At 44.6% G+C, this 70,980-nt stretch overlaps 4 protein-coding genes and 1 pseudogene across 6 annotated transcripts; 3 read left to right on the top strand and 2 right to left on the bottom strand.

The window, feature by feature from the left end:
- Positions 1-808: 808 nt before the first annotated feature.
- On the top strand, positions 809-2,521 carry LOC147974802 (uncharacterized; annotated as a pseudogene).
- Positions 2,522-19,371: 16,850 nt separating this feature from the next.
- Positions 19,372-26,076, bottom strand: LOC125550685 (uncharacterized). 2 transcript variants are annotated; one of them, XM_087517785.1, is made up of 3 exons: positions 25,528-26,076; positions 23,875-23,938; positions 19,372-20,645 (listed from the first exon to the last, which is right to left on the bottom strand). In XM_087517785.1, the coding sequence occupies exons 1-3, from the start codon at positions 25,543-25,545 to the stop codon at positions 19,384-19,386; spliced, it is 1,344 nt and encodes a 447-aa protein (XP_087373911.1). In that variant the 5' UTR covers positions 25,546-26,076; the 3' UTR covers positions 19,372-19,383. The 2 variants fall into 2 exon arrangements, 1 of the variants encoding a protein (XP_087373911.1); XR_015600277.1 differs by lacking the exons at positions 19,372-20,645; positions 23,875-23,938 and adding exons at positions 24,403-24,733; positions 24,825-25,184 and having other exon boundaries at positions 25,528-26,054.
- Positions 26,077-26,332: 256 nt separating this feature from the next.
- On the top strand, positions 26,333-29,656 carry LOC125550686 (pre-mRNA-processing protein 40A-like). Its single transcript, XM_048713740.2, has 8 exons — positions 26,333-26,562; positions 27,559-27,815; positions 27,930-28,010; positions 28,160-28,221; positions 28,347-28,416; positions 29,027-29,079; positions 29,179-29,236; positions 29,326-29,656. The coding sequence occupies exons 2-8, from the start codon at positions 27,612-27,614 to the stop codon at positions 29,482-29,484; spliced, it is 687 nt and encodes a 228-aa protein (XP_048569697.2). The 5' UTR covers positions 26,333-26,562; positions 27,559-27,611; the 3' UTR covers positions 29,485-29,656.
- A 737-nt stretch (positions 29,657-30,393) lies between these two features.
- Positions 30,394-32,258, bottom strand: LOC125550687 (small ribosomal subunit protein eS27). The gene is made up of 3 exons (XM_048713741.2): positions 32,030-32,258; positions 31,408-31,436; positions 30,394-30,778 (listed from the first exon to the last, which is right to left on the bottom strand). Exons 1-3 carry the CDS (start codon positions 32,132-32,134, stop codon positions 30,652-30,654), a joined length of 261 nt encoding a protein of 86 aa, XP_048569698.1. The 5' UTR covers positions 32,135-32,258; the 3' UTR covers positions 30,394-30,651.
- A 12,188-nt stretch (positions 32,259-44,446) lies between these two features.
- Positions 44,447-56,521, top strand: LOC125553548 (exocyst complex component SEC3A-like). 2 transcript variants are annotated; one of them, XR_015600276.1, is made up of 27 exons: positions 44,447-44,869; positions 44,959-45,029; positions 45,139-45,219; positions 45,298-45,365; positions 45,475-45,577; positions 45,902-46,047; positions 46,157-46,274; positions 46,920-47,024; positions 48,019-48,120; positions 48,208-48,345; positions 49,023-49,151; positions 49,234-49,314; positions 49,411-49,485; positions 50,389-50,556; positions 50,660-50,774; positions 50,882-50,949; positions 51,079-51,249; positions 51,351-51,430; positions 51,552-51,630; positions 51,825-51,922; positions 52,079-52,187; positions 52,300-52,368; positions 52,835-52,900; positions 53,001-53,090; positions 53,373-53,512; positions 53,678-53,798; positions 56,206-56,521. XR_015600276.1 is itself a non-coding variant. In XM_048717320.2 (26 exons), exons 1-25 carry the CDS (start codon positions 44,665-44,667, stop codon positions 53,481-53,483), a joined length of 2,646 nt encoding a protein of 881 aa, XP_048573277.1. In that variant the 5' UTR covers positions 44,447-44,664; the 3' UTR covers positions 53,484-53,512; positions 53,678-54,278. The 2 variants fall into 2 exon arrangements, 1 of the variants encoding a protein (XP_048573277.1); XM_048717320.2 differs by lacking the exon at positions 56,206-56,521 and having other exon boundaries at positions 53,678-54,278.
- The last annotated feature ends 14,459 nt before the right edge of the window (positions 56,522-70,980 follow it).

Raw genomic sequence — 70,980 nt, 5'->3', positions numbered from 1 at the left:
TCGAGGCCCGGCCGGGCCCCTGGGCGCACGAACCGGGACGTATGCCCCTCATGGGTCCCGGTTCATGACTGAACCGGGACTAATGGGCTGGCCAGGCCCCAACCAAAGCCCTGTTTTCTACTAGTGTATGGGGGCTGAGATCATCCTTAGTTTAAATTTAAATTTAAATATACATGATGCTTATTAGATGATTATGATCCACAATTAATTCCTAATTAATATTGCTAATCCGAGGATGTTATAATTTGTCAATGAATCCACAAAGTTGAGCCAGAGTGTACTATGCATTGATTAAACTTTGTGTGTACTATGATTACTAGGCACTAAAGAAGAAGGGTGGGAAAGAACACCCATGTCCACGTACAAGGTTTAGGTTACACCATTGCCAAGTCATCACCCAAAAGCACCACACCTATAAGCATCTAAGTTCTAGACTTGGCATTGACGGTTGCATTTTATTGGATTTACTTCAGGCCTTGGCAATGTGTGTTCAATGGAAGGAGACATTCCCGTCGACTACGAATGTGTCTGAGACAACTTCGTCGATATCAAGATGTTGTACCAGCTTAATCTCTCAGAGGTGCTCATAGGGGTAGGGTGTGCGTGTCTGGGTTCATAGGGTTGAGTATGTTTTTGTAAGTGCATCTAGTGCCCCTAAAATTCCTCGGTGAAGAATTCATAAAAATCGCCTATTCACCCCCCTCTAGTCAACTTAACGCACTTTCAATTGGTATCAGAGCAGGGTACTCCCTTGTTCTATGTGATTTTGGTTTAACCGCCTAGAGTTTTAGTTATGTTGACCACAGGAATGAAGACTATGACATGCCCCATCTTTGACAGTCATGACTATCCCAAGTGGAAGGCCATGATGAAGAAGAGCCTCATGGCGATGAACAGCGAACTCTGGACCGTCACCGAAATTGGTCTTACTGACCTATGCAAGATGGCGGAGGCTGATGATATTCGCAAGTACACGCTACTCAACCTCACGGCGAAGGACATCATCTGCTCTAGCTTGTCGCAAAACCAGTTTAGGAACATTTTGCATCTCAGCCATGCGAAACTCATCTGGGACCGACTCTCTGAGGTCTATGAAAGTCATCGATCTCACCACGAACCCTGGTTTGAGGACTTCATGGAATCGCGCAAGGCTATGACTTTCAATCCAGAATCATCATCCTCTGCACAATGCCTTATGGAAAAAGGTGCCAAGGTAACTGAATGCTACTTATCTGAGTCCAGTGATGATGAATCTGATGATGAATGTGGACCTAGTTATGTCGAACTTGCTTCCCTTGCCACTAAACAACAAAGAGCTTTGGAAAAATTTCAAAACATGCTAAATGAGAGCGACGATATGTTGCGTGAAGAAATGGATCGTTCCAAAGCTTTGGCTGAAAGTCTTCAGGGACTCCAGTCCAAGTTTGACAATCTTCAAGGTCATCATAACACTCTCCTATCTGATCATGAGAAGCTTTCTTATGAATTTCTTTAAAGAAAGCAAGATCTTGAGTAGTTAAGAGTGAGTTATGAAGATCTTCAAAAGGAGTGTGATTCATTACTTGCTCAACAAATCAGCGCTACTCAGGATGAATTTGTTCCTCCATGTTTGAAGTGCATTGAACGTGAAACTGCTAACTCTTCACATGAATGCTCAAATACTTCCATTGCTGCAAATTCTTCAATTGCCTCTGCTATCACTAATTCCTCATCTGAGGACATTGCTAGTATCACTGATGATGCAGGGCTGAAGGAATTGAATATGACAAGCATGTACAAAAGCCTCAAAGGGCATCAGGCTCTTTGTGACGTGCTTAAAAAGCAGATCCTCAATAGGAACCCTAGGAAAGAGGGTATTGCCTTTGAGAGGAAACTTAATGCTGATGGGACCTACTCGAAACCTAAGCAGTATCCCAAAACCTCATGGGTTGCTGCAGAGGGACCTTCAGTGGATCCATCTACTTTATCTGGCTTTTCATGTGAATCTTCATATTATTCTGATGAATCAATTGACTCCAACTATAAACTATTCAAAAATCATAATGGTGAAGTATTTGCTAGATATGTTGGCACTAACTGCGGGAACGGTTCTCCTATGAAGAAAATCTGGGTTCCCAAAAGGTGCCTTGAAAATCTTCAAGTGAATATCATCATGACACCACCTGTGAAGAATAGGAACCCCAGATCAAATTCTTCATATGGATCCAAGTCCTCATACGGACCAAACTCCTCACGTGGATCAAATTCCTCAAAAGGATCAAAGTCCTCATATGAACATCATCATGCTAATCCGTCTGTTTCGCAGGGAAGATCTAAGGATTATGGATATGTGCATTATTCTTCAAATCATTATGTTTATAAGTCCTCGAAGAATTTCTCTGCTTACTCTTATGCTTACCCTAATTCCTCTTATGTAAAACGAAGTGGATTGGCATCTATGCCACCTTTCTCTTATGGAGCTCGCAGAATAATGAACTCTTTGCCACCCCTTCAGATGTGGGTGGTGAAGAAGAAGAACTAATCTCTTATGCAGGGTCAGGTCTCCAGATGAACTTAAATGTTTGAGGAATTTGCTGGAGACCTGAACATGCTTGAAAGGACGCAATCTAATCATGAAGAAATGAATTCTCATTTCTCACGTCCTCATACTGTTCTATCTATTCTATTGCTTGATGAAATTGATCTGATGAAATTGATATCATATTCTTCACTGATGAAGTATATGAGTTCGTAAGTTGCACTAATTCATCTGTAGGATGATCAACCCAAAGCCACTGAGTGGGTCCTCGATAGTGGATGTACAAATCGCATGACTGGTGACATGAGCTTATTGATGGACTCTGCTTTATCTCCATCACATCTGAAGCATATCACCTACGCTGACAAAGGCAAAAGCAAGGTATTGGGTCTAGGCAAGGTTGCAATCTCAAAGGATCGATACATGGACAAAGTCATGCTTGTCGAGTCCTTAGGGTTCAACCTCATGTCTGTCTCAATGCTTTGTGATCTTGATATGGTTTTTGTATTTGGCAAGTATCGTTGTGTTGTGATCATGGAAGCTGACAATTCCAAAGTCTTCGAAGGCTTTAGGAGAGGATATTTGTATATTGTTGATTTCTCTACAGGACCACAACCTGCTACATGTCTACTTGCAAAAGCTTCAGAAGGCTGGCTATGGCATCGATGACTTGGTCATCCTGGCATGAGGAATCTGCACACGCTCGCGAAGAAGAAGCATCTCATTGGCATTGAGAATGTCAAATTCTCAAGGATCACTTATGCGGAGCCTGTGAAGCTGGAAAGATGACCAAGGCCAAGCATCCAGCGAAGACTATAATGACTACTACTCGACCATTTGAATTGCTTCACATGGATCTCTTTGGCCCTACTCACTATGCCACATTTACTAATGCTGCATCTTTATATGGCTTTGTCATTGTTGATGATTATTCTCGATATACATGGGTGCATATCATCACTTACAAAACTGAAGTGCAGGAAGTCTTAAAACGATTTTCCTCGAGGGCCTCAACCAACTTTGGTGTGAAGATCAAGCACATCAGAAGTGATAATGGAACTGAGTTCAAGAACACTGGTCTTGATGACTATCTTGATGAACTTGGTATTACCCATGAGTTATCTGCTCCTTATACTCCTCAGCAAAATGGCGTCATGGAGCGCAAGAACAGGACTCTTGTGGAGATGGCTCGCACTATGCTTGATGAGTACACGACGCCTACTCGCTTCTAGCCTGAGGCAATTGATACTACTTGTCACATCATCAACAGGGTATATCTTCACAAATTCTTCAAGAATACTTCATATGAACTCCTCACTGACAAGAAACCCAATGTGAGTTATTTTAGAGTCTTCGGTGCTAAATGCTGGATTAGAGATCCTCATCACAGTTCTAAATTTGCACCAAAAGCACATGAAGGTTTTATACTCGGTTACGGTAAGGACTCGCACACCTACAGAGTCTTCAACACCTATCATCACAAGGTTGTTGAAACTGTAGATGTGCGGTTTGATGAGACTAATGGCTCGCAAAGAGAGCACCTACCTCCCGTGACAGATGAAATACCTCCTGAGGAATCTATTAAGTTCAAGGCTACTGAGGATGTCATTCCTACCGAAAAATCTACTGAAGAAGTCATTCTAGAATATGAAGAACGTCATGTTGATGCACCTGAGGAAAATGCTGCTGAGGAAAATGCTGATCAAATTCCTCAACGACAACCCGCTCATCCTCGCGTTGCAAATGAAGTGCAAATTGAGAAAATCATCAGCGACATCAACATTCCAGGTCCTCTCACACGCTCAAGAGCTTCACATTTATCTAACTTTTGTGGGCACTTTGCTTTCGTCTCTATTACAGAGCCCACTATGGTAGATGAAGCATTTCTGGAGCCTGAGTGGATTCAAGCTATGCAAGAGGAATTACATCAATTCGAGCTCAACAACGTCTGGGAACCGGTCAAATGTCCAGATCCTCGCAAGCACAATATCATCAGCACAAAGTGGATCTACCGCAACAAGCAAATGAAAATGGCCTTGTGGTGAGGAATAAGGCACGACTTGTAGCGCAAGGCTACACACAGGTTGAAGGAATTGACTTCGATGAAACTTTTGCACCTGTTGCTAGACTTGAAGCTATTCGCATATTACTTGCTTATGTTAACCATCATGATATCATCTTATATCAAATGGATGTGAAAAGTGCATTCCTCAATGGTAAGCTTGAGGAAGAAGTATATGTTGCTCAGCCCCCAGGTTTTGAAGATCCAAAGCATCCTGACAAAGTCTTCAGACTCAATAAGGCCCTCTATGGCCTCAAGCAGGCCCCACGGGCGTGGTATGATACTTTGAAGGAATTCCTCATGAAGAAAGGCTTCAAACCTGGTTCACTTGACCCAACTCTTTTCACTAAATCTTATGATGGTGAATTGTTTGTGTGCCAAATTTATGTTGATGATATCATTTTCGGCTATTCTCACCAACGTTATAGTGATGAATTTGCCTATATGATGAGTGAAGAATATCAAATGTCTATGATGGGAGAATTGAAATTCTTCTTAGGTTTTCAGATTCGTCAACAGCGCAATGGCATATTCATATCCCAGGAGAAATACCTCAAGGATGTACTGAGGAAATTCAGCATGCAAGATTGCAAAGGAGTCAAAATCCCTATGCCCACAAATGGCCATCTATGCACTGATGAAAATGGTATTGACTTCGATCAAAAGGTATACCACTCCATGATTGGTTCTTTATTGTACTTATGTGCATCTAGGCCAGATATTATGCTTAGTGTTTGCATGTGTGCCCGATTTCAAGCTACACCGAAGGAATCACACCATAAGGCTGTGAAGCATATTCTTTGATATCTAGCTCACACACCAACACTTGGATTATGGTACCCCAAGGGCTCGACTTTTGATCTCATTGGATTTTCAGACTCTGACTATGTTGGTGATCGTGTGGATGGCAAGTCAACATCTGGCACATGCCATTTCCTCGGACGATCCTTGGTCTGTTGGTCCTCAAAGAAACAGAACTGCGTATCACTGTCTACTGCCGAAGCTGAGTACATTGCTGCTGGTTCTTGCTATGCTCAACTGCTATGGATGAAGCAAACTCTCAAGGACTAAGGCATCAACGTGAAGAATGTGCCACTCTACTGTGACAATGAGAGTGCCATCAAGATTGCTCATAACCCAGTTCAGCACTCGAAGACAAAACACATTCAGATTCGTCATCATTTTCTTCGTGATCATGTGTTGAAGGGCGACATCTCTATTGAGCATGTGAAGACTGAAGAACAGCTAGCCGATATCTTCACTAAGCCCTTAGATGAGAAGAGATTTAGCAAGTTGCGGTGTGAGGTAAATATCTTAGAATGTTCAAATGTTCTTTGAAAAGGACACACATCCTAACACTTATGCAAAATTGATGACTTGGATATGCAACACATGAAGAAACTTTTTTCTTCAATCAATGAATATTAACCCTCTAAGTGTGAAGAAATTAACGAATAATTTGATTCTCAGAACCCTACGGCAATTGTACGCGGTGTCTAAAATCATCATTCTTATACGGTGGGTCACACCACCACCAAAAGTTGAAAATCCTCAATCTGAGTTTTTCCTCACTTTGAAATATGTGTGTGTGTGTGTGAGTTTATGTCCTCTATAGCATTCACTTATTGCTATTTCTTCAAGTTTCTTGTTCTGCTAAGTGAATGAGATCGCACCCTTCCCCCCTCTATGCTAAACTCAACCTAGTCTATTCACAAATTCTTCACGTGCGTTCTATTTGAAACTCGTTCAAAATCTTCACTGTGTCCTTGTCAGCTGAAGAAATTGCGAACGGAACTTCAAACTTATCTTATCTGAATTTTCGGCTTTTGCCGCTCAGACCGTTACACATTCCATGATAATACTTATCCTACTCACCCACGATCACACACGATCATCACCTCTCGGTACGTGGGTGACACATGTCACACGAATGAGAAAGGTCAGGGGCACATTTGTCCAATTTCCTCGGGCGAGCAGTTTTTCACTTCAGCTATAAATACCCCTCTCCCTTCCTCACTTCGTTTTTACTCCGCTCGACCTCACTCCCTCACTTGAACTCTCAAACCCTAGTGACGCCGCTAATTCCATCATCGCCGGTGAGGAAGAGCTTCACTACCTCGACCTCGTTACCGCCGTACTCACGCCGGCCGCGGATTTCTTCACTCCGCCGCCGCCGTAGCTGTCTTCCTCAGCCAAGTTAGGGCGTGGAAGGTCTGAACCGACGAGCTTCAAATCTACACTTCACAGTTCGTCGTATTCTTCGTCCAGGGTAATTAAAAGTTACTTTTACCGCCCTCCTTGATTCAAATGTTTTCTGCAAAATCTTCAAAAGGTGTTTATCCTTCAAATCTTCACACACTGGACACCTCCCATAACATCTGTTCTTGATCTGTTTATCTAAGCAAAAATTTTCTTCAAGATTCCTCAACTGTGTGGATTTTTCAATCTGTACAACTCTGGAACCTAAGTCAAAGAACGCTTAGTGAAATTCTTCAAGACTCAACTGGTCAAATTCCTCAAACTTGTTCTTATTGCAAAACCTTCTGAGAATGCATATGACCTCTCCAAATTCCTCGCAACTATACTCTATTCACAGGTATACATGTCCGCTGCTGAATCTCTAGGTTCTCATCAACTTAACTCATTTGTAGCGTTCCTTGAAGAAAAGTTGCACACCTCTTCAGAGAATTCCATTGCTCAAGTTCCTCAGTTGAAGAAAATGGCTGACGGTAAGAAGCCACAGAAGGGAGGAAAGAGGCCTGAGGTCAATACTGCTTTCGAGATTCCTGATGACATATACAAGGATTATTGCACTCCTGATGAGGCCAAATTTGGCAAGGAGGACAAAAATCAGCGCAAGGTGCGCATACAAAGGATAGAGAGGAGATGGGCACAGGAATGGAGGGAGTACAGATATGTTACTCCCAAGTATATGAAGAAATTCGCTCTTAATCCTCCATGCCCAAGACCTCCATTGGCACCTGGTCAAGAAGCTGATCCCACCAGCCTCAAGCGTGGTGAGGATTATCCTGATGAATGGGCCAAGTGCCAGGCCAAGCTAGCCAAAGTAGCTAAGGAAGCAGTGAGGAAATTTAACAAAGACTCTGCTGCTGCTGCTGCCACTGCTGAGGCCTCTACAAGCAAGCCAAAGAAGGCCATGGCAAAGAAGCCTGCTCATAAGCCAAGTGCTTCAACCCCAATGCCCTCACGGCCAAGTTCCTCAGCAATTCCCTCACGACCAGATTCTTGAAAGCCCTCACGGCCAATTCCTCAAGCTGCTCCAGCTCCTCCAAAGTCCTCAGCTCCTCCGTCAAAATCCTCAGCATCTGTGCATCTCGCCACGTGTGAAAGGACAACATGCATCTCTATTGCCTTAGGAGCTTCTGCTAGTTCTTCAGCTGCACCCAATTCATCAACTGACCCCTCTCTGCTGAAGACAAAGGCCACTGCTGGATGAGTCTCTCGACCAAGTCCTCACAAGAAGCAGTTCGCCTTTCAAGTACCGTCCAAAGATGACAAAGCTAATGATGAAGAACTCGCTGAAATCATCAGAGATAGGCAGCACAGGGCTGCTAGAGCCAAAGGCAGCAATGTGCCATTGATACTAGATCCGAAGTTGATCCTAGACTTCATTGACTTGTGACACAAGGACCCCAACACACCTCTGCCTAAGCTGAACCTCACTCCTGGTCAAAGTCATGTGCTGACTCACTTCATTGATGAGGAAAAATGGAAATTTGAACAGGGAAGGAGGGTGAAGAAAGCGCAGTACAAGAAAGAGCGCTTTCTGAAGCAAAACGTTCTGAAGCTTTCACCTGAAGAACTTGTTGCTCTTTAATCTGAGATCAAGAAACTGAGTGATGAATTTGATCGCTACTATGCTGACTGGCTTGGAGCCAAAGTCAGATTTGTAAAGATAACTGAAACGTTCACTTCAAATGTTGCAGCCCCAACGTAACAAGAAAATCCTCAGGCTGAGGCATTTGCTTAGCCTACTGAAGAGCATGCCAGCACCGTTGATGAAAATCAGGCTGCTGAAGATACTCATAGTACCAGGGCTGATGGCTGCATTCCAGCCGCTGAAGAAATTGCCAGGGAAACTACTAGTGTTGCGCCTGAAGAAAATGACGAAGTCAGGGCAACTGCATCAGTTGTGCCTGAAGTTATTGAACCAAATTCCTCTGCTCCTCTTGAACCTACCCCAACTCCGATCCTTCCATCTGCATCAGATGTGAAGAAGAACAAGGCTGCAGAGCATGCAGCTATGAAGAAAAGGAAGGCATCAATTGCATCAGATTCTTTAGCTCCGAGGAAGATGAAGCCGCTGACCAGCTCGTTTGAAAATCCTATTGATGCTGTTAAAGTCTCAAGTATGCCATCAAAGGAACTCGTTCCTTTTGATGAAGAATGCGTGATCCCAAGCGGATCCGTTGAAGACATTCCTTCTATTGCTTCCTCAGAGCAGTTGGATGAAGAAATTGAAGTGCATGCAATCCCTTCAACCCCAGTTGTTTCATTGCCCATGCCTCAGTTCACTGCTGAAGAGGCCGGCATTGAGGAAAAGAGTGAAGAAGAAGATGTGGACATTGGGTGCACAACTCCAGTGTTGAACGATGACTTTTGGGAAAGTCAGCACCCCAATTCTCCTCTGTTCACACCCCTTCAACAAATTCCTCAATCCCCTGTAACCACTGAAGTTCAAATGGGATCTGAAGAACCTCATGCCACACCGTCTGTCCATGAAGAGATTCCAGCCACTAGTACTGAAGAAAATGTTAATGAAGAATTGAAGACTCAGGCTGTCACTAAAGAAGAAGCTAAAATTCCTCAGCCAGTGGATCCTAAGATTGTGATTCCTGAGGTGGTGATGCAATTGACCGATACCCCTCAGCCCAAGCCAAAGGATCTCTTCTCGAAGAAGCAGAAATTCAAGGCTGATGACTTCTTCGGCGAGCATGTGTTCTTCACAGACTATAACCCTTATGACTCTGCTCGTCTTAGAAGGAAGCGCTTCTGGACTGCCATCCAAGCAAACTTTTATTCTTCACTGCTTTTCAACAAGGACAAAGTCTTCGACCATGAGCATATTCCTCACGTGGACATGGAATCACTGTCTTGCTTCACCCCGGTCCTTAGTGTGCTTCATGATGCAGGATTGCTCAACTTTTGCATGGATATTTGCGATTGGAATGAAGAGCTCATTCTTCAATTCTATGCAACTCTGCATATCACAGGCGATGCTGACGATGTGAACTCTTGGGTTTTGGACTGGATGACATAAAACACACATTTCAAAGCACCGGCCTCTGAATTACTTCATGCCATGCCTGTCAGTCCTCCCCTTGAAGGCGCTCATTGCATCTATCATGAACCTGAACTCACTGCCCATTACATGCAAGTGCTAATGAAGCCTCTGAAGCCAGGTCAAGCTCCAAGGACCAAATTCCTCATGAAGGAATTGATGTTTGTGCCTAGAACTGTCTATCGCATTATGACAAAGACATTGAGTCCAATCAAAGGCCACGATTCAAATGATGAAGAAGTTGTTGGCATCATGAAGAATCTGTTATTCAATATCATACATGGCATTCCTATCAACTACCATGATTTCTTCATGAGGACTCTGGCAAATGTTGCCCTCTCTCCGTTTGAGTTGAAGCCTTACGCTCCCTGGATTATGAGATTCCTCAGAACAAGGTCTTCACTCAACTACAAGGCTGATTTTCAGAATCATGTCAGTTACCTGCCCCTAATAGAAGTCCTCAAGCGGACATTTTCCTCATCTGATGAAAAGGGCAAGGCTACTGCTATTATTGATGAAGGCATTCGTTCATTGGATGGTCAGTTTCGCAAAGCTGCATCTTACTCCACCAATGATGATTCTGCTACTCATGATTCTGCCGCTAATGCATCAAAGCCAAATCCTCAAGCAACAACTCCCTGAGTGATGACTGACCGTGAGCTTCTTCTTAGTCCCCCTTTGTTTGGGCTATAGATTCTTGAGAATCACTATGGCAGTGATTCCTGAGAATCAGCTGCAGCTGCGAATTCCCGAGAATCAGAAGCGGGTCGTTTGTTTACCGTATTGTTGAACAGCTGCATGAACCAGGTGGATTGTGAAATGTTCGTATCGCCCCTGAATACTAGAGGAACTTCAAGCATAGGAGGTGAACCTTCGTATGGGAGGTACTGCTCGAGGCTGGCGCAGGTGCAGCTTGGGACAGGTGGCGCGTGCCCACGAAGGTGCTTGTCGAAGGTCAAGGGCGGGCGCTGGCGGAGCTCATGGGCAGTGGTTAATGGTGGTTGAGTGTGGGGTGAAGGATGGTGACTGGGGGCGGGGCGGAGGATGCTCGCCGGAGGTCAGGGATGGGGCGAGGCACTGGGATCCGATACTTGGGCACCGACGGTGGCGGTGCAGGTGCAGCCGCCTGAGCCTAGCCGCCTCTCGCTGTGTTGGTTCAGGTGGAGAAGAAAGGGGGTCGGGGGGATGACGAGAGAAGGGAAGGGGCGTGTTCTGCTTCCTCTAGTGGCATTTTCTCTGTAATAACGGTCAGAGCATTGGGCTGACTTGAAAACGGGCTAGGGAAGCTCGGGAATCAGCGATTTCGTAGCTTCCGATTTTGGGCTCGCTCGTAGTACATTTCCAAAACCGATTCTAGGAACCCCGTTCGGAAGCTAAGTGTTTGTTTAGGATTCAGCTACTGGAAGGGCTAGAATTTGGGAATCGGAAGCTGCAGCCCAAACAAAGGCCACCTTAGTCTTCACCAGAAGGTGGATTGAAACCACAAATGGGTTAAGCGTCAGTTTGGTTCTATTCTTTACAACATGACTGCTACACACAATGCAGTGAAGTAAAACCATTACTACCTCCATGAAGTCTTCGGTCGCACCTGGGTTGTTTTGTCACATCTGTATGATGAAGATGATCTGAAGCGAATGGGTTTCAAGCAGGACTTTGAATGGTCTCAGCCGCCACCGGCGAAGAAATTCAAGAAGACTAAAGTTCCTTCCTTGGTGACCAGCTCATATTCTTCATCACGTGAAACCGGTGAGCATGAAGACTTGGACGACACTGCGGCAGGCCCTACAACAACAAACGACACCAACAACGTTTGCGCTCCTCCATCAACTTGACATTCTTTAGGGGCGTTAGTCCTCATTTTTCGTCCCTTTTGGCCATTTGATGACAAAGGGGGAGAAATTTGAGTTAGTCTTCAAGCGGGTCTACTTATATGGGCGTTTTTTTCTAAGTTACAGCTCTCGTTCTTCTGAGACTTTATTCGATCGAGTTGTAAACTTAAACTCTATGGTGGTCTGATACTTTTTCTGAGTTTTTCTGCATGCTTATTCCTCATTAATGTTAATGCACACATGCTGAATTACATCAGTCACCATATTTCATCATGCATTTCAAATTCTTCATGTTGTATGTTAAATGCATGTATGGATTACAAGATATAGGGGGAGATCTGCATGATTCTACTTTTCAAAGTGTGCATTGCTTCAAAAGCAAATTCCTCACTATGCACATCTTCAGGGGGAGTTCTTCTATATCTTGCAATCAAAATCCTCAATATCAGTATTTACACTTCATATGTTTATCCCTGTTGAAAACTTAACATATATTGTCATCAATCACCAAAAAGGGGGAGATTGTAAGTGCACCTAGTGCCCGTTAGTGATTTTGGTGTGTTGAAGACTTATAGGTTAAGGGACTGATGCATTTGTGAGTGTACACATGTCTATAAGTCTATGAGGAGTTTGATGTTTATAGAGAAAGTGGACCCCTAAAAATGAAGTTCTTCGACTGAAGACTTTGGATTTCTGAAGACTTTGAAAGTGAAGAAATTGGTGTAATCCTGAAGACTTGGTATTCATTCGAGGAACATGAAGAATGAATACTTTTATTTTCGTAGTTTCATTTTCTCTTTCTTGAGTCATAGGAAACACCGTACTGTTAAAGGGGGTCGAGGAAATACTAAGGAAAAATTTCCAAGTGATGCTCAACTCAAATCCTACACCTACCAATCCCTTCGAGTGAAGCCATTGGAAATCTCATACAGCTCAGTCAATTTCTTCAGTGATAGAGACGAAGTTCTTCTGGTCTCTGAGGAATTTGTTCTGACTGAGGAGTTAGGAATTCGCCAGTGCGGATTGCCTACACAGTGAGGAACATGATGGCCCTGAGGAATTTGATACTCAAAATTCCGACCGTTCTTGTGCTATGCGCCAGTTGTCCCAAAATATCTACCCACCTAACGATCATATCATTAAAGGGCATTTATGTCTTATCACATCGGGCTGCTCCCTAGGCTATAAATAGCTGCCCCCTACAACCACTAGCTGGTTGGATGCTCTGAGAGAAACTGACACTTGTCATTTGAGAGCATCCCATCCTCCGAGGACTTTGAGCGAAAATCATCAGTGAGGAAAACCCAAACCCAAACACCTACAAACCCAAAGTGATTGATCATCACTGAAGAGATTGATCCTGCGTGGATCCGACGCTTGTTACCTTTGAAGACTGTGCATCTTCCAGACGGTTGGGCGTCATGGTCTAGAGCATCCAAGAGGAAATTGTGGATCGCCGAGTGACCGAGTCTGTGAAGGTTTGGAAGTCACCTGAAGACTTACCACGAGTGATTGGGCGAGGTCTGTGTGACCTTAGCTCAAGGGGAATATGGTGAGGACTAAGTGTCCTGAGCTGCGTGTTCAGGACTGGGTGTCCGGGGCTGTGTGTCCTCAGGTTTAAATACCTAGCCGCCCTAACCAGACGTACAACTGTCACAGCAGTTGGAACTGGTCTACCAAATCTTTGTCTTCACCGAGCTAACTGGTTTCAATTCCTCAACCCTTCTATTTCCTCATTTCCGTGTTGTGTGCTTGTTCATATCTGTTTGAAGACTTTGACTGAAGACTTTCTCAATTTCCTCAGTTCAATTTCTTCAGTCTGTTTGTCTTCATTCTGTTTATCCTGTGTTTACGCTTTCTGTACTCTGTGCTTGTTTTCATTTCATCATGAAGACCATGCTCATGCTCTATTACGTTTACTTCTGAGTACTTATTCCGCTGCAAGTAGTTCTTCTCTTAGGAATTTCCTCACCCTGAAATTCCTCGGTGAAGAATTCATAAAAATCGCCTATTCACCCCCCTCTAGTCGACTTAACGCACTTTCAGTTTTTTAGGGGTAAAACAAAGTTTATTGATCAAAATTCGCATGAGGAGGGATACAAATTGGGTCATGTGGTTGGCAAGCTAAAGATGGCACCCATGATCCAAGAAATGAGCGAACTTTGCTATACTATGGGCATTGGCATTGGCTGCACGCCCCTCGTAAGAAAAAATACAGTTAAACATCCTAGACCGAATTCTAATCTCGTTGATCACCACTCCATAGCTTCCTTGGTTTTCTTCTTTTATGTCGTGGATCACCTGTTTTGAGTCTGACATGACGACAAAGTTTTGAAGCATGAGATCCTCAGCCAAAGATATTGCTTTGCGGCACGCAATTGCTTCAAGAGTAGTCACATTTTTTCATACAAAAAGAGAGAGAGATGCAGTTGTGATATACTCTCCGGTTTCATTACGGGCCACATGTGCCGCAAATCCTCCTAGTCCATTCCTCACGACCCCAACATCCACTTGGATTTTAACATAGCCAGGAGGTGGAGCTTTTGGTTGTCTTGCACCTGATGAGACTGCCCGCCCTCCCTTACTAGTAACAGGTTTCACTTCCAACACCGACGGGTCAGCAATAAAATGGTTATAAATTGGTGTGTTGCATGAGGGCTCTAAAAATTACTCTCATGGATTGATTTATAGCTTACCGACCTAATGGCTCATAGCATCACCACAAACTTGACGAAAGCCTCGTCAGATAAGGTATCAATCATGGTGAAAAACCACTATTTTGTGCTAGCTTGTTCTGCTAGCTTGTTGTCAACTAGAGCCCATATGCACCTGGACATAGTGCATTCGAGTAGTAAATGTCTCCATGAGTCCACGGCCCCCGCACGGACCACAAGCGCAGTTAGGAGCCATATTTCGGTTCATTCGGACATCCTTTGTTGGTAGGGAATGCCTTGCTAATCACTAGAAGAACATTCTGATCTTTGCTGGTATGTGCATCTTCAATTAAAGCTTCCATGATCCCATGTCCTGGTTTGTACTTGAAGATCCCGCCGAGCCTTCTAGCCAGGCCTCCCGGCACTGCTTAGTTTCTACTAACATATTGTATGCTGATCTAACAAAGAAAAACCCTTTTTCTCAAAATTCCAAGACCAGTAGTCTGTCATGTTTCGGGTTGGCGAGGGGATAATCACTGGAACATCGATGGACAAAAAGACATTTTGGATCTTCTCCCTGTCCCAAGTGCCCATTGTTGCATCTATCAGTTCTGCCATAAGTTGATGTGGGCCATTCACTTTGTTGTCGTATGGTCGCATCATTACATCATGAGGTAACCAATTATCCATCTAGATATTTGTTGTGTTGTCGTTATCTATTTGTTGGATCAGTCCCTACTTGAGGGTGTCCCTTCCCTCCAGAAGTGATCACCAAATCTTTTTCCTTTCAAGGATACCTCAAAGATTGATGTATCAGAAGCTTAGATAGAAGGAGCCAAGAAAGGCTTTGCGTTTGTTACAACTTAGCCACGGCTTCGAAAGCCATACAAACGAGCCACATGCGGACTACTCGCCACTAGCTTGGGTGAGAACTCAAGGTCGTAGTCAAGATAGATGGTCTGGGAAGTATACTGACTTAAGGATCCTTGCCCCAAGAGATTTTGGGTGTTGAAGAATATGCCAAGATCGTCTAGCCAGCAGGGCTAGCTTAAAAAGTTCAAAGTCCTTGAACGCCAACCCCTCCATAGCTTATGATTATGTCATTGACTCCCAAGAGATCCAGCTGGGTTTTCTATGATCATCCTTGCTGCCCCATCAGAATTTCCAAATCAACATGTTCATATGTTCACAAAGACCTCTGGGTAATTTGAAACAAGACATAGAGAATACCAATACTTCTTGTGCCACTGATTTAACCAAGACTTCCTTCCCTGCAGTGGACATGGTCATTTCAATCCATCCCTCCACTTTGCTCCATAGCCTATATTTAATAAGGTATTTAAAGTCTCCATTCTTTGAAGGGCCATTATCAGAATTCAGAAGGCATCCTTAAATATTTCTCGTTTAGAGTTTCATTAAAAACATTTAGAATGCTTTTTATTTCTTGTCTCACATTCTCCAAACAACCCTTGCTGAAATAAATGGATGACTTTACATAGTTGATCCTTTAGCCTGACTAGTAAGTGTGCACGTGCAACACACGTTCGATAGTGCCATTCATTTTTTTATTTCACATTTTCTTAATTAGTTTTATTTCTGTGGTTATTTGTTCGTCTACACCTTTTTTTCAAATAGGTAAAGAAAAAATGGAAATGTCATATGTGCTATTGTCAAAAATAAAAATGAAAATGAGTTTTGTACTTAATAACCATCATCTGGGATGACAAGTGTAATATTATGAAAAATTATTTGTTTGAAAAAATATTGTGATAAATATTTCTAGTCAGTGTTTAGATCATATGTAGTGTTGTGGAAATCCCACCAGTACAAGGCTCAAACCATCAAATATCATAAAATCTTGTAGTCCATTTGTACCAGCAAGGTGAACGCCTTGTTCCTCTGCAAGCTTATGCTTCTTTCGATTCAGATTCCATCAAAAGTCTTCCACTCTACAAGTAATAGGTAGAATGCATGTAAGTGCAATCAATTCTTTAGGATTTGAAAATATCATTGTCACTCTTATGCATATCACAAAGTCTCCTCGGAAGGATTATAAACTAACAATATCTCAGTTAGCTTCAGAAGGGCCTCTAGAGCAAGAGTGAGGGGGAAACAGATTCACAACGAGCTACAACTAATATAATCTATATATAGTTATAAAGCAAGTTGGAGGTCAACTTCTGAAGGGCTCACCGATCCACACCAGAATAATCACGGGAGAAACATTAACCATATCACAGTTGAGCTACAATAAGCTAAACCTTGGTAGCAAATGCAAGGCTATCAACAAATATAACTAAGGAAGTCCTACCTTTGAATTGAATATGGACCAACATGATATGCTTTTGTACCAATCTACACTAATCCCTATTGCAAAAAATAATAATGGCTGGCACAGTTGTACACCACTAAAATTACTATTAAAATGTCACTTCAATCCAGTGCCGGGATAAAAATGAAACCTTGAACATAATCCCCCAACAACAAAATACACATGTAAATTGTAGTACCAAAATTGAGTTGACTGGTGATGTATTCGGATTTCAGGATGAGGGAACCTGAAGACTAACTACACCTATTTGTCAAACTAACTACAGTCAATCTTTCATGTGGTCTATTCAAATCAAGCTCAAAGATCAGAAATACCTATCAGTAATCAAGTCAACAAGGTCAAGAAGGAAGTCTCCCTCCGAAGATGGAATTAAAGATAACAAAGAAAAATGGATTAAGGGGAGTTTTAGAGGTCGGCTGCGTTACGCTAACAGAGCCGGACCGTGATTGACCACATGGAACCCTATACCACGAGTCAGGTGAGAAATGATACATGAAGCATGCTTTGTTAATAACTACTGTCATGCACTGGTGGAGTGCTTTCGTTGCTTCAACTCCATCTAAAGTCCTATCAATAAATACTCTAAACTCCAACTCCACCAGGTCAATAAAAACTCAGAAGTCCTAGCTACATATTTGATTGAACAGTCAATATGGACTTCAAAATGCCATTGACAGGATGACAGTACATCGAACAGAAAAATTAGTTGCTTTAGAATTCCATGTTGAAGCTTTATATGTGGTCTATGTCATGTATCTGTTCTTCTGTTCCATATTCCGAAACAAAGAAGCATGTCTAAACTCTGCAGCATAGGATCTCGTGTATATGTCCTACCTGTTACATTGCCCATTTACTTTTTACATGGCCTTCTGTTCACCACAATAACTAAATTAGGCCCAAAGAACTTAGTCCTCTTAATTCACAACTTGATACACATAAAACTTATACCATGAGATAAAAAATCAAGTGAGCGAGCACAAAAAAGCAAAAAAGCAGCTACCTTAATCAATTAGAAGAACCACGATCTGACGCATGAGAACATACTGCTATGAAAAAGAAAGCGAGCACACTTATAGGCAAAACAAGCAAGCAAGCTGCCATCTTAATTAACAGTTGGACCTTTTAGAACAATTTGGTTGACATGAGATTAATTACCTGCAGGTTTCGTGAGTGCAGCAAATCGGTTCTGCAGAGACGGCCAGCAAGCAAGTATCATGGCGGACTTGCGGCCAGTTTCCGACAGACGGGCTATTCGGTTTAGTTAGTATCTTGGCATCGTCTAGACCGTGCCGTGAAGCTCCGTATGCACCTGTGTTGTGGCTGGTGCGTGGGCATGAACGTGAACGACGAAGGAAGGAAACATATTACTGGGTTCTCTGGCTCCTGGATAGGTTGGCGGCCACGCGCGCCACGATAGAGGAGGGCGGCAGCGTACCTGGGGCAACGATCGGAGGAGCGGGAGCGGATGGCGGTGACCTGCGCTTGCTTCCATCAGAGGAGGAGCCGGTCCGAGCTCGCTTTATGTGCGGCGGCGGCGACCCACGCTCGCGTCCTTCAACACGAAGCCATCGTCGACGCCTCCTGGCGACGGCGAGAGACGGGGTGCTAAACCTGTGGCTGAGGACGGCAGCCTCCAGCAGGAGGTTGGAGGTGGAGGAGAGTGGTGTCTGCGCCGGGAAGATTTGGCGTGGGTGAGGGGTAGGCGGATCGGCCGTGGTTCGTTCGTGCGGCGGCCGCTCACGTCCCAAGTCCCAACAGGTAGCGAGAGGCATCGTGTGCTCGGGCGATTGGTTTCCTACTTTCGCGTCGCGTGATTAGGGTGGTGCGGGTCGTGGAATTCCATATTTTCCTTCGCGGTGAAGTATGGTCAGTGAATTTAAATTACTAAGTGCACACAGAAAACGAATCAAGTTAAGGACAACCGTTAGATTAAGTTTAGTGGGACTAATTGTGTGGTGTTGGCTGGGTCATGCGGTGTTGTGGGGCAAATGACGGGGTGCACGTAAAAAAGTTCTTGTTTGATTGTTTTTACTAGTAACGGGAGTAATGGGAGTAATAGGATGCCTGACAATATGTATCCAACAATTGGTTGAGTGTATGTTTTTTGAGCGGTATATGCGAGCATCTATCTTTGTACTGCGTTGAGAAAAAAACTAAAATGGGCCGGGCCAGTCCATCGCTCGCTTAGCTCTCAGTGCGGCATGTCAGACATTTTTTGCCGCAATGAGCGGCGAATAGGAGGAATTGCCACATATGGCTGTGTTTGTTTGGGCTTCAGTTTCAACAGATTCAGCTGTGGGCTTGCTGTGCTGGCAAAACAGCTGTGCTGAGGAAACAACTGTAGTGAAGGTTAGCTGTTTGGCAACGCAGCTGTGAAAACGACTGTGAGCTGGTGAAAAGCCTGAAATGCCCTTAGAGCACTGAGATCAGTGTAACTTATTGATTCAGTGTTAATAGATTTTTTAAATGGTATTTTGACTGAGAGGGAATGATTTGTTCTATGTTAATGCATAAAATATTTCATAATAATAATTTTCTCACTTTCTTGCTCATATATACATTTGCCCATACAATACAAAAGATAGTCCATATAATTAATAATCCGTACAAAAGAGAGCTAAAGGATTAGACCGTCTATATAACTAATAATCCATACACATAATTAGAGGTCCGTACAAATACTAATCTATGTAGCTTGTCGCGCAATAAACAAAGAGCTCGCAATCCTATCTCGCGTGTCGTTCATGTTGCCTTCATCGGATGAAGTGGGAACGACATTGCCAAGCAAAGGTGTTGACCGTGAGACTGCAGGCATGTAATTTTTATTATCATCACATTTATCAAACTCTTTATCGCGTAGCTTGCTGTCCCTGATGAAATTGTGAAGCGTCATACAAGCACTGATAATCATCGTCTGACTTCCCACCTTGAAGTGTGGCACATCCCTTAGGATGCGCCATTTCTTCTTGAGCACACCAAATGTGCGTTCAATCACGTTCCGAAGAGAAGAGTAAAGATAATTGAACACCTCAAATTTACCACTCGCTGGGCGGCGGCCAGACCGAAATTCGGCAAGGTGGTAGGTTGTCCCTTTGTAAGGAGCTAGATACCCCACCCGGTTAGGATAACCAGAATCAACAAGGTAGTACATATCTACATCCATCGAGAATAAATTTGAGCACATGTACAAATTAATACAAACAATCTGTACAAAATTAGAACACTTGATTTGCGTACCTTCAGGAGGTGCAGGATAAGTACTAGCATACTTCAATATACTGTGGTGGAAAATCCGTGTGTCATGTACCGACCCCGCCCAACCGGCAACGACAAAGGTAAATCTCATGTCAAAGTCACAAACTGCCAACACATTTTGACTTGTGTAACTATGTCGACCCATATAGTTGTAGGTCTCTTTAGCGGGAACTATAACGGGAATGTGAGTTCCATCAATTGCACCAATACAACCTTTGAAGTGAGGCCAGAAACGTTTGTCCCTAATTTTTGGATGCACATATGTGAATGTAGGATCTCTAGGTTTGATAATGTCTCCTCCTAGAGAATTTACACAGTGCAACACATGATTGAACTTCCTATGGATTGTTTCAGTTGACCGAACAAACCGATCTTCAGCTTGGCGAAATGATTGAGGGCCTCCAAGCATCCACAAGAACATGCCTAGACTTTCCAATGAGTTCATCTCGCTAGTTGACTCCAAATGGTAGTCACTCACTAAAAGACCATGCAAACTCAAAAAAACATCTGGATACATTCTAAACATTTTGTAGCAAGATTTAGGACGTGCCAACTTTTCCATAACCCATTCATGACCAGTTTGTACTACAATCCTCCTAGGCTGCCTACGTTGCTTATTCAAACAAGTTTTGCTGTAGTGCATAGCCATTTGGCCCAAGGTTGCAAGATCAGTACTTAACTTGAGCAAGTTTTTGTTGACATCGATTTCGGCCAAAGTGAAACATGGTGCTTAGATATTACTAAAATAAAGTAATTTATATAAAAATAGCATGATGATTTTCTACCGCGCCACTCAATATAAAACAATAGACCCGGAAATAAAAGGGAAGGGAATAAGCCATATCGCCATGTAAATTAGAGGATATATACACATACGCCATCATCAACGATGAAATCCTGATGTCGACACAAATTCAAGTTTTATAGACGATGCTAATATTGTCAATATATTATATCGCATTTACGAGAATTATTCTATCGTCACGAATGAAATATCAGCGACAATCACGTAAAACAATATGCTGCATGGCAGTGTAAAAAAAATCAAGTCACCATATAATCATGAACTTGTGAATATTTTCTCATGCCATTAAAATCAATTTGGCTCAGCTATCCCAGTCATACAAATGGCTAAGTACATGTGTGGTGCAAGTACGAGCTATACGTGCATGCATGTGTTATGCATGGGTTAATTATACGGCAAGATTAAGAGCTAATTGAGTAATTAGCCAGCCCATGGCCATAACACGTATAGCCTGCATGCGTTAACTTATTATAATCAGTTGGGCCCATCCCATTAGATTTTTTCAACCCACTAGAGAGATCAGAAAAGAAGTTGATCACGTAAAAGGCTCAGTCAAGTGCCTCACGATCGACGGAACGTGGGCAAAGCTGCCACTACCCCACGATCACAAGACGTAAACGTGCCCAGCAGGAGGCCTCCCGCTGCTCTCCTCGCTCCTATATATACCAGCCCGGCCAGCGTGTTTGGCTTCTCATCGATCAATCACTCATTTGCGAAGAAGCTCGTCGCTGCTCATTCACATCCATCCATCGCTGCTTGCTTGCCATCGCTCGCTTGCACACACACACCTGCGTACACGCTGCCGGCCGTTCGTCTCGTCGTTGCGCCGGCCGTTTGTCCCGTCTCGCCGTCCGTCCCGCCGCCGGCCGCCGTCTCATCATCGTCGCCGTCACGCCGACCGTCCGTCTTGCCACATATATAGTTTCTCATCTCTTGGTTCGGTCTCATGGTGAGCTTGATCCCATGTTGATACAAATCAGGGAAATAGATGATATGCCTAGTCTAGTCACATATTGATCTTCATCCTATATACTGATGCGAACTAAGTGCACATGTGCAATAAAAAAATCTTCTTGTCTTTGTCTCATGATACAAGTCAAGACTAAAAATTATACTCATCTTGATTTGGTCTTATGGTGGTCTTGCACCTCCATGTTGATACAATTCAAGAACAAATTATATATGTCTTGTTTTGGTCCCATGGTGATCTTGCATCTCCATGATGATACAAGTCAAGAACAAATTATGTCCATCTCGTTTTGGTCACATGGTGATCTTGAACATCCATGTTGATACAATTCAAGAATCAAACCATATCCATCTTGTTTTGGTCTCATGGTGATCTTGCATCTCCGTGTTGATATAATTCAAGAACAAATTATATATGTCTTGTTTTGGTCTCATGGTGATCTTGCATCTCCATGATGATACAACTCAAGAACAAATTATGTCCATCTCATTTTGGTCTCATGGTGATCTTGCATCTCTGTGATGATACAAGTCAAGAACAAATTATGTCCATCTCGTTTTGGTGACATGGTGATCTTGAACATCCATGTTGATACAATTCAAGAATCAAACCATATCCATCTTGTTTTGGTCTCATGGTGATCTTGCATCTCCGTGTTGATATAATTCAAGAACAAATTATATATGTCTTGTTTTGGTCTCATGGTGATCTTGCATCTCCATGATGATACAACTCAAGAACAAATTATGTCCATCTCATTTTGGTCTCATGGTGATCTTGCATCTCCATGTTGATACAACTCAAGAATGCAAATCAAGAATATAAGAGAAATTCATGCTGGTAGAAAGCAAGATAGATTTTCTCCTTGTGAAATATGGGAGGCCAAGAAAAGTAAATATTGCTTGTCATTTGCATCGGTTTGAGCTGATTTAGTCAGATCACTCATGTATTACCCTCATATGAAGGCATGTAACAACAAGTTAAATTACATGATAGATAATTTCCCTATAGCGATTTGCACTACATAGACAGAGTGTGCTTGCAATATGGAAATACGTAAAATAAATTTGATATTGAAACATGCATAGTTTAGTCATATATAGCTAAACTTGAGTCGACAATCTTCATAGACCCCATCATGTCCATGCAAAACGTAACATACTTCCATTTGATTACACCATGAGCATACAATCTATGCTATGCCGGTGATAATACAAGCAAGAAGAAATCACCATACTTCATTTGGTTACGCTACACATGGGCACAATGTTGCTACATGATGTTAGTACAAATACAAGTGAAGTGAAATGCACTTGAGATTCAAACCCATATAAATATTTGACTAGATTCATTTAGTCGCATAAGATTATCTCTCAGATAAATTAAAATCAAACCATGAATTTCTTTCATATAGGTGCATGCATCTACGAAATTTAACTGGGGTCATAGCCTATGTTGATTATACTAAACATGGCATAGTATAATTGAATATGTCATCGCCAATTTTCATATGGTTCTCGCATATGATGGCTCGGTGCAATGCTTTATACGTTGCTATAAAGTAAATCAAATATTCCGCCATTTCAGGCATGCATATAGAAACCACATGCGTGTCAAAATTAACTCATAAAAAGAGTTATGCCCCATATTGCACATGCGCACGTTAGCTCGGCTAGTTAACCATTAAATAAATCTTCATATGACTGAAAAGACAACCACTACATATTTGCGATGGTTCATAAGCTAGGCATGAACGTGCTATATGAATGAACATTGTCAAATCATGAATGTTATGCAACGCATATGTTAGCATAGACGAAGTTCAAGGCTCTTCGAGTACGCCGACGTCGAAGACCGCGAGGAGGACTATTTATTTCTACATTTTGTAGTCTTCTTTTTCGACATTTTGTAGTACTCATGTGTGGCAATTCTATGTAATAGGATAGTTGGAATTCTTAATCAGGGGTTTTCTCTTCGGAGATGTAATTAACAGATCTTTTATATAAATGTAAGAGTTCTGAAAATAATGTACCTGCAATGTTTGATCTCCTTTTTATTGTATGCATTTACGCATTTAAATATATTCATTCTGTATCAATGACGTGGATGCGTATTCTCACGCCTGCCATTTTCCCGTCATCAGTTTTGAAGTTGCACTGTCTTTATGTTAGCATCATCATCGTCACCACCTCCGCCGTCAATTCCATCAGTCTACAAATGGAACATGACAACAAGATTAGTTGTCATATCCATTATTCATACATATGGGAAAATAGCATTCAAATAAGCAAATGGTTCATATCCAGCAAAGCCAATAGTTCACACACGAATGGTACAGACCAACAACATAGCATAATCCAAGCATTCAAATAAGCAAATGGTACAGACCAACAACATAGCATAATCCAAGCAAAGAACTAAGCAATTATTCTAAACGAGAAGTTACATAGCATAATCATGCGCTCTCTCGAGCCAATCAAACCTTCCTTCCTTGGTCTGAACCAATGCAAACATTTCTCTATACTCAGCCTTCATAAATAGCATGCTCGAAGAGAAAAAGAGAGGATTTCCTTCCTCAACTCCACATTCACGAACCATCTCCATTGCCTCATTCATACTAGGGCCAACCGGAGTAGGGGGAGGAGCAACCAGAGGAGGGGGAGGACGAGCCATGCTGGAGCTAGATGCTTCTTTTATACTTTCAGCCGTTACACATATCGCATCACTAGCCTTCTTGTACATCCGAACAAATGGGTTCTTCTCATCTTGAGCAGAAAAATCATCTTTACAGGACTTGGTCTTTCGCTGCTTCTTTGGTTTTGCTTTGATGACTTCATCATCATCCTCTGCACTATCAGTGTCATCACTAACATCCTCCTTGTCCAATGGTATCTCACCGGGGATAGCTGACTCGGCACCGGTGACATGACGGTCATCAAACATGAGGTCCATTTCAGCCAAGTTGGGTGGTCCTCCATTCCTATACTTTGCATGCTCCGGGTTTTTCTGAAATATAGCAAAAGAACAAACGGTCAGCTAAATGGATAATTAAGATAATATAAACCCAATGTAAATGCTATGAGTAACATGAACTTACTATTAGGTGAGTGTTCCACCAATCAGTATCAGCATCAATGGTTCCTAGCTTAGCATTCCATCCAAGTCCAGGTGCGTCAATTTGCAGTTGTTTCCATTGACAATACATAGTTTTGAGATTTTCCCATCTATTCTTGAATTGCATCCTCACATAACTTTTCTTAGTTATCTGCAACCAACTCTCCCCTAAATTCTTATATCCTCTAGGACTCAAGAACGCCCCCGGCCTATTGCCTGCTTCAACTTACCTCGCACACAACTCGCAAAATACCCTAGTATGGTATGCATCCCAAATTGCCTTGTCTGTCTTGTCTGCCTTCTTCGCTGCCTTCTTCGCTGACTTATTCGTTGCCTTCTCCATCTAGTTCATTTTCACCATAATTTATACCAGAATACAGCACAAGGAAGAACTATGTATAGCAAACAAGCATGTCCAGCAAGCAAATAGAAAAAGATATGTCCATCATGAAACAAGCATAGCCATTTGACCCAAGCAGAGCATCTACATGTACATCCAGCAAGCAGAGCATCCACAACAAGCTTCAAATATTAATTTACCCATCAATGAACGACAACTATGCATCAAATATCAGCATCATGTATGAAGCCTCAATCAACCAGAGCATCCACATCAAGCAATATGCAGCATATCAATCAAGCAGGGCATCCACAAAGAACAGAAATTTCTGCCAAGAAAATCTCACCCCAACTGATGACGACATCGTTGCTCGAGGGAGTGGGCATCGTTCTCCGGCGGTGGATGAGAAGGCCAGGCGTTGGCCGGTGAAGGGGACCGACGAAGACGGCGAGTGGAGGCGGCGACGGCTCTTGCCGCGGCGGTGGCGTCTCTTGCGGTGGGCGAGGACGAGTGGAGGTGGCGGCTACTGACAGCGAGTGGAGGAGGCGGCGGTGGGCAACGGCGAGTGGAGGAGGCGGCGGCGGGCGACGACGAGTGGAGGAGGCGGCGGCGGGCAACGACGAGTGGAGGAGGCGGTGGCGGGCGACGACGAGTGGAGGAGGCGGCGGCGGGCAACGGCAAGTGGAGGCGGCGGCGGCGGCTCTTGCGGTGGGCGAGGACGAGTGGAGGCGGCGGCTACTGATGGCGAGTGGAGGAGGCGGCGGCGGGCGACGGCGAGTGGAGGCCGCGGCGGCGGCGGAACCCTAGGTTCCTCTCCCCCTCGCTGTCTCTGTTCGTGCGTGGGCTTGCGATGAGGGAGACGAGACGAATGGATTGATTGAAACATGGCTCGATGGCATTCCTTTCGTAATTGCGCTGAACTGTCAAGGGCGTCGGTGGAAATTTGACCGAGGGAAATCAGTTTCCTGATGAAAGCACGACTGGCCTCGCTTCACCCTATACCACGTAAAAAGGCTTGAAACCGTTTTTGACTATCGGCCGAAAATTGTCCCGGTTTAGCTGTTTGTTACAACTTTAGCTTATTTCTACCGGAAACTGCTCTCTAAAACCCAAACAAACACAGCCGTATGGTAGCGGCCCCGCAAAACTGCAGATACGTGTCGAATAGTAGCGGCCCCGCAAACCTGCAGATACGTGTCGAATCCACGCGGCCCAGCTCTCTTTCTCTCCTCTTTCACCAAGCCCTAGGCGCACCACCCTAAGCCACCGCAGCACCGCTGCGGCTTTGCCACCGGAGTTCGTCGGACCACCGTGTGGATCCCGGTCCGTCGACGCAGGCGAGGGCCTCCGACGCCGATCGAAGTGCTGCCGCCGCTGTTTGGTTAGTTTTTGGGCCCCCTCAATTTGCGATTCATCCGTGCGGGGACATGGTAGTTCGGTAGTTTCGGTCCAGCTGATTGCAGCACAGTACAGGGGCGCTTTGCGACAATCGCCTCAGGGGGTGGTTAGATGTGCTGCATTGAGTAATCTGGTCGGTTTATGGCCAACAGAAATTTGGTAGTTTTGGTCTAGCTGCTCCCCGCCAATATCTGCCATGAGAATCGATTTTCACATGTATTTGCAGAAAAAGGAATGTTTTTATGAGTAATTATGATAGCAGGGCAAGACTAATCATTACTAATGCTTTGGTCCCTTGCCGCTAATCAATCAGTGAACTGCATTGGACAGACCCAGTGCTAGAAGCTCCCACACAAGGTTGGGGAAGGATTAGTGAGCTGCATTAGTAGATGGTTAAATCGGATAACATGCTTAAAGATCCGATTTGCTATTACTCTTTTTTTTGGGTGGTGGATTAATAAGTAATAGGCATTGTTTGCACTTGGAGACATGTGTAGGTGCTGTAGTCATAAAGGAAATTGTGGGCCATTGATTTCTTGGTGAGTGTCTTGAAGTAACCTTTTTTTCCTACCACTAGTAAAACTGAAGCGTGAAGAACCACATACCTGTTTTAATCGACGGGCTTGTGCAACATAGATATTTTGGTGATAAGAGTGGCGGTGATAACAGAGTAAGCAGGAATTGGTTTGCATGGCCATAGGAATGTTGTTACTTTTGTTTTACTGAGTGGGCATGGTTTGCTTAGATGGTCGTGCGGCTCAGCCTGAACAGAATTGGCAATGCATCGTTCTGCTCCAGAGAGATAGAGGAGCATGCATGACGAACCACTGTTTCTATATTCGCCCATAGTGGTATTATTTGAGGATATATCTCTTTTTTGTTTGATTCGGCGTTTTCGTGTTAATTTGAATAGTAGGGTTCGGACTTATATATCTCCTTATGTTAGGTTGCTTATTGCTATTTTGTGCTCTGTTTTCAGTTTAGCCCGGTTGGTCCTCGACAACAGACTCTTCAGCTTGTTCAGTTCATGCAATGCAACCTCTGCGGCAACCGTTTCAACTTGTTGATCAGGACATGCCAGAAGCTAACATGGGGATGTCAGAGCAGATGCCACATTTTCCGCAACTTGGGCACCATATGCCTCACTCTGGTCTTGTTCTACCTGCACCACGAGCTGTGCTACCTGGTGGATATATGCCAAACATGGGTGCCCCTATGCAGCCTCCGTTTTATACTGTATGTGTTTCACTGTTTTATTTCGATGTATGCACATGGAAGGCTTCTCCCTCGCAGTAGTATATATCTAGAATGTTTTCTCTTTGCTGACAAGCTATTAATTCTACATTTCAGTATCAACAAATGTGGGTTCCTGTTCTAGTTCACCCCCTGGGTTCAACTCAGCATCACACCATGTCTCCTTGGTTGCCCTCGGTAAGTAGCAAGACCTTGGGTTCATTTTCATCACTTGATTTTTGTCTGCGACATATGATTAGTTCGTTTGCCACTTCATTCCATTTTTGCCTACTACATAAAATTGAAAAAGCTTTTCCCATGCATAAACTCAGTCTGCAAACTTGCAGGTTAGCTCATCTGACCCTAGCCCTTTGGATTGGCAAGAGCACTTTTCACATGAAGGGAAAAAGTAAGTTGTCTTTGAATTACTTTTTAACTAATAACTTCCCTTGTGATGTATGGCAGCATGATTCAATGTTACATGCTTTGGTATATCTTACTTATTGGCTTTGCTTGATATCATTATTTACCTAGGTACTATTACAATATGAGGACAAAGCAATCAAGTTGGTACAAACCTGTCGAGTTGATGACACCTTTGGAGGTCAGTTGTGATGTGTTCTTATTTGTTGGCTTTCCTACTGTTGTCTTTGTTCTCATGAAGTCTTGACTATAGTTTCATTTTCTATTTTCAGCATATTGTTATTATTTTATCGACCTGTAGATTTCCATGGTTGTTTGTCTTGTACAACGCACCTGTGATATTGCTACTTTCGGTTTACTTGGAAAAAAGGAACTTCAGAACTTTGCTTGTGTAAGGTGACTATTTATCTGCATTAGTAGCAGTGGCAACTTCTGCAATGCGTGCCCGTGTTTTATGCACTGCTTACATTTTTCTCATGACTGATATCTAAATTTAAAAAGTTGATGAACACAATGGATCACATGACCTCATGATTATGCTCTCTTTCATCAACACATTAGCAATACAGCACCCTGGCTTCTTCCATTTGATCCGTACAATTGCTTTCTTCCCATTTTACTTACCTTTGTTATATTTCTATATTATAAATATCTTGCAATTATTGTCGATGATTCTTTGTTTCTATTCTTCAAGAGGGCAGTGCAATTTCACTTCAGTGTTTGCTTCTGTTCTTCTGTTTATATTAATGAGCTGTTACGGCTTTTATTGCATACCTTCGGTGATATAACAGAGGGCTGATGCGACTACTGCTTGGAATGAATATACTACGGATGAAGGACGGAAGTAAGTTCGTACTGAATTTATTTCGCCACTGGTGTTTTCTTATTTGGTTGGAATCATGGATTTCCCTCATTCCAAAGTCTCACTATTCTACTATTCCAGGTACTACCACAACAGAGTGACGAAGAAATCTCAATGGACTATTCCTGAGGAGCTGAAGGTTGCTCTTTTTACATGACATCCAGAACTACTGTTTTATTACAAAAAAGATTGGAATGCTTTTACAATTTCATTTCGATTTGTGTTTAGATTGCACGTGAACTAGCAGAGAAGGCGTCAAGCCAACGGCCTGATCAGGACGCTCAAACCACTGCTGGTGCCTATGTTGGATCCTCTTATGCTGCTTCAAGCACACACGATGCAGTGGCGGTCGTTTCTGAAAGAATAGATCAAGAGTTGAGGATTTGAGTCTTGGCCCATGGTGGCAACAGTTGCTTCAGGCTTCAGGCACACATGGTGCTGTAGGTAGCGGTCAGTCATCTGTGGTCTGTGGAACATTAGATCAAAAGTTGTTGATTCGAGGAAAAAGTTCTTAAGATTTTACCGAAGTTGTTATAAGGTACCCGTTCCAGAGTTGCTATACCGTAGTTGCTACTCCTTTGGGTATAAGCTACCCTGAGTTGTGGTTTTTAGTAGTAATATTACTCCTTTCATCCTTTGGGTATGTTTACACGGCCAGTAGCCAACTTGTTTTGCACGTTATTGAGCTGGTTACTGGCGAGTGGGGGTGGTTTTGCCCTTCTCCTGAACATCATTGGGTTGGTTTGGGGGCAACTATAATGTACTTCCTCCATTTCTAAATACAATACCTTTTAGAGATTTCAATGCTGACTATATACAGACGTATATAGACCTATTTGTAGATTCACTCATTTTGCTTCATACGTATTACCCCTGTCCTTGTTTATTGGTCCCTTTGCATTTTGTGCTAAATTTTGACATTAGATAATGAATGTATCCAAAAATAATCTCAATGGAAATTATGTTTAAATACGAATCCAACAATATAATTTTTGATGACATACATTATTATTTTCATAGTTACATCTAATCGTTATAGTCTGGCCCAAAATATTAAGGGCACCAATAAACCAGAATGGAGGTAGTGCTCCATGTCGAAAAGGTCTCAAGAGTAATCTGTATTGGTGCATAACATTCAGAAGGGCAGGACATCCCCGGCCTTTACGGATCGGGAGCGCGCCCATCAGGAGAGCTGTAGTGCTACCATATGTCGTAGACAAGGAGCCAAGCGCTACAATTCATGACACACAGGCACAGTTCAGTTGAGACAATTGGGCAACAAACACAAACAGAAAATACAAGCAACAAACGATTCAAGAGTCATATACCAGCGAGGGCAAACAGCATCATTAGCAACAACAATTCATCAGACCACCATATTACCTGGCAGGTACTACTAGTCTGATCTCACAGCCCAAACGGAATATTGCTCGAGCTAGATACCAAATTACCAAAGATGGATTCGATTTGCCAGACATTGCAAAATTTTCAGACCAACACCCCTGAAAAACTAAAGAGTTCAACATCGGCTTGCTTTTAAAGATAGACTTCTGTTTAGTCGCCCTTGCGGCGGAAGGAGCAACCCTCGGTGAGCCTGGCCTTGCCACCCGTTGGCTGGCAGAGCACCGTTTGGCAGCCTGGGCACACCACGACGGTCTGTGAGTGGCTGAACACAGTAGTGCTGCAATCACAGAGAAGAGTAGTTCAGCAATAAATCATAAATAAATAAATAAATATCACAGGTGTAACCAAGCACATGTTGAAGTTGTGATCTACAAATATCAAAACAAAGTAGACTCAATGGTCGTAATGAGATGATAAATGATTGATATGTTATGTTCAAATGTATTGCATCATAAAGTACTTAAAATAACTTTGTAAAATGGCACGGTAGACTGATGATTCAAGTTACAATTGTGAAACAATTTCAACATTAAGAACGCAGTAATTTACAAGGATCATGTTTGAACTAGCATGTTACAAGGCTTGTGCATGCAACTAGGTGGTAGTATACAATGCATTACCAAAAACAAACACAAAATCATGTTTGAAAAATGCATCTTCCATCCTTTTTATTTTAAATATAAAGCATATGATGTCACAGAAGAACAAAACACAAAGCAGTAGAATAAACTATGCACATGTATTTGGCAGCCCACTCTCATTACCAGTTTACTTATAGAAATAAGCAAGGACATTTTTAAAGCATGACAATGTCTTGTTATCAGATGATTATACGAGGATAACAGTAGCAAATGAACCTACTGAACTAAGCAGTTGCAAAGAAGACAAAAGGTGAAGAAAAATTACATGTTGAAGCAGCCCTGGCACTTGACGTCCTGCAACAGTTGACAAATGACCATCAGAAGTTCAGAACCACAATATCCAAACGGAAAAACAAAAATGCCAAACTTAAGCATAAGGAATGCACCGAACCGATTGTGGTCATGTGATTAAAGGGACGTGGCACTAAGTTACACGGGATTATACGATTCTATGATCCACAGAAACAACTCAGATCAGAACAGCACTTTCTACAGTGTTCACTCACACATCTGTTCTAGCATAGAGATTTCGGATACCTAGAACATGCGGCAGCATGGATTGACATACAATATGCAAGGGTACATAAATTTTTGACAGACCTAACGCATGCTTCAAGATTAATCACAGGCAATCACGATCAGCCGCGTCATCTACCACGAGCCCGTGGTAACAGGCACCATTACTCAGCTACACCAAGAGCCTACCGAAGCAAAATTCTTCCAAATCAGATGAAGAATTCAGGCAACCAAAAGGTGACATGTTTTCTATATATGTCTCGCGCTGCATAGTACCACTACACGATGTACGAACACCGCTGAGAATGGTGCAGTAGAGGAGAAGATGCACTCACGGAGAGAAGATTCTAAGGGGAAGGGGAATTATTTACCATGAAGAAGGAGTTGGGAGACTGGACGAGGCGCTTCTTCTTGTGCTTGAGCTTCTCGAGCTCCGCCGGCGGGTTCAGCAGGTCGATGTCGTTCTGCAGCACCATCGTGGGAGGCTAGGGTTTGCTCGGGCACCGCGCTCTCTGGTCTCCGGCAGGGACGATCCGAAGAGGCGGCGGCGGCGAGGGGGTAGAGAAAGTGGAGACGGTTAGGGTTGGGGCAGTATTTATAGGCAAGGGTGAGGGGATCGGGAGGTGGAGGAATTATAGCGACCCGTATGCAGCAGTGGTCGCCCGTCTCGCCGGTTAACTGGGCCAAGCCCAGCACGCGCTGTTACACGCGTGTCCGCGAGCCACTGGCAGAATCGCTTCACGCTCTTCTTTCTTTCTTTCTTTCAATTTTTTCTTTCATAATAATATTTTGGTGTTTCACTTTTTTATATTCCGGCGATTTTTTTACTTCAGTTGATTTAATTCAAATTTTAAAGGGTTACTGAATCCAAACATGTTTGCGGATTAGAAAAATGCATTTTAGAAAATGTCCATGAGTTTGAAAAAAAATGTTCGCAAACTTAAAGAATGCTCACAAATTCAAAAACTGTTCAAGAATTGAAATAAACGGTGAATTTTAAAAATGTTCACAAGTTCGAAAAAATCGCAAATTCAAAAAATATTTGTGTAACAAAAATAATGTTTGCAAACTAAAAAATATTTGTAAATTCAATACATGAATTTGAAATTTTTCGTAAATTTGCCAAAATGTTCATGAAATTTAAATATATTCAAAAATTCAAAAAATGTTTGCAAAATTGAAAAATGCTCATGGATATGATATCGAAAATTTAAAATTTTCTGAACTTTAAAAATTCATAAATTTTAAAAACATTAATTTAAAAAGTTCATGAATTCAAAAATGTTCACAAAATTGAAAACATGATTACAAGGTGTTCATGCAGCCATGTTGGTTATCACATACCAGCGCGTGCACTTCGGGATCCCAATTGTCCACTCAGCGAGGAGGGTGGGATCCTTCTGTGCGGCCTCCTCCTCATCAAGCATATGTTCCTCCTCCTTCAAGAGCGGCTTAGTTCGGACGAAGGAGAAACGACACGGTGAAAGTGAAAAAGGAGGTGGAGGCAAAGAGGAAGTGTAGCTACGTGTCAACACAGGTCCAGGATAATCTTTCCATAATGGCGGATGGCAGGAAAAATGACGGCAAAGGACGCGAGGAATTAGGTACACGACGGCAATTGGCCCGCTTCCTGATGCCATGGGCATCTGCACCATTATTAGGGAGAGAAAATAGGCCACGTCAAAGAATAGGAGGGAGGTGAAGCTTACCTCCTTCGCTCTTGGAGATGGAACGTGCACCAAAGCAACGTCCCACGGTCTCAAGATATGGAATCTCACCGCTCGAATTGGAGTTGCATCCATAATAAAATCACGGGGGAATGATTACTCTACTAGAGCGGCATTTTCGACCGAAATCACCAAACGAACACTCATATGGCAATTGGGCCGCTCTAAGGCAATTAATGATCTACCTCTATCATGCGAGTAATCATCTGTCACTCTTTTCCAATGTAAATCACAAAATCGATTATTAGAAGTAACACAAACATGATGCTACTTTCTCTCTTCAGTCTAAATCGATAATGTCGGAATAAGCCACGGCGTGTGTGGTCGGACGCGACGAATGTTGTTATGCGGTCTGACCGATAAAGATCTTCGTAGAATATGTAGGAGCCAATATGGGCATCCAGGTCCCGCTATTGGTTATTGACCGGAGACGTGTCTCCGTCATGTCTACATTGTTCTCGAACCCGTAGGGTCCGCACGCTTAAGGTTACGATGACAGTTATATTATGAGTTTATGCATTTTGATGTACCGAAGGTTGTTCGGAGTCCCGGATGTGATCACGGACATGACGAGGAGTCTCGAAATGGTCGAGACGTAAAGATTGATATATTGGAAGCCTATGTTTGGATATCGGAAGTGTTCCGGGTAAAATCGGGATTTTACCGGAGTACCGGGAGGTTACCGGAACCCCCCGGGAACCATATGGGCCTAGATGGGCTTTAGTGGAAAGGAGAAAGGGGCAGCCCAAGGTGGCCGCGCGCCTCCCCCTCCCCCTAGTCCTATTAGGACTAGGAGAGGTGGTCGGCCCCCTTCTCTCTCTTTCCCCCTCGGGGAATCCTAGTCCAACTAGGATTGGGGGGGGGGGGGAGTCCTACTCCCGGAAGGAGAAGGACTCCTCCTGCGCCCTCCTCCTGGCCGGCGCCCCCCTCCCCCTTGGCTCCTTTATATACTGAGGCAGAGGCACCCCAGAAACACACAAGTTGATCCACGTGATCTATTCCTTAGCCGTGTGCGGTGCCCCCAGCCACCATATTCCTCGATAATACTGTAGCGGAGTTTAGGCGAAGCCCTGCTGCTGTAGTGCATCAAGATCGTCACCACGCCGTCATGCTGACGGAATTCTTCCCCGACACTTTGCTGGATCGGAGTCCGGGGATCGTTATCGAGCTGAACGTGTGCTCGAACTCGGAGGTGCCGTAGTTTCGGTGCTTGATCGGTTGGATCACGAAGACGTACGACTACTTCCTCTACGTTGTGTCAACGCTTCCGTAGTCGGTCTGCGTGGGTACGTAGACAGCACTCTCCCCTCTCGTTGCTATGCATCACCATGATCTTGCGTGTGCATAGGAAATTTTTTGAAATTACTACGAAACCCAACAGTGGCATCCGAGCCTAGGTTATTTATGTTGATGTTATATGCACGAGTAGAACACAAGTGAGTTATGGGCGATATAAGTCATACTGCCTACCAGCATGTCATACTTTGGTTCGGCGGCATTGTTGGACGAGACGACCCGGACCAACCTTACGCGTACGCTTACGCGAGACCGGTTTCCCCGACGTGCTTTGCACACAGGTGGCTTGCGGGCAACTGTCTCTCCAACTTTAGTTGAACCAAGTATGGCTACGCCCGGTCCTTGCGAAGGTTAAAACGGAGTCTATTTGACAAACTATCGTTGTGGTTTTGATGCGTAGGTGAGATTGGTTCTTGCTTAAGCCCGTAGCAGCCACGTAAAACTTGCAACAACAAAGTAGAGGACGTCTAACTTGTTTTTGCAGGGCATGTTGTGATGTGATATGGTCAAGACATGATGCTGAATTTTATTGTATGAGATGATCATGTTTTGTAACCGAGTTATCGGCAACTGGCAGGAGCCTTATGGTTGTCGTTTTATTGTATGCAATGAAATTGCGATGTAATGCTTTACTTTATTACTAAGCGGTAGTGATAGTCGTGGAAGCATAAACTTGGCAAGACGACAACGATGCTACGATGGAGATCAAGGTGTCACGCCGGTGACGATGGTGATCACGACGGTGCTTCGGAGATGGAGATCACAAGCACAAGATGATGATGGCCATATCATATCACTTATATTGATTGCATGTGATGTTTATCCTTTTATGCATCTTATCTTGCTTTGATTGACGGTAGCATTATAAGATGATCTCTCACTAAATTATCAAGAAGTGTTCTCCCTGAGTATGCACCGTTGCGAAAGTTCTTCGTGCTGAGACACCACGTGATGATCGGGTGTGATAGGTTCTACGTTCAAATACAACGGGTGCAAAACAGTTGCACACGCGGAATACTCAGGTTATACTTGACGAGCCAAGCATATACAGATAGGGCCTCGGAACACGGAGACCGAAAGGTCGAGCGTGAATCATATAGTAGATATGATCAGCATAACGATGTTCACCATTGAAAACTACTCCATCTCACGTGATGATCGGTTATGGTTTAGTTGATTTGGATCACGTAATCACTTAGAGGATTAGAGGGATGTCTATCTAAGTGGGAGTTCTTTAATTAATTTGATTAACTGAACTTAAATTTATCATGAAACTTAGTACCTGATTAGTATCTTGCTTGTTTATGTTTGATTGTAGATAGAATGCTCGTGCTGTTGTTCCGTTGAATTTTAATGCGTTCCTTGAGAAAGCAAAGTTGAAAGATGATGGTAGCAATTACACGGACTGGGTCCGTAACCTGAGGATTATCCTCATTGCTGCACAGAAGAATTACGTCCTGGAAGCACCGCTGGGTGCCAGGCCTGCTGCAGGAGCAACGCCGGATGTTATGAACGTCTGGCAGAGCAAAGCTGATGACTACTCGATAGTTCAGTGTGCCATGCTTTACGGCTTAGAATCGGGACTTCAACGACGTTTTGAACGTCATGGAGCATATGAGATGTTCCAAGAGTTGAAGTTAATATTTCAAGCAAATGCCCGAATTGAGAGATATGAAGTCTCCAATAAGTTCTATAGCTGCAAGATGGAGGAGAACAGTTCTGTCAGTGAGCATATACTCAAAATGTCTGGGTATAATAATCACTTGATTCAATTGGGAGTTAATCTTCCAGATGATTGCGTCATTGACAGAATTCTTCAATCACTGCCACCAAGCTACAAGAGCTTCGTGATGAACTATAATATGCAAGGGATGAACAAGACTATTTTCGAGCTCTTCGCAATGCTGAAAGCTGCGGAGGTAGAAATCAAGAAAGAGCATCAAGTGTTGATGGTCAACAAGACCACTAGTTTCAAGAAAAAGGGCAAAGGGAAGAAGAAGGGGAACTTCAAAAAGAACGGCAAGCAAGTTGCTACTCAAGAGAAGAAACCCAAACCTGGACCTAAGCCTGAAACTGAGTGTTTCTATTGCAAGCAGACTGGTCACTGGAAGCGGAACTGCCCCAAGTATTTGGCGGATAAGAAGGATGGCAAGGTGAACAAAGGTATATGTGATATACATGTTATTGATGTGTACCTTACTAATGCTCGCAGTAGCAACTGGGTATTTGATACTGGTTCTGTTGCTAATATTTGTAACTCGAAACAGGGACTACGGATCAAGCGAAGATTGGTTAAGGACGAGGTGACGATGCACGTGGGAAACGGTTCCAAAGTCGATGTGATCGCAGTCGGCACACTACCTTTACATCTACCTTCGGGATTAGTATTAGACCTAAATAATTGTTATTTGGTGCCAGCGTTAAGCATGAACATTATATCTGGATCTTGTTTGATGCGAGACGGTTATTCATTTAAATCAGAGAATAATGGTTGTTCTATTTATATGAGTAATATCTTTTATGGTCATGCACCCTTGAAAAGTGGTCTATTCTTGTTGAATCTCGATAGTAGTAACACACATATTCATAATGTTGAAGCCAAAAGATGCAGAGTTGATAATGAGAGTGCAACTTATTTGTGGCACTGTCGTTTAGGTCATATCGGTGTAAAGCGCATGAAGAAACTCCATTCTGATGGACTTTTGGAACCACTTGATTATGAATCACTTGGTACTTGCGAACCGTGCCTTATGGGCAAGATGACCAAAACACCGTTCTCCGGTACTATGGAGAGAGCAACAGATTTGTTGGAAATCATACATACAGATGTATGTGGTCCGATGAATATTGAGGCTCGTGGCGGATATCATTATTTTCTCACCTTCACAGATGAGTTAAGCAGATATGGGTATATCTACTTAATGAAACATAAGTCTGAAACATTTGAAAAGTTCAAGGAATTTCATAGTGAAGTTGAAAATCATCGTAACAAGAAAATAAAGTTTCTACGATCTGATCGTGGAGGAGAATATTTGAGTTACGAGTTTGGTGTACATTTGAAAAATTATGGAATAGTTTCGCAACTCACGCCACCCGGAACACCACAGCGTAATGGTGTGTCCGAACGTCGTAATCGTACTTTACTAGATATGGTGCGATCTATGATGTCTCTTACTGATTTACCGCTATCGTTTTGGGGATACGCTCTAGAGACGGCCGCATTCACGTTAAATAGGGCACCATCAAAATCCGTTGAGACGACGCCTTATGAACTGTGGTTTGGCAAGAAACCAAAGTTGTCGTTTCTTAAAGTTTGGGGCTGTGATGCTTATGTGAAAAAGCTTCAACCTGATAAGCTCGAAGCCAAATCGGAGAAATGTGTCTTCATAGGATACCCAAAGGAAACTGTTGGGTACACCTTCTATCACAGATCCGAAGGCAAGACATTCGTTGCTAAGAATGGATCCTTTCTAGAGAAGGAGTTTCTCTCGAAAGAAGTGAGTGGGAGGAAAGTAGAACTTGACGAGGTAACTGTACCTGCTCCCTTACTGGAAAGTAGTTCATCACAGAAAACTGTTTCAGTGACACCTACACCAGTTAGTGAGGAAGCCAATGATAATGGTCATGAAACTTCAGATCAAGATACTACTGAACCTCGTAGATCAACCAGAGTAAGATCCGCACCAGAGTGGTACGGTAATCCTGTTCTGGAAGTCATGCTACTAGATCATGATGAACCTACGAACTATGAAGAAGCGATGGTGAGCCCAGATTTCGCAAAGTGGCTTGAAGCCATGAAATCTGAGATGGGATCCATGTATGAGAACAAAGTATGGACTTTGGTTGACTTGCCCGATGATCGGCAAGCAATTGAGAATAAATGGATCTTTAAGAAGAAGACTGACGCTGACGGTAATGTTACTGTCTACAAAGCTCGACTTGTCGCAAAAGGTTTTCGACAAGTTCAAGGGGTTGACTACGATGAGACCTTCTCACCCGTAGCGGTGCTTAAGTCTGTCCGAATCATGTTAGCAATTGCCGCATTTTATGATTATGAAATTTGGCAAATGGATGTCAAAACTGCATTCCTGAATGGATTTCTGGAAGAAGAGTTGTATATGATGCAACCAGAAGGTTTTGTCGATCCAAAAGGAGCTAACAAAGTGTGCAAGCTTCAGCGATCCATTTATGGACTGGTGCAAGCCTCTCGGAGTTGGAATAAACGCTTTGATAGTGTGATCAAAGCATTTGGTTTTATACAGACTTTCGGAGAAGCCTGTATTTACAAGAAAGTGAGTGGGAGCTCTGTAGCATTTCTGATATTATATGTAGATGACATATTACTGATTGGAAATGATATAGAATTTCTGGATAGCATAAAGGGATACTTGAATAAGAGTTTTTCAATGAAAGACCTCGGTGAAGCTGCTTACATATTAGGCATAAAGATCTATAGAGATAGATCAAGACGCTTAATTGGACTTTCACAAACAACATACCTTGACAAAATTTTGAAGAAGTTCAAAATGGATCAAGCAAAGAAAGGATTTTTGCCTGTGTTACAAGGTGTGAAATTGAGTAAGACTCAATGCCCGACCACTGCAGAAGATAGAGAGAATATGAAAGATGTTCCCTATGCATCAGTGATAGGATCTATCATGTATGCAATGCTGTGTACCAGACCTGATGTGTGCCTTGCTATAAGTCTAGCAGGGAGGTACCAAAGTAATCCAGGAGTGGATCACTGGACAGCGGTCAAGAACATCCTGAAATACCTGAAAAGGACTAAGGATATGTTTCTCGTATATGGAGGTGACAAAGAGCTCGTCATAAATGGTTACGTTGATACAAGCTTTGACACTGATCCGGACGATTCTAAATCGCAAACCGGATACGTGTTTACATTAAATGGTGGAGCTGTCAGTTGGTGCAGTTCTAAACAAAGCGTCGTAGCGGGATCTACATGTGAAGCGGAGTACATAGCTGCTTCGGAAGCAGCGAACGAAGGAGTCTGGATGAAGGAGTTCATATCCGATCTAGGTGTCATACCTAGTGCATCGGGTCCAATGAAAATCTTTTGTGACAATACTGGTGCAATTGCCTTGGCAAAGGAATCCAGATTCCACAAGAGAACCAAGCACATCAAGAGACGCTTCAATTCCATCCGGGATCTAGTCCAGGTGGGAGACATAGAGATTTGCAAGATACATACGGATCTGAATGTTGCAGACCCGTTGACTAAGCCTCTTCCACGAGCAAAACATGATCAGCACCAAGGCTCCATGGGTGTTAGAATCATTACAGTGTAATCTAGATTATTGACTCTAGTGCAAGTTGGAGACTGAAGGAAATATGCCCTAGAGGCAATAATAAAGTTATTATTTATTTCCTTATAATCATGATAAATGTTTATTATTCATGCTAGAATTGTATTAACCGGAAACATAATACATGTGTGAATACATAGACAAACAAAGTGTCACTAGTATGCCTCTACTTGACTAGCTCGTTAATCAAAGATGGTTATGTTTCCTAACCATGAACAATGAGTTGTTATTTGATTAACGAGGTCACATCATTAGTTGAATGATCTGATTGACATGACCCATTCCATTAGCTTAGCACCCGATCGTTTAGTATGTTGCTATTGCTTTCTTCATGACTTATACATGTTCCTATAACTATGAGATTATGCAACTCCCGTTTGCCGGAGGAACACTTTGGGTGCTACCAAACGTCACAACGTAACTGGGTGATTATAAAGGAGCATTACAAGTGTCTCCAAAGGTAGATGTTGGGTTGGCGTATTTCGAGATTAGGATTTGTCACTCCGATTGTCGGAGAGGTATCTCTGGGCCCTCTCGGTAATGCACATCACATAAGCCTTGCAAGCATTGCAACTAATGAGTTAGTCACGAGATGATGTACTACAGAACGAGTAAAGAGACTTGCCGGTAACGAGATTGAACTAGGTATTGGATACCGACGATCAAATCTCGGGCAAGTAACATACCGATGACAAAGGGAACAACGTATGTTGTTATGCGGTCTGACCGATAAAGATCTTCGTAGAATATGTAGGAGCCAATATGGGCATCCAGGTCCCGCTATTGGTTATTGACCGGAGACGTGTCTCGGTCATGTCTACATTGTTCTCGAACCCGTAGGGTCCGCACGCTTAAGGTTACGATGACAGTTATATTATGAGTTTATGCATTTTGATGTACCGAAGGTTGTTCGGAGTCCCGGATGTGATCACGGACATGACGAGGAGTCTCAAAATGGTCGAGACGTAAAGATTGATATATTGGAAGCCTATGTTTGGATATCGGAAGTGTTCCGAGTAAAATCGGGATTTTACCGGAGTACCGGGAGGTTACCGGAACCCCCCGGGAACCATATGGGCCTAGATGGGCTTTAGTGGAAAGGAGAAAGGGGCAGCCCAAGGTGGCCGCGCGCCTCCCCCTCCCCCTAGTCCTATTAGGACTAGGAGAGGTGGCCGGCCCCCTTCTCTCTCTTTCCCCCTCGGGGAATCCTAGTCCAACTAGGATTGGGGGGGGGGGGAGTCCTACTCCCGGAAGGAGAAGGACTCCTCCTGCGCCCTCCTCCTGGCCGGCGCCCCCCTCCCCCTTGGCTCCTTTATATACTGAGGCAGAGGCACCCCAGAAACACACAAGTTGATCCACGTGATCTATTCCTTAGCCGTGTGCAGTGCCCCCAGCCACCATATTCCTCGATAATACTGTAGCGGAGTTTAGGCGAAGCCCTGCTGCTGTAGTGCATCAAGATCGTCACCACGCCGTCGTGCTGACGGAATTCTTCCCCGACACTTTGCTGGATCGGAGTCCGGGGATCGTCATCGAGCTGAACGTGTGCTCGAACTCGGAGGTGCCGTAGTTTCGGTGCTTGATCGGTTGGATCGCGAAGACGTACGGCTACTTCCTCTACGTTGTGTCAACGCTTCCGCGGTCGGTCTGCGTGGGTACGTAGACAGCACTCTCCCCTCTCGTTGCTATGCATCACCATGATCTTGCGTGTGCGTAGGAAATTTTTTGAAATTACTACGAAACCCAACATCTACAGCCATGTGAGCTAGCTAGGTGGTTAGATGCATTGGAAACGGCCGGTTAGCGATGCATTGGAAACGGCCGGTGAGCGCGTCGTGGGCGCATGTGGCCGGGCATGCAGGTCATGCGTGCGTGCCCAGCGAAAGCGTAGGGGCTGCGCTGCAGTTGGCTACAAAACTGTATGCTCTTGTGTTTGTTTTGCGAGGCAGTTGGTGCTTTGGAAAGGAATAGTAACGGGGCTGTATGTAGCCGGGTGAAACTCCAGTGTTGTGTGCTCCTCCTTCTTCTACCTCCATCCATCCGTGTGAGAGAGCGGTTCCAACAATTGGTACCAGAGCATACAGTTTTGTACCGAACGTGACGGGCGCGTTGGGACCGCGGACATGGACCGCGTCGAGGCGCTGGACCTGGTTGCGCAGATCACGTACGTGCGCGGCGGGAGCGCGGGCCGGGAGCGCGGGGACGTGGGGAGTGCGGCTACGACGACAACGACGACGACGGACCCCTCTAGGCCGTGGCTTAGGGTGTGTGTTGGAATAAGCCACGGCGTGTGTGGTCGGGCGCGACGGATGCGCGCGGGACGGACGGGACGCACTGGTGTCGTTGGGCTCATCGGACGCGTCGGTGACGCGCGGGACGGGCGGGACATGCGGGACAGAGCAGCGTGGCGTGTGTGTAGTGTGTCTACTAGTAGCGTGTGTGTGCGCGCATGTGCATGGCGTGGTGGTACGTGAGTCTACAGCTATGTGAGCTAGCTAGGTGGTTAGATGCATTGGAAACGGCCGGTTAGCGACGCACTGGAAACGGCCGCGGTGAGCGCGTCATGGGCGCATGTGGCCGGGCATGCAGGTCGTGCGTGCGTGCCCAGCGAAAGTGTAGGGGCTGCGCTGCAGTTGGCTACAAAACTGTATGCTCTTGTGTTTGTTTTGCGAGGCAGTTGGTGCTTTGGAAAGGAATAGTAACGGGGCTGTATGTAGCTGGGTGAAACTCCAGTGCTGTGTGCTCCTCCTTCTTCTACCTCCATCCATCCGTGTGAGAGAGCGGTTCCAACAATTGGTATTAGAGCATACAGTTTTGTATCGGATGTGTCGGGCGCGTCGGGACCGCGGACATGGACCGCGTCGAGGCGCTAGACCTGGTTGCGCAGATCACGTACGTGCGCGGCGGGAGCGCGGGCCGGGAGCGCGGGGACGTGGGGAGTGCGGCTACGACGACAACGGACTCCTTTAGGCCGTGGCTTAGGGTGTGTGTTGGAATAAGCCACGGCGTGTGTGGTCGGGCGCGACGGATGCGCGCGGGACGGACGGGACGCACTGGTGTCGTTGGGCTCGTCGGGCTCGTCGGACGCGTCGGTGACGCGCGGGACGGGCGGGACATGCGGGACGGAGCAACGTGGCGTGTGTGTAGTGTGTCTACTAGTAGCGTGTGTGTGTGCGCATGTGCATGGCGTGGTGGTACGTGAGTACAGCTATGTGAGCTAGCTAGGTAGTTAGATGCATTGGAAACGGCCGGTTAGCGACGCACTGGAAACGGCCGCGGTGAACGCGTCGTGGGCGCATGTGGCCGGGCATGCAGGTCGTGCGTGTGTGCCCAGCGAAAGCGTAGGGGCTGCGCTGCAGTTGGCTACAAAACTGTATGCTCTTGTGTTTGTTTTGCGAGGCAGTTGGTGTTTTGGAAAGAATAGTAACGGGGCTGTATGTAGCCGGGTGAAACTTCAGTGCTGTGTGCTCCTCCTTCTTCTACCTTTATCCATTCGTATGAGAGAGCGGTTCCAACAGATAATGCTCTCAACGCACCATGTGCTGAAGCTTTGACATTGCTGCGAGGTCTAAAATTGCTCACTAAAGTTGGTTGCAGCAAGGTAACGAGTGAATTTAATGTTTGAAACTTGTGGAAGCATACAATTATATTACTAAAGTTTGGAGCCCGTACTCAGCATCATGACGGCCATTTGCTTCCGTTTAGCTCATGGAATTTCCAGGATTTCATCTCAGGGGAAGCAAATGGATTGACACGATTTCCTAGGTACACTTTTCTGTATACAAACACTAGTTGTGTTCGGGTTGCTAAAGTTCCCTGACTTCTTGTAATGGCATGTGTTGCTTGATTTAACTTTGCCAAAGTTTAAATAAGGCGTCATGAGTCTTTCCCTTCAAATAAAAAAAATACAATAGTGTACTACTTTCTGTCTTTCGTATTTCGTATTCAAATAAAAACACAAGCTCTTTCTTCTGTATATTAAATACATTATCTGTTTTCGCCCAAAAACCCCCCTCTTATAACCAGCGAACTGTCGCTGGGAGGATGGAAATACGAATGATTTTGATGGCAATTTGTGATGGTCAAGGATGGTAATTTCACTTCGTGAGCATGGCCGCTCCATCTTTTTAGTTATGTTTTTTTCCTGGAAGATTGTCGTCCTTGCAAACTAAAGTTGCCATCCTTGTGGCGATATAAATATTTATCAAAAGTAAGTGTATGTGCGTATGTCATGTGTGAGCGTCTGCGTTTGTACTGTGTTTAAAAATATATATTTGTAATTGCATCTCTCTCATTCGAATGGCATTACCGGAAAAAAAACATTATCTGAAAATAATCTATCCTGCATGGTTTGTAACAAGATCTCGTTTTCTGTCTCCTGAAAAAATGGCGAGAGCCAGAAATAGAGAAACAAAAGAGAAGGAAACGGGAAAGGCGGCATCATGAGCCCCCGTCCATGCAGCGATCTTGCAGTCGGTCAGTTACGAGGACGGATCGAGCCATCTCATCGATCACCGCCAGCACCATTCCGCGCCGACCCTCCTATCCGATCCCATTCACCTCACGGCGAGCGCTCAAGCAAGAACTAATCCGGTGCCGGCGGCGAGAGAGAGAGAGAAATAGAGAGAGGGCGATCGATCCTCCCCGCCGTCGGCCATGGCGCGGTCGAGCGCGGACGACATGGAGCTGAAGCGCGCGTGCGAGGCGGGCATCCTGAGCAAGGAGAAGGCCCCCGAGAAGGTGGTGATGTGCATGCGCGTGGCCAAGGGCCGCACCAGCGGCGGCACCTGGGCCGGGAAGGCCGGCAAGCTCGCCTCCCGCCACAGCAACATGGCCAAGCCCCGCGTCCTCGCCGTCACCAGTCAGCACCCCCATCCGCCCATCCATCCATCTCTCTTCCATCTCCATCTCAGACAATCATATGCATCTTGTTTGATTCCCCCGTGGCAGCCAAGCCGAAAGGGCAGAAGACCAAGGCGTTCCTGCGAGTCCTCAAGTACTCCAATGGCGGAATCCTCGAGGTGATTTCTCACGACCACCTAACCAATCAGTCAATTGGGTCGATTTACCGAGCTGCAGATCGATTTCTGACATTACCCCCGTCCTCGTCGATCGATCATCGCTCATCAGCCGGCGAAGGTGTACAAGATCAAGCATCTCCACAAGGTGGAGGTCGCCACCAACGATCCCAGCGGATGCACCTTCATATTGGTACGTGTATCATCATTCCTCACGATAAATAATTACTGTCCAACCTCTTGATTTCACACGAAAATTGTGCATGTCCAGGGGTTTGATAACCTGAGGAGCCAGAGTGTTTCGCCTCCTCAGTGGACGATGCGCAACAAGGACGACAGGTGACGCGTCAGCCAGTTCGTTCGTTCGTTCGTTCGTAGCATACATGTTCACCATTCTCTTTAGTTTTCAATCCATTCATTTGTGCATACTATTGTCTAAGTCTTGCAGGAACCGTCTGCTGATGTGCGTTCTCAACCTGTGCAAAGAGCTGCTGGGTGGCATCCCCAAAGTTTCTGGCATGGACATCGTCGAGATGGCTATCTGGGCCAAGGTACATTACTTTCTCACTTTTTGGGGGGTTGTTGCGAGCTTCGAAAATTTGTGAACCATGAATTTTGATATATGTTTTATCATGAATAATTAAGTGCGGGATTAGTACTCTAGCCAGCTTTAGACCGCGCGTGTATTTCAAGTAACCTAAGACACATCATCCGTAGTCCCCATGTTCACGGCAAATAGATCAATATAGTCTTGTATATTTACCCGTACCATGACTGTTTTGGCCGCTCAACTCTATCGAATATCCAATGTTTTAGACTTGGAGTGTCCTGTATGATTTTCATAACACGAATTATAATATTAAACTGAAATGCAGGAGAACACTACAACAAAGGCTACGCAGGTGTCCACGAATGATAGCCCCTTTGATTCACTGGTGCTAGAGGCTGACTCTCAAGTTGCCCTAGAGAAGGACCTGGTTTCACAAGCGGAGGAAGAGGACATTGAGGCTCTCCTTGGCAAGTAAGTTGCCGAACTGGTAGTGGCATACTTAGACATCTACGGGGCACAACAAACTTCTTTTTTGCATGAAAACTATGATACTGATGCCCGACATTTTATATCGGCATAGCTATGTCATGGCCATTGGTGAAGCAGAGGCATTTTCAGAAAGGATGAAGCGTGAACTTGTAGCTCTCGAATCTGCAAATGTGTATGCCCTTGTGGAAACAGAATCTGTTGTGGATGAGGTATGCGAGCATTTTTTTCCGCTATTCTGTAAATGCACTCTCATCGTCTACATGCCAATTGGAGCATTACTGTTCTTTTATGTAGTATGCGACGTCAATTCAGTATCTGAGTTTTGGCTAGTTTAACCTTGTATTGATATGAACTTGCACATTTTGCTATATCTCCCATTATCATGAGGTTCCTACCAAAATGTTAGTTATTTTAATTTTATACTACTTTCAGCTTACCCTTCCTTGAAGGACCAAATTAGTTAGCCGTATACACACCTCCTAAAAGTGGTCATGCTATTTTTCCATCTCTCATTAGCAGATAAAGCTCATCCCGAGTTGGTTCAAAAGATTGTTCACAGCAGGTTATTTGACATGTGAATGATGCATACAGTAATAGCCTATTTTAGCATTACATATATCGCTGGATAAGTGTGCTTAAAACTTCTTTCAGGAGAATGGATTGGTTTTTTTTTACATCCAAGGATTAACTACTTTATTTATTTTACCAATTCATTTGCATATATATGATTATTGTTAGTAGCCTTATTTGTATGTCTTAGTTCTAAACTGTTTTTTATGCATTGTTATACATATTAGTATATTACGAATCAGAGAAATTTGATGCCTCACAACTTCAAGTTTTGGGTTCTACAGGTATTGCAGGGCTTAGAAGTAGCTACCATATGTGTTGAAGATATGGATGAGTGGCTTGGCATTTTCAACATCAAGCTCAGGCATATGAGGGAGGATATACAATCTGTAATTCTTCTTACCTCTAGTAGTCCATTTAATTTCAGGATTACCATAAGCTTATATTCACAGGTTTGCAGGTTCACAGCTTTGTTTATCATACTGATCTATAGTATCATGAATTTTAACTGTTAGTACCTAATTACCTATGATAGGGTTTATTTATTTATTTATTTTCCCTTAAAAAAGAGAGTAAACATCAACGAACTACAACATTGGGTCGAAGGTTTCAAAGAACCAGAACTCTTGGGGCTAACGGATACAACCCACCCAAAATGCACAACATGCGGGACCCACCATCAAGTGTCGGGTCGGAGTTACCCGAGGACGAGCCCGACGAGCCAGCGGAACTGCTGGTGCTGGACATGATTCTGACCTATCACTAGGTCGTGTTCCTCGCTCCCAATGGAGGACATGCTGAAAGCCCACCGATGAGAGGCCGCTGGCGCTCCTGGGGCAACCGCTCTTCCCGTAATTGTCTCCCGCGCTTGCCGATGCAGCGGATGTGGCAGAGGCGAGGGTGCTTCTGGCAGTCGAGTTTGTGGGTTGTGGCCATGGTCTTTTTCATCAACTTGACCGACTAAGCTGTCGGGCGTGTCATTGCTGCGCTGCACTGGGTGGCCACCACCGACTACTACCGGACCAGTTCCAGTCTGACCCAGCTGTTGAACCCTGTCTGACTCAGCGCGTGACGAGGCAGAGTGGCTGCACTGGGTGGCCACCACCGACTATTTCCTCCTAAAAGTTTTTTGAAGCCATATTTAGCAGCAAATCTACTACCCCATTCGATCCATATTAGTTGTCGCTCAAACAGATGTACCTAGTAGCACTGAAATACGTCTATATACATCCGTTTTCAGTGACAATTAATATGGATCGGAGGGAGTGAAGATAATTAGACCGGATTATAATATCCATTTGTTGTTTGAGAGTGAGTTGAAGCGAATGTTTCTTTCATCACCTTGAGTATAAGCTTCACTAATTCCTTTGTTTGATTTTCCAGATAGAATGGCGTAATAACAGGTTGGAAATGCAATCTGTAAGTAATGTGGCATTAGGTGAGGAGCTAGACAGATTGCTTGTACTCTTGCAGATTCCACCTGAGGTGGGCACTGAATAAGCTTGTTACTCTTGCACTATATCCATCTACAGTTTGGTGATTACAATATTCATGTGATTAATCATGTTGTAGTATGAGGTGTCATTGACTGGAGGTTCATTCGACGAGGGAAATATGGTCAAGAATATAGAAGCCTGTGAATGGTTAACCAGTGCTATAAAGAACCTAGAAGCGTCCAACATGGATCCAAGCTATGCAAAAATGCGTGCTGTATGTTTTCTCTTTTCCTTGTGTCATAATTTTCTGTCTTGATGATTATCTTGCTCAGGGCTTTCCTTTATAGGTATTATTCATTATTATTTAGATTGAACCGAAAATTGTCAAATAAGTCCACTGTATGGTAACCTCCCACTGATCTGGAGCACATGAAATACATGGAAGGCTTACTATGTACCCCCTCTGTAAATTAATATAAGAGCATTTAGATCACTAAAATAGTGATCTAAACGCTCTTATATTAGTTTACATAGGGAGTACATGTAAATACATCTAGCAGAGACTAGTAGGAGAAACTTACAGCAAACAAGCCGACCTTTTCCGAATGGAAGGTTCGTGAAATGATATTTCCTGCAAAGAAAACCACGCGAACATTTTAGAATCGCTTCAAAGTTGTGCACTGTCTTTTTCTTCCTCATCAGAAACTAGGCCTGTTGAGTCTGGTATTTAGTTCCTTTACAAGTCAAATACCTTTTTTCCCTTGTTAGTTAACTTTGCCATGAATCTCCAGTAACGATTGTACATTCTATCAACATGAAAAGTATCTGAGGGTTTACCGATCCATGGATTAAGAGTTATACATAATTGGCAAGCTGCAACGTCTCTAGTTTTAAAGATTACCAAAATAACATTTCTCAGCCAATGTGCATTTTCTGTTGAAATTCATACAGGTTAGAGAAAAACGTGCAGAATTTGTACTTCTAAAGTGCACATTCGTTCGGAGAGCGTCAGAATTTTTAAGGAATTACTTTCCAACTTTGATTGATTCCATGCTAAATGATAAAGACAACTTCACTCAGGTAAAACCACATCCAATAATTGCAATGAGTTTAATTTTGGGCCAAAAGAGGACTTGTATGAACATTTTATAGACACTTGCAGAAAGGGCAATTGCAGAGGCCTGACCATGCTGACATGAGGTACAAATGCAGGACTTATGCTCGGCTTCTACAGTTCATCAAGGTTACTTGCATGTTATCTTGGTGTGATATTATAATCCTTCTGCAAATAGGGAATAATTAGTTTACTTCATGCTCACTTTACACTACATTTTTGTAGAGTCTGGACAAAAGTTGTATGATTCCTTTACGGAAAGCTTACTGCCATTCTCTGAACTTGCTAATTCGACGGGAGGTAAGGTTCTTTCTGTACTGTCTCAAGTTGTTACGTGATTATATTTCAAGACACCGATGCGTTGATTTGGTATAGCTGCTATGACCATGCAAAGATAACAACTCTGTTTAGCCATTTTGATAAATAAATTTGACTGTTGATCTTCTGAGAGGTGTTATCAAGTAACAATCAAGACTTCCATTGAGACTCGTTCAGGGCGCGCCACACGCTGCTTGGCACTTGGGGCCCTTAACCACGTCTGCAACACTTGACTCGTTTTCAATTAGCCATGCATGCTACGTACATTAACAGAAAGGGATGGAGTACGAGGGGTTACAGGGGTTTAATCGGGACGATCTAATTAGAGAGGGGCACGTGCTCCTCCTTGGTTATAGTGTTTAGCCGCTCCTGCCTAACAAAGCAAAAGGGATGGAGTATGATGAGCAACACACTCATCCTAAAAATATGATCAACTCATGACCATCGGTGCATGGAGGATTCGACATTCAGCCCACCCCAGAGGGTGCAGGACACTGCTTCCCGTATAGCACGTATGCCAGCAATAACATTTTGATAGCTTCTTCAATTGGTGCAACATGCCGCGAGAATCCGTGTCCATGGGTACGGGACTGCCTGCAAATGCCTGCAGTGCATCCTTTCTCTATGTTCTACCAAAAATACTGAGCCTTGAAGTTTCTGTAACTTCATTAGCAATGCTTACAATGCTGAAAGAGCAAATCGACTAACTCAGTGACCACTCACATATCTCAGTAGCAAATAGCCTATGGGCAGTTAACCTCCAGAATAGCAAGCTTTTTCTGTAAATGCAAACTGCAATCTTAGTTCTTTTTCTGGGTACCTTATCGAGAGATGCAGCAAAACGAAATTTAAAAAATGGACATGACATGTGTATTCTTTTTGTAGGCCCGTGAATATTCTAATGAGCTCCGAAATAGTTCAAAAGCATCAAAGAGCAGCGCACCATCGTTTGAAGGTCCTGCAGGTGCAAATCAGCCAGCTGGTATTGCAGATAGTCCTGCAGAAGCGTACTCCAAAATGATTACTGCCTTTATTCCTCATCTTGTTGACGAGGTGTCTCTATTTCTACGCATTTTATGTGAGATTTCAAAGTAAATCCTGTCATATTATTAGAATTCACATGTAATATTTTTCATCATGGATGTCGATGATGCAGAGCTTGTTCTTGGCACATTTTATGTGCTTCGAAGTTCCTACATCGGGTGGTTCAGATAGTGATGAAGATAGTACTCCGAAAACTTCTGGGTCCTCTGGGAGTAGTGCCAAACCAAGTTAATAAACCACCGACACTCAAGTTCAACAATGTTCTCACGACGATAAAATTGTTCTTGCTTTTTGCATGATATAGAACTATCATCTTACTAAAACAATTTTCCAGGTAACAACAGTTCAGCCGATTTGGGAGTGCTAAACGAATGCTTACAGGAGATGCTCGATGGTATTCAGGTTGATTTTCTTGTCTTTCTCTTGTAAACATTGGCGACATGGTTTTACAAAAAAATTGAGAAACATAAAGCTGAAATTTAAGCTATTCAAGCGTACAGGCTTCACATGTTTTACATGCCATACTTTCAGGAGGACTTCTATGCTATAGTTGACTGGGCATTCAAGCTAGATCCACTGAGTTGTATACCAATGCACGGCATAACAGATCGTTATATTGCTGGTCAGAAGACAGAGGTTGCAGGATACGTTTCGGTGCTGCTTGATGACTTGGAGTCAAGAATAACCATTTTGTTTAGCAGGGTCTGACACTTTGACTCTAGCTCTAGGCAGAGATCTGTGGTGCTCCCACTTTGGAGCCTCTACTTTGTTCTTTACTGTTTCAATTTTCTTGGGCAGCACAGTTCGTTGATGATGCCTGTTTCCAGATCGAAAAGTATGAGCGTAATGTAAAACAAGTTGGAGTTGTACCATATATTCCCAGGTACATTGTTATGTGTTTCATAATACTTATGTAGAATCCAGAAAGACCACTGTCTTGCTCAACATGATGCATAGCTTAAGTCTATGATATCCATCTAGTTTCATTGTTTCTTTTTATATAGGTTTTCTCAACTTGCAGCACGAATGGAGCAGTATATCAATGGATCCAGGGATCTAGTTGATCAGGCATATACGAAAATTGTAAGACCTTCTGCAATGCGGAGCATTTGTTTCTTAACGAACAAAAGGAAAATTTATCCATGTACAAACTCTGTTAGATGATAATCAATGATGATTCTTTTCAACATACCCAATATTTTCTACTATTCAGAGCTATAGCTACACTATCCAACCATGTTCCTAGTTTACATAATATGCTGCGGTTTCTGAAATAGGTGACCATTATGTTTGTGACTCTGGAGAAAATTGCTCAAGTGGAGCCCAAATATGTTGATATTGTACTCTTGGAGAATTATGCAGCCTTCCAGCACAGGTTCTCCCCCCCCCTAATTGGTGCACCTTCAACGTACAACTTTGCTCAAGAGTTTACACAACTTCTATTGGAATGCTGGATATCTACCCATGATTATCCAGAATACCTGGTGGTCTCAACAACTTATTAACATTTTATATTTGATCTGATGTACAGTCTATATGATTTAGCGAATGTTGTGCCAACACTTGCTAAATATTATCATCAAGCCAGTGAAGCTTATGAACAAGCTTGCTCGCGCCATATTAATCTTGTCATATATATTGTAAGTTGTTTGCAACTTCTTTCGGTCCCATACTGCATTTGGCCATGTAATACACCGAGGCATTTATACTACCACATTCCAATTTTTTTTCTGCATTTTTTTTTTCTTTCAGCACTTCGAAAAATTATTCCAATTTGCTCGGAAAATCGAGGAATTGATGTACAACATGAGCCCTGAGGAGGTAAGTAGTGGCATTTGGCCCTTCACTTCAGTGTGAAATTTAATATCATTTATTTATCGTAATTTCGAAGCTGCATTTTCTCTGGACCTATTTTTTTTAACCTTCAGTGTGAACATTTGCTAATATTGTTCTGTGCACCTATTTTTTTAACCCATTCCAGACCATGGTGCATTTCTTGATCACTTATATATTCTGGCCAGAAAAGCAAAATAGTTATATGTCACCACCAATAGTAGCATGGAATTTAATTGCGATTTGTTTTAATATAAATAGGAACAGAAAAATACTAATTATTCATGCTTTCCAAGTGAAAAAAATTATTTTTCTAGATTCATGTGTTTGCTTCCAGACACATACACATCTCTGACTATTTAACGCTTATGTTTACATACACAAGGTGTAGTGCCCAATGATCCTTTTGCCAATATATTTTTCCATGGATCTCTCTTATGACATGATTGTACAGATAGCCTTCCAAGTTGGAATGTCGAAGGTAGACTTCCGCAAGATGCTGAAGTCCAGCTTAACTGGTGTATGTAAAGAGTAGAATCAGTTTACTTCTCTTCCCTACGAACTATCTGAGATCGTCTCAAATATTTTTTTTCTTAATACTCCTTTTAAATTTATAACAGCTGGACAAAACAATCACTGCAATGTACAGGAAACTACAGAAAAATATGACTGCAGAAGAGTTGCTACCTTCTCTATGGGAAAAATGCAAGGTATTCCATCTTCTTAAATATAAACTAAAAGATGATCAGGGAATCTCCCTTCCATTGAAATTTGCAAAGTAGGAGAAACATGGTTCCTTTGGATAGATTGCTTGACTGAAATAATGGAAGTGTTGATGAGTGCCAGTTCCATATTGATACACGTTAGTTTCGTGTGACCTGGTGCATTTTATCAGTGCTGGTAGTAATTAGCTAGAAAATCATGAGTAGTTCATTCTGATTAACTACAAGTAATATCTTGCTTACCTTTGCTGGATGATCTGTTGGTTGCAGAAGGAGTTTCTCGATAAATATACAACCTTCCTCAAACTGATTGCCAAAATATATCCCAACGAAACGGTGACATCTGTGAATGAGATGAGAGACATCCTAGCTAATCTGTAGCAACTTTGCTCTTTTATAAACTTTACAAGGTAACTTTGTGCACTATTGGTATTTTTATGGAACTTACTGGTATTAGCTGTTCTTCTTCTTTCTATGGTGTATGAATTATTCTAGTTTTTTTGTTGGTTCAATGGATATGGTTTTCAGCTATCCCTCTCTTAGATAATAACATGTAGAGTATATTTATTTTACAGGACAATTGTCCAGGTGTTCCGGCTATTCGTTGTAGACAGGAATGAGCGGATCTGGGCCGAGTTTGGGGGGACTGATGTTGGCCGACGGCATGCTTCACCAACCACTCAGTGCTATGTAAAAGTATGTCTAAATTAACCGCAAAAACAATATTTTGTTTTACCGAGTGACCAAATGTAGTGCAGTGTTCCTACTATTCTTGCACGTAAGTATGTAATAAGAATAATAGAAACAATGCAATGTAGATTTTGAGAAATCGTAGGTGTCTACATATATTCTGGTTTGCACATGAACATGGCACCCTCTGCATATGTCGGCGAATGCGCTTGCTGAATTATTTTCACAAATATGACCATATGTTACACTCTGGTTGATCACCGACATATTGTGGTTGAAAATTGTCCCTGAAACAATATATCCTAGGTCGCTTATGGAAAAACACCAGTTATGTATTTCTGTGTAGCCAAAGATGGTTCGGAAGTTCTGAAAATGGCATGAGTTAAATGTTTAGTCACGAACAACACTCCAAGGCTTACCCTACCTTGATGCACGTAGGTAGCCACAAGAACAGGACCTTTTGGTAGCGCGCGAAAGCAACATGATAGAAAATGTTTTCATCATCGTAACCACATAGAAAGTATGTCTGTTTTGGAAGCTTGAGTCCCGGAACTTTGTCGTGAGATGCTTGCCCGGCATTGTCCCACATGTTCGCATTACTTTTCTTGGGATTGGCATGCCCGCCTCATCTCCAGGGAAGTGTCCCGGGCGAACGGCGAACCCTAGCGCCGCGGCCACATTTCCTCGCTTCCCTCATTAACACCAAGCAAAACTCACAAAGCGATGAGCTAAGGTAGAGCTCCTCCTTCGCTCGACACCAGCATGACAGAGCTGGATAGTGTAGCGCTCATGGCGGAGCATGGGCTCCGAGGCGGTGGCCTCGGGTTATTTCAGCGGCATTGTGTTGGGATTTAGTGTTTAAGGACTAGGGGGGTGGGGTGAACAGTCCCATAAAAAAAATACTACACCTTGTTTTAGTAGTTCACATTTTCGAAGCAACATCTTTCTCCTAGGTCTTTAGGAGCACTTAAAAATCAACTTCAAAGTGTATGGCTGCGCGAAAAGCAGCATGGGCTTGCCGATTCCAAACATGGGCTCAACGATGTATTTCCCATGGTCGTATAGTTGGTGCTATCTAGTCCCATGTCGATGGAAGCTTCGAACCAATTGGTTCTAGGGTCACTCGGGGATCCCGGTTGTGTTGTGCACCAAGGGCCCACCAAGTACAACTAACCTTCACTATTAGGAAAAACCTTATACACAAAATCTTACCGGTAGCGCGTGTTAAAATGAGGCGCTACTACTACTTAGCAGTAGCGCGTGGTCAGAAAGGGCGCTACTGCTATCCACTTAGTAGTAGCGCGGCAGGAATAAAACGCGCTACTACTATAATTGCCACACCATTGCCGACATGCTAGGTATAGTAGTAGCGCCCTTCTACAAACCGCGCTACTGCTATTAAATTAGTAGTAGCGCGCTTTTAGGGTAGGGCGCTACTGCTAAGTTTGAACTTGTCCACAGGACGGTCCTAGCTTAGCAGTAGCGAGTTTGTGAGAAGCGCGCTACTGATACGTATTTTAGCAGCAACATGTTTTCTTTTCCCATGCTACTGCTAAAACTATTTTGACATAACCCCCTGCGCGGGCTTCCCTCCTCTGCTTCCTCCCCCAATTCCCCACTCTCTCTTCTCCCCCTCGTTGCCTCCTCCAGAGCCCTTGCCCTCGCCCTCGCCGGAGCCCCTGCCCTCGCTCTCCGCCGGAGTCTGGCCACGATGCATGTGCCTCCTCCTCCTCGACCTCGACCTCGCCGCAGCCCCTACCCTCGCTCTCCGCCGTCGTCTTCCTCGTCCCCGCCTCGCCACCGTCTCCCCCGACCCCGACCCCGCCTCACCGTCGTCTTCCCCGACCCCGCCTCGCCGCCGTCTCCCTTGACCCCGCCTCGCCGCCGTCTTCCCCGACCCTGCCTCGCCACGCCTCGGTGCCACCATCTCCCCCGACCACATCTCTCTCCCCGCCCTCTGTAAGCACTCTCCCCCTCCCCTCTTCTCTGCTCTCTGCTCTCTGCTCTCTGCTCTCTCTCTCTTAGTATGAACCCTAGCTATTTAGTGCTAGTTAGTATGAACCCTAGGCTATTTTTAGTGCTAGTTAGTTAATTACAATTAGTATGAACTCTATTCAACTAGGTAGTATGAACACTAGTTAAAAAAACCTAGGACATATTAGTGGCTATTTTTTAGTGGTAGTTAGTATGAACCCTAGGTTTCAAACTATTGCTATTTTTTAGTTAAAGCAATTGTTGCTATTTAAAAAAACTTCTTGCATTTTTCTTCAAGTTCTATATTTTTCTTCGTGTTATATGCAAATTTGAAGTGGACATGTGATATGTGGACATGTGATTTGGAGATATCATATTTGGAATTTGGACATGTGATGTTTTGGACATGTTATATTCAGAAAATGATGATTATGTGCAGGGTAAATGATCCGAGCACGGTTCTCGGGCGCCAGCCATAAATGGTTCAAAAGAAAACAAGAAGCAGAAGCTAGTTACTTGAGGTTCATGCTAACGCGAGAGAGGACTCATAACCGTCGCCTCATGTACTACATAGTTTCGCTCTCACTCATATAGTGATAGCTCTTCTTGTCTATATCATTGTTTAGATGGATGACGATGTAGTTGCAAGTATTCGAGACATCTCATAACTTGTATCGCTATTTCGAGATGATGACGAGAGACATCATTTTGTATTGGATGATGATTATGGTGATGACATGATCAATTTGATGAGACTATTTGTATGTGTATGATATGATCAGATTTGTATGTGTATGATATGCTAGAGACTATTGTATAAAACACTAAACAAAATTCAGCAGCACAAAATATGAAGCAGAAAAAAAAATCAGAAACTAATAACAGTAGCGCGGGGTATGGCTTTAGTAGCAACGAGGTCTTAGCAGTAGCGCCTTTTATACTAGGGCGCTATAGATATTAGCAGCAACACGTTTTTGCGATGACCGCTACTGCTATCCCTAGATAGCAATAGCGTGGGTCAACACGCGCTACTGCTAAGCGTTAGCTGTAGCGCCGTATTAGTAGCGCGGCTGCCCGCGCTACTGATAAGCATTTTACCCGCGCTACTGCTAGGTTTTTCCCTAGTAGTGCTTCCACCATGGCATATCAATCTCCAATGGCATATCGATCTCCAATGTCAAGCATCACTAAGGCGTAGATCTTCATTAAGTAGGCGATCTTCGAGCCTTTACAAACTCTTGATTCCTTCACAATATAGTGGATGAAGGCTATCAAGTGACCCCTGACCGTCTAGGAGACACACATCCTCCAAGAGTAACAAGCAAAACAAAATCACTTGGTAGAAGTCAAAATATCTTCAATCAAAACATTCCCATGACTCATAGGATCTCCCTCCCTCCCTCTCTCTTCTCTCTCTCTCCCTCTCTCTCTCACACACACACATAGAGAGAGAGAGAGACGAATGATGGGCTTGGTGCAACAAGAGTGGAACACTTAGGAGTAGGGGTTCTGTAAGTGCATCTAGTGCCACCCCTAGTTGGTTTTGGAGTATTGACGACAAACTTGGTTCAGGGACTAATGTGTTTGTGAGAATTGCAGGATAACACAGGTAGTAGGCCCTTATTGATTCGATTTACCTACCAGAGATGACCCCTAAAAATGTGTGAAGACATTGAAGACACTGGTGGTTCGTGAAGACATTCATGATGAAGATTATGACATGTGAAGAACATTCACTTGAAGACTATGGAGTGCGAAGACATAGTTGTTTTGTAGTTTCCTTTTCTTCCTTGTTGAGTCATAGGAACCACCGTACTGTTAAGTGGGGTCCAAGTGAACAAAGTCAGAGTGACTGATGTGATGCTCAACCTAAATCCTACGTCTTCGAGCGAAGACAATGAGAGCAAATCTTATCCAGAGTTGGATAAGTTAGCTTTGCTTGTAGCCCAAGTAAAGTTGTCGCGTGTGTTTGAAATCCGACCATTGGACACGTGTCGGTTCCTTAGTGACCCAGGGTCATTTCGGACATATCAGGCCGGGTTGCCTCCTGGCTATAAATAGCCCACCCCTTACACCATAAATTGGTGGCTGCTCAGAGTTAGTGCATAGCTTTTGTCGTTTGAGAGCAACCCACCTCTGAAGCATTTGAGAGAGAGATCCTTGCGAGGAAAAAGCCCAAACCACCCAGAGCCAAAGAGTGTTAGGCATCACTGAAGTCTTTCTGTCCGTGTGAACTGAAGACTTGTTACACTTGAGGGCTGTATCCTCCAGCCGGTTAGGCGTCGCGTTCTGAGCATCCAAGAGTCATTGTGGATCGCTGATGAACGAAGTCTGTGAAGGTTTGGAAGTCTACCTTGAAGACTTACCAAAGTGATTGGGCGAGGACTGGGTGTCCTTAGCTCAAGGGGAATAAGGTGAAGACGCAGTCTTTTGAGTTAAATCTCAGCCTCCCTAACCAGCCGTACAGTTGTCACAACAACTAGAACTGGTCTACCAAATCCTTGTCCAAGCAACTGGTTCCATCCTCCACTTCCCTTTACTTTATAGTTTGTCTTCGTGAAGTCATTGCCTGCTTGTCTGATCTGTTTGACTTCACTGAGTGAAGACTATTTCCTGTTTGGCTTCATATTGTCTTCCATCATGATCCATACTACCTAGCTGCTCATAGTCTTCGTGCTTTCACTACATTGCTTACTTGACTATGGCTTGTCTAGTGTAGTCTATCTTTCGTTGCATATCAATAGGTTCATTTCTACTGTTTGTCTTCAAAGACCTCGTGTTTTGAAGGCTTTCATAAAAACTGCCTATTCACCCCCTCTAGTCGATAACTAGCACTTTCAATTGGTATCGGAGCAAGGTGCTCCCTTGTTCTGTGTGATTCGGTTTAACCACCTGGAGTTTTAGCTATGTCGACTGCAGGGATAATCAAGGTCTCCGTTGCGTGCCCGGTCTTCGATAGCACTGATTACCCCTACTGGAATAATAAGATGTGCGTGCAGCTTGAAGCCATTGATGTCGACCTCTGGTATGTCGTCAAGAATGACGTTCCCAAGGTCGGTGAAGGTGTCACCGCTGCTGATGTCAAGAGGTTCATACAACTAGATTCGACTGCCAAGAACATCATATGTGGTCATCTAACCAAAGGACAGTACGACCGTGTGAGTGCATTGGAAACTGCGAAGCTGGTCTGGGACTGGCTCTCCAAGGTTAACGAAGGCGTCTCAACTCAGAGAGATTCAAGGATTGATGTTCTTCGCAATCTGTTCAACCGCTTCAAGAGAAAAGAAAATGAGAATGTCCAGCTCACATTTGATCACCTCACTGATATCACAAATGAGCTTCGCGCACTTGGCGCCACTGAGATCACCAAGCATGAAATCGTCAAGAAGCTCTTGAGATCACTTGACAGCTCATTCGACACCCTGGCCCTAATGATACAAGAATGTCTTGACTTCAAAGATCTTGATATGTCTGACATACTTGAGAGGCTCAACACACATGAGTTTCAGTTATCTGAGAATAGAGACATCTATGGTCCCAACTATGGTCGAACCCGTGCTTTGAAGGCAAAAGTTGTCTCCTCATCTGAAGAAGAATCTGACTGCAGTTCTGAGGATCCTGAAGACATTGGAAAGGAGATAGCTATGCTCGTGAAGAAGTTCCGAAAGTTCTCCAAGAAAAATCGCTTCGGAAAGTCTTCAAGATCCAGCTCAAGAAATGATGAAGCTTCTACTCGTGACCACAAGAAGAGAACATGCCACAAATGCTAGAAACCTGGTCACTACATCTCTGAGTGCCCTCAATGGGACAAGGAATCTAAGAAGAAGAAGAAGAAGAAGAAGAAGAAGAAGAAAAAGAAGAAGAGCAAGAAATATGATTACGATGATAAGAAGAAGAAGAAATCCTCAAAGTCTTCTTTAAAGTCTTCATCAAAATCTTCATTTCACAAGAAGAGCTCGTCCAACAAGGCTCGTGCGTTTGTTGGCAAGGAAATGGATTCAGAGGAGTCTGCTTCTGAGGAGGCGGAGGTTGAGTCTGAGGAGGATTTTGATTTAGGCGTGGCAAGCCTGGCTCTAGCTTCGGCTTACGTCGCCAAGTCCATCTTCAACACCGAAGACAATGGCCACGTCGTCGACGCTGAAGCTGATGATGAGGATGACTCTGCTCCGACCTACTGCTTCATGGCACGTGGTGCCAAGGTAAACTCGCGCGATGCTTACTTTCAAACATCCAGTGAAGATGACTCTAAATGTGAATCCAAACGTAGCTACAAAACACTTGCTAAAATTGCAACTGAACAACAAATTGCTATGGAACATATTCAAAAGTTGCTAGACAAAAGCGATGAACTGTTGGATGCGGAAATGAATCGAACTCAGTCCTTAATTGAAGACATAAAAAATCTTCACGTTAAGTACGAAGAACTCGAAATTCGTCATGCAACTCTCTCAGCTACTCATAAGAAGCTTTCCTATGATTATCTTCAAAGGAAGCAAGAACTTGAGAACCTAAGAGCGTCTCATGAAGATCTTCAAAAGGAGAACGATTCACTTCATGCTCAACAGATCAGTTCCGCTCAGGGAGACTTTGAGCCACCATGTTTAAAATGTCTTGAGCGTGATAAAGCTGTCTCTGTTGCTGAATGTTCTACTTCTGCTACTGTTGCAATATCTTCAACTGCTGATGTGGTAACTAACACCTCTTCCGAGGATACCACTACTATTGCTGATGAGAATGCTAGGTTGAAGACATTGCTTGAAATAGGGATGTACAAAAGCCTCAAAGGCCATCAGACACTATGTGATGTCCTCAAGAAACATATTCTGAATCGAAACCCTAGGAAAGAGGGTGTTGGGTTCGAGAGGAAAATGAATGTTGATGGTTCTTACTGGAAGCCTGAGCAGTACCCCAAAACCACATGGGTTGCTGCAAAGGGACCTTCAGTGGATCCATCTACCTTATCTGGATCACTCGTGATAACCCTATTATCATTGATGAATCCTTTGATGCAAATTATAAATAAAAAAAGAATGGCAAAGTGTTTGCCAGGTATATTGGAACTAACTGCAGGAATGGACCACCTCTAAAGAAGATCTGGGTCCCCAAAAGCTGTCTTGAGAAGCTTCCTATGAATGTCATCATGACACCACCTGGGAAGAAGACAAACCCCAGACTAAAGGCTTCATATGGTCCAAAGGCTTCATATAGACAGAGGACCCACAAGGGTTGTTGGGGATGCAACTATTGGGTTAACCAACCCAGGAGGGGCCGGGTTAAGCCACGGAGGTCTATCAAGACAAAGCCCATAAAGGCGTCGAATATGGCGGTTCACTATGAAGACTCGTTAAAAGGCCCAAGGCCCAGAGGCGGCTTAAAGCCCATAAGCGTAAACCGCCATATATGTATGACTTGTATTGTAAGGCATGTGTATTTGGTCACCAAGCCGGACACGTTATATGAACCGGCTGGGACTCTGTAAAGCCGGTGGGCGTCAACCTGTTTATATAAAGGGACGACCCGGCGGCAGTTTAGGGCAAGAGACAATAGATCGAAAGCTAGGTCAAGCGTATTCGCTCCCTGGTAATCGAGACATAAGCAATACCACCTCAACTGGAGTAGGCATTTACCTTCACCGCAAGGGGCCGAACCAGTATAAACTCCCGTGTCCTTTGTCCCGTTTAACCCCTTTAAGCTAACCTAGTGCGATGGCTCCAGGACTAAGTCCTCACACTAGGACATGTGCCGTGACAATTCCATGACAGTGGGTGCCCACCGTGGGGCCAACGCACGGTGGTTTCGAGTTCTTACAGGGCAACTTTGAAGGGATCAAAGGGTATGTTGTGGGCCGGATGACCAAGAGTCGTCGCGACAAGCTTTACATCGACGACGCAGGCTAGGCCCCGAGGCCGGCTCAATCGAGTATGGGTACCGGGCCCCCTTCGGCGGAATTCATGTCTTCATCGGCAAAATCGACGTGATGGGCCTTGAGCCGGACACCTGCACCGACATCATCTAGACGGCTCAGCGTGCGAGACCTGCCCGAGTTCAGCCCGAATTCATGCCTTCGTGGGATTCATCCATGGAGCAGAATTTGAGGAAGGATCCGTGTCTGGCGGTGAGACGGAGATATACTCTGAGGGTGAGTCGTCCACGGGTGAGACTGCTTCGTTGTATCAACTGCAGGACGACAGGCTTGGGGGCTATTCCGATGGCGGCAGTATTCCGGACTCCTATGAGCCACCGAACCGGGTCACGATTTTCATGGCCGGTACACAGCCAATACATAATTCTTCAATTGCGACAACAATGGTTTCCGGGTCAGCAGCGGCACCGGCGGCCGTGGCAGGAGGCCCTGTGCGCCCGCCGGCTCAGGTCCTGTCTGATTTACTGGACACTTTGACAACATTGTTGACAACAGGTTAACCCAGCAAATCAAGATCAGCATAACGTGGAAGTTGCGAAGCTGCGAGATGAGATAGCTCAAGCCAAGGAGGATCTGGCAGCGGAGGACGCAAGGATGACTGCGGAAAGAACCGCCTTGGAGGCTTAGGCGCAAAGAATCCAGGTCGATTCCTTCCGGCTCTCGTTGGATCAGAACGCGTCAAATGAAGTTCTGAGGAGAAGGCACCGAAGTCGTCTGCCTCCGGTTTACGAGGCAAGAAATATCTTCAACACACCTGGTGCAGGGACCAGTGACCCGCCAGGGGTAAACCGGGCAGTAACTGTGACGGGGACTGGAGTGCCGGCTCAACCGCGCACGGCAGATCTACCTCGTCGGAATAGTATGCCACAACATGTGCCGACACCACCGGGTCATTACTCTAACCCTTTGGATAACATGATTGCTGCGGCGGCGCGATTGGCGGCTCTCCTAGTTGAAGGCGAGTCTCCAGCTGCGGTTGAAACACGGAGGGCTAGAGATCTTCTTCAGACATCATTGGTGCAGCAGGAAGCTTATTCTTACAGTCGTGAGAGGGTCCATTCAACCCCTCGCCCAAGCCGGAGTTATAGCAGACACATGGACTCCCCGGCGGTGTCAAGAAGCGAGCAGCATCGTAACCCGCCCCGTGGACATGACCCGCCCCATAATACTCAGGCCCTGATGGATCAGGATAGAGTATGTCGCGAGGCTGAGCCGGTGGCTCAGAACGCGACTCGTCAACCGTCTCCGGTTTATCCGATAACTTCGGTGGAGTTAGGCGTGACTTCCAGATCCTTGGGAGTACCATGTTTAGTACCGTCTCTATGTAATGTACGTCTGCCCAAGGATTTCAAGGGTCCTCGTAAAGTGCCCAACTACACAGCTGACTTACCCCCCTGAAACGTGGGTTGAAAGTTATGAGATGGCGATGGAGTTGTTGGACGTCGATGATGCTGCATGTGCTAAGTATTTCACCATTATGTTGGAAAGGAATGGCTCGTACCTAGTTAAAGGGGCTACCAGCCAACTCCATTAGATCATGGGCCGAGTTAAGGGCCCAGTTTATCTAGCAATTCAAAGACACGTGCAATCAGCCTATGTCAATTGTAGACTTGGCTGCATGTGTTCAAGAAGAGGGTGAGTCGACAACCCATTGGGTGCGTCGGGTCTCAACAATTCTACACTCGTCGATTCGTATCAAGGCTGATTCGGCAGCCCTAATGTTGGAAAACAATTGTTGTTTCATACCCCTGAAGCAGAAATTAGGGTGACTTAAACGCCACTGCAATGACATGGGGACGCTCATGGTGGCTCTGGTTAAATGTGCTGACTCTGACAGTACCAAGGATCCCGAGTCTGATGAGGAAAAGCCGGGTAAGGGAAAGAAGAGTAGCAGCACCAAGGGGCAGCCCAATAACCCGACGAGTCAAGGGAACAATGGTAAGCGCAAGGCTGATAATAATTTTGATTTTGTGGCTAACACTAATATGCAAAATAATGGCCAACGTCGTAAGGGAAAACCACCTCCTCGGACGGGAGGATCAGGTGTCAATCTTGAGCGGTTGCTGAATCAGCCCTGCCCATAGCATGTCACGCAGGAAAGACCATCCAGTCACCTTTGGAAGGACTGCCATATTATGAAAGAGTTCAAAAATTCCAACTTGTTCCAAGACAATCATGGGCCAGGCGGCGGCTCAGGTTCCGGTTCTCATGGCCCGGGTTATGGTGGTGGCGGTTCTAATACCGATTTTCAGGGTAACCAAGGCAATCAAGGAAATCAGGGCGGTTATCATCAACAGTCCGGTCAGGGGAAACAGCAACAACAATCTGGATATCGGAGTAACCCGAAGCAATTGAATAGTGGGCAGTACCACGTCTTCACCATGAGTTTATGCAAGCGGGATCAAAAGCTCCATAAAAGGGCTGTGAACGCCGTTGAGCCGGCAGTTCCTCGTTGCTTGCATTGGTCTGAGCAGCCCATTGTGTGGAGTCGTGAGGATCACCCGCCCCGGGTTGATAATCCGGGTCACTTGGCTTTGGTGGTAGCACCTCAGGTTGGAGGATATAAATTCACTAAGGTACTCATGGACGGAGGGAGCAGCATCAATATCCTTTATTATGAAACCTTCCGTCGCATGGGGTTAACTGATAAAAATCTTAAGCCGTCAAACACTGTCTTTCATGGTGTGGTGCCTGGTAAGTAGGCATACCCGGTTGGAAAAATAGCTCTGGAGGTAGCATTTGGGGATGATTATGATTCCAGGTCTGAAACGTTGACCTTTGAAGTGGTGAAGATCAAGAGCCCTTACCATGCTCTATTTGGACGGCCGGCTTATGCTAAGTTTATGGCAAGGCCTTGTGTTTATCTACAGCTCAAAATGCCGGGTCACAAGGGGACCATCACGGTGTATGGAAGCCGGAAGATAGCTTTGGAGTGCGAGGAAGGTGATGCAGCCTATGCTGAGTCTGTCTACGCAACAGAGGAATTGAAGTTTTATAAAGACAATGTCAACCTGGCTGATATGACATCTTTGAAGAAGCCAACTATGGAGCATGATCTGGTCTTGAAGTTTAAATCGGCGGATGACACCAAGCTAGTTGATTTCGTTCCTGGTGATTCATCCAAGCAGTTCAGCATCAATGCTAATCTGGATCCGAAATAGGAAAGCGCGCTCATCGAGTTCATCCGTGAGAACTGGGACATCTTTGCATGGAAACCTTCTGACATGCCAAGTGTACCGAGGGAACTCGCTGACCACACTCTTAATATTGATCCGAAGTTCAAGCCGGTCAAGCAGTTTCTTCGTCATTTTAATGAAGAGAGGCGTAAAGCCATTGGTGAAGAAGTGGCGTGGCTCTTGGCGGCTGGTTTCATTGTTGAAGTTTTTCACCCTGAGTGGTTGGCTAACCCGGTGCTGGTGCTTAAGAAAAACGGCATGTGGCGTATGTGTGTGGATTACACGGACTTAAACAAGGCTTGTCCGGCTGATCCCTTTGCTCTCCCTCGTATTGATCAGATTATTGATGCTACGGCGGGTTGTGAGCGTTTGAGCTTTTTGGATGCTTATTCTGGTTATCATCAGATCAAGATGGCATTTAAGGACCAGGAGAAGATGGCTTTCATCACTCCATTTGGATCCTTCTGCTATGTGTCTATGCCTTTTGGGTTCAAGAGCGCCCAGGCGACTTACCAACGGTGTGTGAAAAATTGCCTTCACGATCAAATTGATCGTAATGTGCATGCCTATGTGGATGACATTGTGGTGAAATCTAGAAACAAGGAAACCTTGATTGACGATTTGAAGGAGACCTTTGACAACCTCCGGGTTTATAAGATGATGCTTAACCCGGCCAAGTGTGTTTTTGGTGTGCCAGCCGGCAAACTATTGGGTTTTCTAGTTTCAGAACGGGGCATTGAGGCTAACCCGGAGAACATAAAAGCAATCACCTCTTTGGCTAAGCCGACGTGTATTAATTACGTTCAACGCGTGGCGGGTCGTATTACGGCCTTAAGCCGGTTTATAAGCCGGTTGGGTGAGAAGGCTATTCCTTTGTACCAGATGATGAAGAAGACAGATCACTTTGTCTAGAGTGATGCTGCTGATCAGGCATTCGAGGCCTTGAAGAAACAATTGGCTGAGCCGTGAGTTCTTGCTGCTCCCATTGACAAGGAGCCCTTGCTGTTATATGTGGCTGCCAATAGCTGAGTTGTCAGTGTTGCCATTGTAGTGGAAAGGAAGGGAACTGGCAAAGAATATCCAGTTCAACGGCCGGTTTACTACATCAGTGAAGTCCTTATTGAGTCCAAACAAAGGTATCCACATTGACAGAAGCTGGTGTATGGGGTTTTTATGGCTAGCCGGAAGCTTAAGCAGTATTTTCTGGGTCATCCTATCATTGTGGTTAGTTCTGCCCCCTTAGGGGATATCATTCAAAACAGAGAAGCCACAGGTCGGGTAGCCAAGTGGGCCATTGAGCTTGGTCCTCATGGTTTAAAGTATGTGCCCCGTACAACCATCAAGTCTCAAGCACTTGTGGATTTTATCAATGATTGGACAGAGTTACATACGCCTGAGGAGAAGCCGGACAACACGTATTGGACTATTCACTTCGATGGATCTAGGCACTTGGAAGGCTCGGGGGCTGGAGTTGTATTAACTTCCCCACGAGGTGACAAATTTTCTTATGTTATCCGGCTGATGTTCCCTTGTACTAACAATGCAGCCGAGTATGAGGCCTTGCTCCATGGTCTTCGAATGGTTAAGGAGATGAGTTTAAGTCGGGTGCGGTGTTTCGGCGACTCAGATCTCGTGGCTCAACAAGTTTCTGGCACTTGGGATTCCAAAGATCCACTCATGGCGGCTTACCATCGAGAGGTTGATGCTATTGTGGGTCACTCTAAGGGTTATCAAGTTGAACATGTTGATCACAGGAAAAATGAGGCGGCTGATGCTTTAAGCCGGTTAGGGTCTCAACGTAAGCCGTTGCCACCTAACACTTTCCTGGATATTCTGCATAACCCTTCTGTTAAATTACCTACAGAGGAGGATTTGGCTATTCCTGACTCGGAAGCACAACTGGTGGCGGCTCTTCATGTAATTCCTGATTGGAAAATTCCATATTTGGCTTATATGACCCGTGGTGAGTTACCTGAGGATGAAACTTTGGCCAGACAGATAACCCGGCGGTCTAAATCAATGACTATTGTCAATGGAGAATTGCATCATCGTAGTGTCATAGGGGTGTTTCAACATTGTGTTTCTCCTGAAGAAGGCTGTGAGATTCTACGAGGGATTCATGAAGGGGATTGTGGTCATCATGCCGGGTCTAAATCTTTCATAGCCAAAGCTTTTTGTCATGGGTTGTATTGGCTGACGACGCACATTGATGCGGAGAATCTAGTCAGTAGATGTGATGGTTGTCAGACGTTCGCACGATGCGCCCATGTGCCGGCTCAAGAGTTGAGGATGATTCCAATTACTTGGCCATTTGCAGTCTGGGGGCTTGATATGGTTGGACCTTTCAAAAGGTCCAAAGACAAAAAGACACATCTCCTGGTGGCGGTCGATAAGTTTACAAAGTGGATTGAAGCAGAGCCGGTCAGTAAATGTGATGCGGCGACGATGGTTCAATTCATGAAAAAGGTGATTTTCCACTTTGGTTTTCCCCATAGTATTATAATTGATAATGGCACTAATCTATCCAAGGGGGCCATGGAGGAATTTCGTCAACGTGAACACATCTGGCTTGATGTATCATCAGTGGCTCACCCCCAGTCTAATGGTCAAGCAGAAAGAGCTAATCAAGAGATCCTAAAAGGCATCAAGCCCCGGGTTATGGTTCCTTTACAGAGGACGCCGGGTTGTTGGGTGGAGGAGTTACCTTCTATGTTATGGAGAATCAATACTACCCCTAACACATCTACAGGTTATACGTCTTTCTTCATGGTTTACAGAGCAAAGGCAGTTCTCCCCAGTGACATTCATCATGATTCGCCTCGAGTGGCGGCTTATGTAGAAGCTGATAATGAGAAAGCACGTTAGGATGCACTTGACTTGTTGGATGAGGAGCGTGACCTTGCGGTGGCTCGTTCGGCGATTTACCAGAAAGATTTGCGCTATTATCACATCCGCCGGGTCAAAACCAGAACCTTTCAAGAAGGGGACCTCGTGCTCCGGCTTATCCAGGATCATACGGATATGCACAAGTTATCCCCACCTTGGGAAGGACCCTTTGTGGTCAGCAATAATTTGAACAATGGCTCATACTACCTTATCGATATTCGAGACCACAATGACTCACGCACGTCGGAGGAGGAGACCCGCCGGCCGTGGAATATTGCTCATCTTCGGCCTTACTACACCTGAAGCCATCTGCTCTTGTGATGTACATATTTTGATGATGTATATATTATAAGGAATATAATAGAGCTGGCATCCCTGATAAATCAGGGCCTTTGTTGTTTCATTTCAAGAATAATGAGTCTTTGTCATTACAGAAAGATCACTTGGGAGCTTCCTGTTCAAACATAGGTGTATTCACCAAATAAAACATAGCGTTACTACTAAGGGAGTCCTGGATTAGGGGGTCTACGGATAGACGGACTATATCCTTTGGCCAGACTGTTGGACTATGAAGATACAAGATTGAAGACTTCGTCCCGTGTCCGGATGGGACTCTACTTGGCGTGGAAGGCAAGCTAGGCAATACGGATATGTATATCTCCTCCTTTGTAACCAACCTTGTGTAACCCTAGCCCCCTCCGGTGTCTATATAAACCGGAGGGTTTTAGTCCGTAGGACAACATACAATCATACCATACGCTAGCTTCTAGGGTTTAGCCTCTCCGATCTCGTGGTAGATCAACTCTTGTAATACTCATATCATCAAGAATAATCAAGCAGGGCATAGGGTTTTACCTCCATCAAGAGGGCCCGAACCTGGGTAAACATCGTGTCCCCTGCCTCCTATTACCATCCGCCTTAGACGCACAGTTCGAGACCCCCTACCCGAGATCCGCCGGTTTTGACACCGACATTGGTGCTTTCGTTGAGAGTTCCACTATGCCATCACCATAAGGCTCGATGGCTCCTTCGATCATCGCTAGCGATGCGGTCCAGGGTGAGGTTTTTCTCCCCGGACAGATCTTCGTATTCGGTGGCTTCGCACTGCGGGCCAATTCACTTGGCCATCTGGAGCAGATCGAGAGCTACGCCCCTGGCCATCAGGTCAGATTTGGAAACTTGAACTACTCGTCCGACATCCGCGGAGACTTGATCTTCGACGGATTCGAGCCCATGTCGGATGTGCCGCACAGTCACGACGAGCATGACGTAACTCTGCCGTCGGACAATGTTTGGGAGATCGCATTCGCAACCACTCCGGCCTTCAATCCGGAGCAAGTTGCGCCATCTGAGAGCGGAGGGATGGACCCTGCCATGGAGGCCGCACTCTCAGTGGCGATAGAGCCAGATACTGACTTCACCCCTTACGAGAGCCGTGTCGCCGAACCACTGGATTCATCTCCGGCCACGGACTCCGAGTTGCTCACATCCGTGCCCGTCGAGTCCGACCGGGCGCTGTCAATGTCAAAACCGGCAGATCTCGGGTAGGGGGTCCCGAACTGTGCGTCTAGGCCGGATGGTAACAGGAGGCAAGGGACACGAAGTTTTACCTAGGTTCGGGCCCTCTTGATGGAGGTAAAACCCTACGTCCTGCTTGATTGATATTGATGATATGGGTGTTACAAGAGTAGATCTACCACGAGATCAGAGAGGCTAAACCCTAGAAGCTAGCCTACGGTATGATTGTATGTTGTGATTGTTTTCCTACGGACTAAAACCCTTCGGTTTATATAGACACCGGAGAGGGTTAGGGTTACACAAGGTCGGTTACAAAGGAGGAGATATCCATATACGTATTGCCTAGCTTGCCTTCCACGCCAAGTAAAGTCCCATCCAGACACGAGACGAAGTCTTCAATCTTGTATCTTCATAGTCTAATAGTCCGACCAATGGAGATAGTCCGGCTGTCCGGAGACCCCCTAATCCAGGACTCCCACAGTAGCCCCCGAACCAGGCTTCAATGACGACGAATCCGGCGCGCAGTATTATCTTCGGCATTGCAAGGCGGGTTCCTCTTCAAATTCTGTGTACCTGTCGAAATAATGTCCGGTTCCTCGTGATGGTTTGTACTTCTTGGCTTCTACGCCCAATAATGGCCACCTTCCACGTGTCGAGCGAATGTGAAGAGCCAGGGTGTTTTCACATTTACCCCCTAGCTATGTAAATGAGCCACCTATTTAAAAAGACGAGGATTCAGATCCAAATCACCTCATCCTCCCCTGCCGAGTCTTCATCGGAGCGCGCCCGACAGAGATCCATTCCACCATGGCCGGTCGACGCGGCTCCTCCTCTCGCACCCCTAGTTCCAAGCCTAGAGATTGGGAGAGATGTTCCATCCTGCACAGCAAATTGGTGATGCTTCAGTCCAAGGGATTTCTTCCCCCAGCGTACCTGGTCCCGGTTCGAGCCGGGATTGCCACCTATAATGGCAGAGAGTAGGCGGAGAGCTGTCCCAATCCCTCCAAGGAAGGGCGGGTATGCATTGTCCCTTATCTGGTAAGAGGGCTCGGATTCCCAATCCATCCGTTTCTCCAGGGGCTTCTGGAGTTCTATGGCCTCCAGCTGCACAACCTTACGCCTGCCTCCCTGCTGCATATCGCGGGATTCGTAGCCCTTTGCGAGTTATTTTTGGGCTGTGAGGCTCATTTCGCTTTGTGGAAGAAGCTGTTCTGCCTTGTGCCCCGTTCTAAGAAGGGATCAATATATCAAGTGGGCGGAGCCGAAGTGTGGCGTATTGCTGGGACCGGATACCTATCCGGGACCCCGAAGAAGATGTACGAAGACTGGCCTTCAGAATGATTTTATATAGAAGATGTCCCCCTTCCGGACCCTATTCGGATTGGCCTTCCTGAGTTTGACAACGCCCCTTTGAAGAAGCGCCAGAGCTGGCGTCCACGGAGCCCCCTGGAGGAAGACGACCGGGACATTCTTTATCTGATGAGCCGGATAAGCTCTTTAGCTCGATCCGGATTGACCATGATCGAGGTCATGGCTATATGCATTATGCGGGGGGTGCAGCCGCTCTAGTATAGAGGCCACACCATGTGGGACTTCAACAGGGAGGATGACGCCACCCGCCACGACCGCAAAGGGCCGGGATCGACTGCGGACTTGACAAAGATCTTGTCCACTTTGTACAAGGGAGAAGAGGAGGAGTTCCTCCGTGTCA

The sequence above is a fragment of the Triticum urartu genome, chromosome 4A, assembly GCF_056163025.1.
Source record: "Triticum urartu cultivar PI428250 chromosome 4A, HENAU_Tu73, whole genome shotgun sequence".
Lineage (NCBI taxonomy): Eukaryota > Viridiplantae > Streptophyta > Magnoliopsida > Poales > Poaceae > Triticum > Triticum urartu.
This window is presented reverse-complemented; position numbering and strand designations above follow the sequence as displayed.

What these genes read in the sequence shown, in the direction of transcription:
- LOC125550685 (XM_087517785.1), bottom strand. An exon ending in CATAAAGACAGTGCAACTTC is followed by an intron (nt 20,646 to 23,874) that starts AAAACTGATGAC and finishes TCGATGTCAACA; the next exon opens with AAAACTTGCTCAAGTTAAGT.
- LOC125550686 (XM_048713740.2), top strand. Translation starts at nt 27,612, where the DNA reads ATGCAACCTCTGCGGCAACCGTTTCAACTTGTTGATCAGGACATGCCA. An exon ending in TGTCTCCTTGGTTGCCCTCG is followed by an intron (nt 28,011 to 28,159) that starts GTAAGTAGCAAG and finishes GCAAACTTGCAG; the next exon opens with GTTAGCTCATCTGACCCTAG. An exon ending in CTATTCCTGAGGAGCTGAAG is followed by an intron (nt 29,237 to 29,325) that starts GTTGCTCTTTTT and finishes ATTTGTGTTTAG; the next exon opens with ATTGCACGTGAACTAGCAGA.
- LOC125550687 (XM_048713741.2), bottom strand. Translation starts at nt 32,134, where the DNA reads ATGGTGCTGCAGAACGACATCGACCTGCTGAACCCGCCGGCGGAGCTC. An exon ending in CTCCCAACTCCTTCTTCATG is followed by an intron (nt 31,437 to 32,029) that starts GTAAATAATTCC and finishes CAACTGTTGCAG; the next exon opens with GACGTCAAGTGCCAGGGCTG. An exon ending in TGCCAGGGCTGCTTCAACAT is followed by an intron (nt 30,779 to 31,407) that starts GTAATTTTTCTT and finishes CTGTGATTGCAG; the next exon opens with CACTACTGTGTTCAGCCACT.
- LOC125553548 (XM_048717320.2), top strand. Translation starts at nt 44,665, where the DNA reads ATGGCGCGGTCGAGCGCGGACGACATGGAGCTGAAGCGCGCGTGCGAG. An exon ending in ACAACATGAGCCCTGAGGAG is followed by an intron (nt 52,369 to 52,834) that starts GTAAGTAGTGGC and finishes ATGATTGTACAG; the next exon opens with ATAGCCTTCCAAGTTGGAAT. An exon ending in CTCTATGGGAAAAATGCAAG is followed by an intron (nt 53,091 to 53,372) that starts GTATTCCATCTT and finishes TGTTGGTTGCAG; the next exon opens with AAGGAGTTTCTCGATAAATA.